This window comes from Pipistrellus hanaki (assembly GCF_964339955.1).
Source record: "Pipistrellus hanaki genome assembly, chromosome: 7".
NCBI classification, from domain to species: Eukaryota; Metazoa; Chordata; class Mammalia; order Chiroptera; family Vespertilionidae; genus Pipistrellus; species Pipistrellus hanaki.
Window position 1 is genome coordinate 17,871,437 of NC_140509.1, and position 72,089 is coordinate 17,943,525.

General features: G+C 40.0%; 1 protein-coding gene across 2 annotated transcripts; it reads left to right on the forward strand.

Annotated features, from left to right (window-relative positions):
* Nucleotides 1-5,514: 5,514 nt before the first annotated feature.
* TFAP2D (transcription factor AP-2 delta) lies at nucleotides 5,515-58,070 on the forward strand (the record flags this gene model as incomplete). 2 transcript variants are annotated; one of them, XM_084891317.1, is made up of 8 exons in its annotated part: nucleotides 5,515-5,553; nucleotides 6,556-7,053; nucleotides 10,546-10,606; nucleotides 20,756-20,921; nucleotides 21,090-21,208; nucleotides 34,519-34,660; nucleotides 39,002-39,115; nucleotides 57,734-58,070. In XM_084891317.1, 8 exons carry the CDS (start codon nucleotides 5,515-5,517, stop codon nucleotides 57,951-57,953), a joined length of 1,359 nt encoding a protein of 452 aa, XP_084747443.1. In that variant the 3' UTR covers nucleotides 57,954-58,070. The 2 variants fall into 2 exon arrangements, with proteins under 2 accessions (XP_084747443.1, XP_084747442.1); XM_084891316.1 differs by lacking the exon at nucleotides 5,515-5,553 and having other exon boundaries at nucleotides 6,505-7,053.
* Nucleotides 58,071-72,089: the final 14,019 nt, after the last annotated feature.

Below are 72,089 nucleotides of genomic sequence, written 5' to 3' on the forward strand. Positions count from 1 at the left end.
AGAGAACACTTCCTGATCTCAGGGGTGAGCGGGGTGAGCCCCTTGGAAGCTGGAGGCTGAGGCTGTCAAGGCTATGGTGCTGGCGCCCCAAGCTAGGGGGTGGGGAGTTGGGAAAGTGCGCGCCCCTCCAGCGTCCAACTCCAAGGCTGTTGAGTCTGTCCTCTCAGATGAGGGCCTCAGCTCCAAGTTCTGCTGTTATCAAAGAGAAATCTCAAGTCAGGAGAGTTCTTCCATTTAATTTTCAACTAATATGTTCGCAAGACTTCTTAATTGCTTGCAAATGCATTTTCTCTGTATGATTATGGAATCCATGTTGCCTGTCCAGCCTGCAAGGCTAAGACGGAATACAGATCCTGTATTAGGCTTTCGACAAACAGCCCAGAGGGCGAGGTAGGGTCATGCAAGATGCTAAAAAAAAAAAAAAAGGATTGGGGGGATGAGAGGTGGAGAAAGGAATTTTTAAAAATCAATGGCAACACTTAAACTGGAATGACTGGAGTGTCTGTCAGAAATATTAATTTCCTATAAATATCCCAAAGCTCTTTTAAAAAGTGGTCTTCCAACCCTAAGTGGTTTTGGTTCAATGGTTAGAACCTCGACCTGCGGACTGAAGGGCCCCAGGTTTGATTCTAGTCAAGGGCATGTTACTTAGTTGTGGGCACATCCCCAGTAGAGGGTGTGCAAGGTAGCTGATCGATGTTTCTAACTCTCTATCCCTCTCCCTTCCTCTCTGTAAAAAAATCAACAATATATATATATATATATATATATATATATATATATATATATATATATATTAAAGTGGTTTTCTATTTTTCCTTTTGCAATTTAGTAAAGTTTTACCCCAAGTGGCCCTTCTGTTGCTGGAGGTGGAATGGGAGTTGGGGGTGGATTGCCCAAAGGAAGGCAGATAGAAAAATAATAAGAAGACCTTTCCAGGTCGTTAAAATCCTGAGTGACTGTGGGACTCTGGCCCCTTGGGAGAGGGCCCTGAGAGCTCCCTGTGAGGTTAGCTCTTGGAGACTCCAGGCTGAGCTTGTCTTAGAAACCCATCCAGGATGGTGGCCTCAGAGGCCAGGAGAGTCACAGAGTGGTGTAAGGGTGCCAGTGGGCAGCAGAACCAAGACACCACTAAGAGAGGAAACAACATCCATTGTCTTTCTTTGAATTCTCTAAAGGTATCTCTGCTCTCTCTGTTCATTCCAAATAAGCCCTGGGAAGACAGAGGCTTGGGAGCGTAAGGACAGGTAGTGATGTTCAGATCTACACCTCCTGTTTTGCTTTGTGGGAAGAACATCTTAGGAATATAGTGGATCTCCAGTGCTCCACTGCTCTCCCATACAGAGCCAGGGTCTTTGCAGTCATGAAAATTGTCTCCTATTGTGCAAACTCACGTCTGGTTAGGGAACTGCATGCCCCACTGGAGCAGGGCACAGTACAGTTCACTCTTAGACAATATGCACACATGCTCTCTTGAGCCTTAAGCTTAATGGATTCAACCTCTTTAGCTTCCTCTAAAGAGGAAGGAAGATAGAAAGGAAGCAAAGGAGGGAGCGGGTGAGGGAAGAGAGGAAGGAAAGAAGGAGGGTAAAAGGGGATGTAGGAAGACACTCTGGTTGATCAATGTATGGAAATATGTCTTAAGGAAATACGTTTGTTTGAAAATGCCCACATAAGTGCAATCCTTAACTACTCCACTTTACTTAGTATTAGGCAATTTTGTGAGAAACATCTATTCAGGCTACCTAAAAACAAATAAACCCATTTGGAGAAGAAAATGATATTCCAAGTAGGAATGAGGAGGAGGGGGAGAAATATATGTTTACTAAAACTTGGGACCAGCACTTGTTTGCTGGTAATTGCCCACCAGCCTCAACCATGCGATGGGTGGCAGACTCTTTCAGTGTGGAAGCTTAAGACTGGATAAAAACTTTAAGATTGGATATCAGCCTGGAAGCTCAAGAAGGGACCAGAGCTTCCCACACCAGCGTCTGAACTGAAGGAAACAATTCAGAAGCTCTCTTCTCTAGCTCTGGATCATAACCAAAGCAATAACGATAGATACAAAGATTTCTCTGCAGATTCCTAAGCCTCGCTGGTAGAACGATCTCTCCCAGAGTGTGGAGCCTGGAACCAAATGGAGAAACAGACGCTCTGGGTGTTAAGGAAGACCCTCTCCAGGGTGTGGGACAGGCGGGGTCACTCACTCCCTTTTATGAGCTCTCTAGCGTGGGCGGGAGCCTTTCTGGCCTGGGGCTTAGGCTGGGAAGCTCACTATGGGTTTCCCCGAGGGAGGGAGCCCCAGGCGATTGTCACCAGTCTCCAACTCGCCTAAGCTGGTTAATTCAATTACACACACACACACACACACACACACACCCGTTGGAGAATGTGTGGCCAACCGCTCCCCAATGAGGCCGCGCAGAGAAAGAGAAATTAGCCTTTGGGCCAAGCAAGATGGCACTTATTAATTGCTCTGGACTATTAATTGGGTGGGAAGGGGAGACAGGGCGGGGGGCGGGGAGGGGGGGAATGTCTGTCAGAAACAAATCCCGCGAGCGCACAACGCACACACAGACACCAAGCACACCACACACCTGCCTCCATGAGTTTCTTTAGAGAAGGGGCGCGCTGAGCAACCCTGGAGCAGATGGAAGGGAGTGCTGACCAGTATGTGCATATGGCGCGGATGCGTTCCCCAACTTTTCTTTCAGGGACAAACAGATTTTTGTTGGGATGAGGCGAGAGGGAGCAGTTGGCCAAATGGAGTCTCCTGACGGTTCAGCCTCTGGTGTGGGAAGCCGGGACACCAGGGTGGGGGCAGAAGTGCTTTCCAAAAGGAGACGTGGTGTCCCGGCTAAGTAGACCCCTACGTTTAAAAAGACGCACTTTACCCTCCCAGCTTCGCCTCCTCTAAATACAAGTGTTTCTCGTTATGCATTATCTGTACTTTCCAATTTCTGGGGGAGAAGGGAAGGAGAAGCACAGTTAAAGGCAGCCCTGGGCGCCTCTTATCTCGGTCCCTAGAAGTGACTCGGGGAAAACAGGGTTGGACTAGGGAGGGGAATGGAGAGATACGGTTGCCAGTTCTTTGGTGATGTCCTGAAGTGTTCAGAGGAGACAACCAGAGGTCATTCGGTGGCTGTACTCGGTGCCAGGCCTGAGCTCATTACAGAGAGTATCAGAAGCTCAGGGACTGCGTGCGCCTGTCCTCATGGACAGGGAGAAAGACCGGGCCAAATGCGCGGGGACTGCAGGCAGAGCAGGCGGTCACGACGTCCTGAGCCTCCTCCTGGTTCTTCCCAGGGGAGAGGATTTTGCGTCTGCCTCCTGGACCTTAGCCGAGAAAAAAAGGTCCCTTTGCCTTCAATGAAGATGTATCTGACAGCAGGGGCGTGGGGGAGGGGGAATCATCATTTTCCATTTGAGTTGGACTAACTGGGAAACCAACATCATCCACCAAAAAAAGCGCGCCGGGCAATTCCCAAGATAACCTGCGGGCCCCACACATTCTCCTGCGGGAGGTTTGTTTCTTCCAGGGGCGAGGGGTTCTGCGTAAAGTCATTGGGGAAGGGCGGGGACCAAGCAAGATGGCACAGAGGACATTTACTTCGTCAGTGGGTAGACTATAGAGGCCTCACCCAATCCTGGCAAACAAAAGATTTCGCTGCAAGCATTTTGGGATTCAGCCCCTCGGTGCCAACTGCGCTCCTCCTACCCCTCCCACTTAAAGATCAAGTTAGGCCTTCTTTTCATCTTCATCGGACTCTGTCTCCTGACTTCCTTAGACCAAAATATGGAATTTCAAGAATTTGGGGGTGGGGGTGCGTGCGCACCTTGGAAAAGGAGAGCCAGTGTTGGCTGCTGACCCTTGCGCAGGGCTGAAGCATCGCGGATCTCCATCTCAGACAGTGCATTTCAATTCTTGTCGTGTGCCTTTGTCCATTTGTATAAAACAGAGGGTGCTGAGTGACAACCCCACTTAGCCTGCATGAGCAGATCCTAATAAACCCTCCCAAACCCCCGACCTAAAAAAAAAAAAAAGAAAAGAAAAGAAAAGAAAACCACATGCCTGTTTGCCTGCGGCTTATGATTAAGACACCTTCTCAGTTTAAACACTTAAAAGCTAACCAAATGAAATGGCAATTAAGACTAAATTACCCCTTCTATCTCTGAGATGACTTTGCGGGGCCAGCCAGTTCTTAGGAGGCAGATGAGTCTGGAGAGAGGACCTTTCACAGCCTCAGTATTGTGGGCATGTAGCCACCGATACCCCCTCCAGGCGCTAGACAACTTGGAGGAAGAAGCCACATTTTGAATGAAGTAAAGCTAAATACTCCTTGAAAGTCGAGAAACCCACTAAAGAGCCAGAGGCGGTTGTGTGCTTCCTCCTTTCTGACCTCTCTTTGTAAAATACAACTTTCAAACGTGTAAGGGTTATTTTGGGGTAATGGCTTTCAAATACCTGATGCCCCTGCTACAGGGCCCAGCCCCACACCTCATGGGGGCACTGTTTCTGAAGGGGAAGGGACGCACAAAAGAGGGGGAAAGTGGGTAGAGTTGGGGTTTGAGAGACAACGTTTTACCTAAATGTGGAATCTTGTCACAAGTCTTTATTCTCTTGTATTTTTCCTAAAACATATTGCCCATTACAATGTTTCTTTATGATGGGAACGTGGGATTATCCATCATGGTTATTTCTTTTAAAAGCTGCAGAAAGTGTAAGCCACCGCCTTCCAAAAGAGGGGAAAGAACCCAAATTCGATATATAAATATGGGAACAGCAGTATTGTTTCCACTCGTGTAAAAGCAGAAAGTCCAATCTGGATGAAATTGGTTTGGTGCGTGTTGCAAAAGAAAAACAAAAACAGCTTTTTCAGCATCCAGGGAGTGGAACCAATAGGAAGGAACACTTACTCGTGTAAAAGGAAGCTTTAATTAATATATGTTTCTATCTCTGATATACATGGATGAGGGGGGCTCGATCTTTATCTTCACAATAAAATGTGTGCAAATTCTCTCTGCAGAGACGAGTCCCCACCTCAGTCGGTATAGAAAAGCATGATAAAGGTTGGAAAAAATGGATAAAAATGTTGAAAGAACCTCCAGTTCCTTATTAGGCGAAGATACAATATTTATTCCTTGTCTCCTGGGATAAATCTCTTCTGCCTATTGTCCTCCCAGTTCTCAGTGCTGATGCTTAATTTTCAAAACTTCTATATTACCAAGGGACCTACGACATCAGCCAAAGAAATACTCAGCAAGTACAAAATCTGTTCCAGGGAGCTGCTTTTGTGCAGAGGGAAAAATTTGTTCCTACAGGTTTTTAAGTGGGTACGAGGCAAGGAGCTATCTGATCCGGGCAAAGCCATTACAATTTAGATCTCTATCTATAGAACATTTTTTTTTCCTTTAAAAAAATTGGAAAATACAAGAAGTTTGGATTTTTTTTTCCCCCCCGGATTCTTTTTTTGGAGGGGGAAACTGCATCGTAAGCTTTCGGAGAAACCCAACATGTCAACTACCTTTCCGGGACTAGTCCACGATGCCGAGGTATTATTACTTTTTTTTTTTTTTTTTTTTTTTTTGAGCGCGCGCGTATGTGTGTGTGTGGCGGCAGTGGCGGCGCGGCGGCGGTGGCAGCTTCCCCTGTCTCTAATCTATGTTGGACCGTTATGTTTAATTATAATCTGGCTTTCGGGAGAAGTTAAGGAAGGAAAGGGGAGAAAGTTCGTTATGACATCTGTCGCCAGGAAGGGCAACTGTGCCACGCTAAGAAATAGTTGCCATAATGAGGGGGAAAAACATAATCCTAATAATAAAGAAAAGGGAGGAGGTGGCGGCGCGGAGAAAGAGATAGAGATAGAGAAATGGTACTCAGGAAGGCAAAGTGAAGAGATTGATGGGGGGAGACGGTAGGTGGACAGGGGAGGAGGGGGGACAGCGCGCCCCTTTTGGAATGGGCTTATTCTAAGAAAGTGAAGCAGAAAGGGGGTTCTGATGCCTTGCCCCAACTGGGTAAGGGAATGAGCAAGCAGAACGATGTGCACAGAGTAATTTTTTTTTTTTTAAATACATCGACCATGATTTTGAACAATCTGGCCAAACCTTCCGGCCAGGACATCGGCAGGATCTCAGGGTTGGGGTCCGGCTGGAGGGGAGAGGCGATCTGAGCCGGTGGACTCTCTGGTTCTGCTCCCCGGGCCCCCAAGCCAGTGGCAGACCTGGCTCCCCGAAGCCCGCGCGCGAGTGGGGCAGGGGCTGTGTGAGTGTGTGTGTGTGTGTGTGTGTGTGTGTGTGTGTGTGTGTGGTGTCACCGCACCTATATAGGGTGGGGGCTTTTTTCCCCCTCTCTTGACGGTGAGGACGGGGCCGCCCACCCCCAGTCCGCCAGCGCCAGGAGGCTTCCAGGCGAAGGCGCTGAACCCGGGCTGCTGGGCTGTGGCTCGGGCCGGGCCCTGCGCGCGCTCTCCGGCTCCGGGAGAGTGGCGCTTCGGTGGCACCATGACAAACCTCAAGTTTTTCTGCTCTCCCTTTTCCCCCTCTTCCTTCCAGATACGTCACGACGGATCAAACAGCTACCGTTTGATGCAGCTCGGCTGCCTGGAGTCCGTGGCCAATTCCACCGTCGCCTATTCCTCCTCCTCTCCTCTAACGTACTCCACCACCGGCACCGAGTTCGCGTCCCCCTACTTCTCCACTAACCACCAGTACACCCCGCTCCACCACCAGTCCTTCCACTACGAGTTTCAGCACAGCCACCCGGCCGTCACCCCCGACGCCTATTCCCTGAACTCGCTCCACCACTCGCAGCAGTACTACCAGCAGATCCACCACGGGGAGCCCGCCGACTTCATCAACCTGCACAATGCCCGCGCGCTCAAGTCGTCCTGCCTGGACGAGCAGAGGCGGGAGCTGGGCTGCCTCGATGCCTACCGCCGCCACGACCTGTCCCTCATGAGTCATGGCTCTCAGTATGGAATGCACCCAGATCAAAGGCTCCTGCCAGGGCCCAGCCTCGGGCTGGCCGCCGCGGGAGCGGACGACTTGCAGGTAAATAAGCTTGCAGTGAATTTGTCTGGCCCTCCCCTCTGCGCCCTCCCCCTCCCGCTCTGTCGAGGCTCTGACTGTAAGCCGGCTCTCCAACTCTCTCCCTCTCTCCCTCTCTCTCTCTCTCTCTCTCTCTCTCTCTCTCTCTCTCTCTCTCTCACACACACACACACACACACACACACACAGCACTTAGGGAAAGTTATCAAAACAATTAGAGGAGGCGTGTGCCATTCGTTTTCTCCCCTTGGATCAAGGCATTGCACCTGCACGCTCCGGAGTCCTGCTAGCGGAGGCCCCCACTTTCCGTAGGTCTGCAGGGAAGTCTTTGGTGAATCCAGATTGTGGCCCCTGAGGGGATCCGGCAGGGGAGATCTAGGAGGCTGGGGTTGAGACTCCCAGACTTAGAGTAAGACCCGATAAGTGGGTGACCAATCCTAACCTCAGTCTGGCGCTTTGCTGGGTCTCAGGTGTTTGTCCCCGGACTGAGCTGTGGGGAGCTTACTATGAATTGAAGGAGCTGGTTTGTTCTGGAGACATTGTTGGGACCTGAGCTCTAGCTAGAAGTTTCACCAAAGATACTGGATTGATGTGGAGAGGGAAGAATAACAAATGAAAAACTCAAAAAAATGCATCCCAATGAAAGAATCTGCACAAGGCAGTTTGCCAGGGCCTGGGGTTGAGCCTAATTTCTTTGCCTGAGGCCCACCCAATCCTGCCAACCCGTTCATTTGCAACTTTATTTTTCTTCCCCAACCCATTAACTTATGTAAGATGCAACTCCTTAAGAAGAAGGGAATGGGGAAATAGAGAGAGAAAGAAAAAAAAGACATAGAGAGAAAGAAAGGAGAAAAGGAAGGGAGAGAGGAAAAACAAAAAAGGAGAAGAGAGAGAGGGGGAGAGAGGAGGGAGGAAATAGGTAAGGGAGAGAGTGAGAAAGAAAGGAAATCAGATACTGTGGAGACCATCACTCAACTAGATATCTCCTACTTTTTTAATGCGTATTTTGCATATTCTTTCTAACAATAGAATTTATAATTATGTAAATATATCATCACAGCCCCATTTCAAACAAATAAGCCCACAAATGTCCAAAAAAGAACCCAGAAAACATGAATTTGTAACTTCTTTTGCCTGAAAATGCAGCCACTTCTATCTGTGAGTCCCTACTTTTTCAGTCCGCACAAAGCTGGCCACCTTTTCCACAGTCGCCACAAAGCCAGCCGGGCAAGGTACGTGAAGAGCCCAAGTTGGAGACGTCAGGGAACCCTCGTTGCGCACAAAAAATCTTTCCCCCTCATTTACCTCCAAGCATGGGATCATTTTAAAATTACAGCGAAAGCCCTTACAATCCCAACAAAGAGCCATTGCCACAGGATCGGCACACAAGAAAAAAGATTTGGCTTCATAAACCTTGACTTTCTACATTTGTATTCACGAAATAATTTTATACGCTCCGGGCATTTTTACATTTTTCACAAGGATCCCCTTACGTCTCAGGGGGGAAAGAAATCTGCCATTCAATGCTTTGCTCAACTAAAACCTATTTACTCTTTTTAATAGCCACGTCTGCTGCTGATTTTTTTGTATCTGTACAAATTTTTTTTCTGTGCCAGACACAAAGCCGGGCATTTTTCAAAAGGGAGGATTAGAACATTTGCAAGCACCAGACAAAGGAAGAGTCCCGTGCAAAAGAACACCGTAGTTTATCCAATTTTCGACTTAGTGCCATTCAACTGGTCATTTATGCAATGTCATCTGACCAAACAACGTTTTACTTATGAGGGGGGAAAGTTTGTTAAGTGAAGAGACCAAGATTCGTTTCTTCTAAGAAAATAAACATCTTAGCGGTATGCCAGAGAATGGGAGAGAGAGACTTCATTCCCATGGAGAGCTTTGTGGCCTTTTGCCTTCCTCACTTCAGATATTTTGAACCTTTTTTCCCCAGCCTATATGCTTTTTTAAAGTCATTTTTAATCTTCTCCCCCCCCCCCCATTTATTAATATTGATACTGAGAGAAACGCTCCAAGATACTAGAAGAAATTGAGGAGTACGGTATCTGATCTATTTATATATCATGTCTATAGATATACATATATAATTTTAGGAAGCAAGTTGTAAATCTGGCAAGCTATTTTTTCCCCCACTCCTCTGGACTTAGCAGAATGAAATAGAAAGAAAAAGGTCATAGCTACTTTTAAAACGAGAACTGGGGAGGGGATGTGTGGGAGAAACCCGTCTCTCTCCTTTTATTTCTTTCTTTTTAAGAAACATTCATCAGCATATGCCTCATTTCAAATGCAACAAATGTAAATATACTTTTCCCTGCACAGAATTTTAAGTGAAAGTCCAATGGTTTGGAGGGCAGTCTAAGTCTGCCTAACAGATGCAAACGGTCTTGTGGCTTCAGTTCCATCTTTGAGTCCCCTAAAAAGATTTGCTATGGCCAACAAAGGAAACTGTCACACCTTTTCCCATCACCGCTTTAATTTATGCCCAGTTTTCCAAGGTTTTTTTTTTTCATATTGATTTGATAATCACTTTAAGGCAGAACAGTTCAAATAAGAAAGAGCTCGTGAACTGGTTTGAAAAGGGGGCTCTTACAGGCCTGCCTCAATATGGTGAAAATGGGGGAGCGAAAGGGAGCCTGGGCTGTAAAGGTTGTTTTGTAAAGTGGGTTTTTATTATGCACCGACTCTCTCCGCATTTACTTAACTCTTCACGGGCTGTTGGGTAGGTTAACACCCTTCAAGGCCTCTTTCATGTCCAATACCTCGTTTGTTTGTAAAGGAAAATGAGCCTTTAACACATTTGGACTCAGGGAGTGGGGGAAAGACACCCAGAGAGAAATTTTTATTTTTCTTAATAAAAAATCAGCAAGCCCTTACCTCCTTCTTAATTCAAATGACCCCCAAATCCATTAGGCCCCCGAAGGTCTACAGGGAGTGAACCTGAAGGTGCTTCCTCTATAAGACCCCATTTTGGGTAGTATTATAGGATGCTCCTCCAACTGGGGTAAAGGAGAACCTTCATTAGGTAACTTAAATCTCCCACATGAAGTGATCCCTCTGAGCTCTCAAGAAACCCACAGTGCCAAACCTGATACATTTGGTGTAATTTGCTTCATGTACAAAGTGCCATGGAGACTGTATATGTTGTGCTATGTGCCTTGATGGGGACTCAACGGGTTTCTCATTCTCTTATGCCAAGATGAAAGGCACTCAGGCCCTTTGAAGTGTAATATTTCATGGTGCTGTAAAATGCATACCTTAAGATTTATACAACTTTTAGATTGTGGTTTTCTGGCAACCCCCTCCCCTCCCCTTATTATGATTGCTGCCAAACTTGCTCTAGCTCAGTGGTTGCGTTAAATGTCTACTATGAGGTTATGTGGATATGAGGTTCGGGGACAGAACAGATTGAAAGACTTAACTCATAGGGTCATACTTATTAATACCTCTTTGAGTGATTTTATGTATTTTCCTTTTATTAAGGGCTCCGTGGAAGCCCAGTGTGGGCTTGTTCTCAATGGCCAAGGTGGAGTGATAAGAAGAGGTAAGGACACGTTAAAACATTCTTTTCTTATCTATTATGTTGTTTCGAAGATCTGGTGGTGCTTTTAAACATCAGATCCCTTGTCTGGTGATTGAGAAATCAAGTTCTCTTAGTCAATTACTCTTGTCCCACACAGACACACCCACATTCAAAAGCCTCCCTTCCTCCACTGAAGCCTGAACTTAGCCTGTGCCCCAAAAAGCTCTAATAGAAGAGTGACAGAATCAAAGTTCAAGATTAAAAAAAAAAAAAAATCCTTCTCACACCTCCTTTCCCCATCACCACATCCTGGAGCAGAATTTCTGGTCTTTTTTAGTCCTAAATGTGCCAGCCACAGCCTGGGTATTTGAGGTGATGGTGTTAGCTTGAGGCTTTGAAGGATTCTGTGAAAGGCTGGATTCATTGAGGCTGCAGGGAAGGCTAATGAAACACCAACATTGTAGCTGCCCTTATTTTTCTAAATGTCCTGAACATTTCTTTCTTTAAGGGAGGGTGGGAGGAGGAGGTGGTGTTAACTGCACTGGATAAAGCTTTCTTGTTCCCATCTGTTGAAGAAAACATCTGAATCCAGAGTTACCCATGGCATTGGAAGGGGGGACAAGAGTAGAAAGCTGTTGATTTCGGCTCAGACACTGAAGGGGGCTGCATCTCAGATGTTCCATTTTGACAAAAGGTTTTGAACTATGACATCTTAAGGGCCTCGAGGCAGTGCAGATTTTGCTGGCTTCCCACTTAACTGTATCCAGTGCCTCTGAAGCTTATTTTCCTAGCAAGCTGAGTAACCCTAGGAGCATACAAGGCAAGGGGGACCAGCTGTTATCCCAACTTCATACGAATTAATAAGACGTGGCCTATTCACCAGGACTAATTCCAGCTCCAGGGCTGCAGTTTTCTTTAGTAGCTGAACCACTAAACACTGAGTCACTTCTGATGGCACCAAATAAATGTTCTTCAGTCACTCTTCCTCTCTTTCAAAGTTCATTTAAAGATTCCAGAGAGAGAGAGAAATATATTGGCAGACAGCAGTAGGTTCTTTCATGTTTAAATGGAAAGTTTTGCAACCCAATGTCCAGTGTGAAGCTCCATTTAAACTGAGGTGGGGAGGAGGGAGGGACAAAGAATGCTTTCCTTTGGGAACTTGACTATTGTTACCGTGGAAGCTTGAAACTCCCATTAAATGTAAAATAGCTTTTTAAGTATGTCGTTTTACCCGGTGGGTATTTGAGAACTTTTGTGTTTTGTTTTTTTTAATTACTAGTGATGCTCCATAAATATATTTTTTACATGAGCAATATTAAACCTGTCAGCCAGGCCAATACTGTCATGTTGACATGCCACTAAAAAGGCCCAAGACTAGTGAAAACTGAGGGAAAATATACAGCCTGTTGGGAAGAAGGGTTAAAAAAGCAGAGTGGAAGAGGGGCCAGGTGAAAGGAGCTTGTCCCAGTCTGTTGGGGCGATCTCACCAAAGGTGAGGCCAAGCACTCCGGGCGCGCAAAGATGTCTGTGGTGCTGAAGGACAGCGCCACTAATTAGCGCCCGGAGCCCGCTCCTCCCAGAGCGCAGCTCGTGCGCTACTTCGGATTTTGAGTTCAGCTTGATCACCCTCTCAGTTGATTGGAAATAGCGTCAGGTCCTACAATACCTGACAGAGGGTGGGAGTTATCCGAGGTCCAAGGTGGGAGCTGGATAGGAGATGGCTGTGTAATCAGTTGAATTTTAGGAGAGAGCCAGAGGGGACACCTCCACGCCAGCCTCCCCTAAAAGGCCAACGCTCTTGGGTAACGACAAGGTCAGACAGAGCTGCGGTCCTGTCCTATCAGAGCCACAGAAATGGTCTTCCTCGGGTGATGGTTTCCTATTCTTCTAGGATCCGGTGCCAGCTCACTTCACCTAACGTATCAGCTCCGAATCTGCTATGTTAAGCCAAATATTGATCTTTTAGGAGAGCAGCCTGCCTCCAAAGAAAATGGGGAGGTAACTTGGGGGTTTTGTTTGTATTGTTTGACTAACTCCCTCTGTCTTCCCCAGCCCTGCAAAAGGAGTTCAGCATTTAACTGCTGAGTTTATTCATTTTCTATGCGTCTTAAAGATAGGCCAATTAACTTGGGATAGCCCTGGAGACCAGGATGTGCTGTCTGTTTACTCTGAACAGATCAATGTGCATGACAATTCACAAACGGATAGCAAGGGTATCCAGGAAGTCTTGCATTGAAATGTGGTGTAGATCCTGCTGAGCACGCCCAGCACCTCATCTCAGGACCCCCAGTTTTTGGAGAAAAGCTAAGGAAGCCTCTTGTCTCTATTGTCACAGTAGCGCACAGGATTCCTCATACCAACAGCTCTAGTCACCTTTGTTCTTCATGATCGCAAGCGCTCTGCCATGTCTCCTTATTGTGTAATGGCTTAGATGAGGGTATCTGTTTCTCTTCTCATCCATGCCTTACAGGTAACTCTCTACATGAAACATAATTTCTTGCAAAGCACAACGTTTCACCATTTTCCTTCTCCTGCAAAGTGCTCGGATAAACTTACATTTCTAGTGATTTCTAGAATTTATTGTGGGAGAGAAAAAAAATGGATTTTATTTCCAAAGGCCCCTGAAGAAAAGGCAGATTCCTAAATGCTCTACACCAGTTCTCCAAGGAGAGGTTATCTGGTTTGCAGTGGTGTGTGTGTGTGTGTGTGTGTGTGTGTGTGTGTGTGTGTGTTGGTGGAGGGAGTGAGTTCCAGTTAAAATTTGGCCACATCTATCGGTAAAGATCCAAATCCCATTTTCCTGACTCACTGTAGTAAGTGGCAGTTAGTTACGTTGTGTTTGCCTATAATGAAGGCCCCATCGCCCAAGAAAGTGCGGAAGCGGGGGCAGCAGCGAGGTAATTACCACCCAGATAAAATATTTGCCACCGCCTCGGAGGTGCGGCTCCCCGCGCGCTCACTCCCGGTTAATGGTGTGCGCGATTTCGCCCGCAGCTCCGCCACTCGAACCATCAGAACCAATAATCTTTACTTTACCCAGTCCTCCGTATCGATAGCTTCTCTCGCCTCCGGGCGTCGGCTTTGATATGTTAATATTTCTGAGTAGCAAATTCTGCAGAGATCATATTAATGTTGTACGTACAGAGTGGAGCTTTGCCTCCGTTGAATATTCAGATGCTGGATTTCAAAAGGCATCTCTTGAAGAAATGAGGCTTCTATTTACAGGAGTCGTCTGTGTTTTTAATCATTAAAAGAAAAAAAAAAAAAGGAAAACCCACTCTTCTTTTCCCCTGGAATCTTCTGAGACTCCCTCACGGCCCCCTCCCCTTTGGCAGGCGCTGGCCCCTTTCATTTCCCACCCTGAGAATTTCATAATAAGAGAACAATGTTGATGACAATGAGGACGGCGATGGTGATGATGAAGCTGATAATGAGGGGGACCCAGATTGGAAACGCAGGGGTAGGGGCTCCATTGGGCTGGGCGCTGTGGCCTTCAGAACAGGATGGAGGTGAGATGAGGAAACCCAGTTTTTCCATAGTTGGGTGGGAAGTGACTTTTGGCTCTGGTCTTTTTGTATGAAATCAGGATGGCAGACTCAAAAAAGAAAAAGAAAAAGAAAAAAAAAAAAAAAGGAAGAAAGGAAAAAAATGAAAAAAGGGAAGAGGGGAAGCGCCCTTGTTCCGCTTTGTGATCACTCTGCCTTGCTGCCCCAGGCTAATTTCAGAAGCTTAAATACCGCCTTAGCCTCTGGGCCACGCGGAGAGGGAGCGGCCGGGCCGTGGGCAGGCTGGAGAGCTTTCCGGATTGCCTGTGGCTACACAAAATACAAACTACTTTGAATCAAAACATTTTTGGGGGAATTAATATGATCTGAACCCTGCACGTTTTAAGAGCGCCAGAGTTTGTCAGATCGCTTAGAGGTGACTGGCACGCCAGGCGGAGGCATTTAGGCTGCGGCACAAACATTGTCAGATCCGATTTAATTTAAAAAAAAATAAAAATGCTTGGATGAAACGGAACTTAGCATCCATCGCCCAGTCTGCCAATAGCAGGGTGGATGGATCTGACCGCTTTCCCCTTCCGCAGCCCCCACGGCTGCCCACCGGCTGCTTGGCCGGGAGGACCGGCTTTCCCCCGGATTTCTCCAGCCCTCCCCCCCACCCCCAACTCTGAGCCAGCCTTTGGGTCTTTCAGCATTTCCTGGAAGGAGTAAGGTTGGAGAAGGATGGGGACACTTGTGCCTCTTCTTTTGTCAGACCTATATGGACTCGCTCTTTACCTCAAAACTCATTTCTATGGCTTATGTGTTGTGACAATGAGGCCAGGAGCCTCGCCTGCCTCGTTAGTCCCCGGATACAGACTCCCAATCCAATCACCTTTCTGTGAAGTCTAAAATCCATATATATACCAAAAGACCTGGACGCATGGTTTGTTGGAAATCTATTTTTGCGGGAATGGGGGAACTGCTTTCCCACAGCCTGATGCCTTCTCCCCAATTTCCTTATTGCTTTGAAAATCACCAAAAGCCAAAGCACTCTATCTTTGGGGAATAGGATTAACACCCCCCCCCCCCCCAACCCACACGATTGCACACCCACCGCCACATGAACTAGTAGGTCTCCCCTTGCAGACCTCCCTTTCTTTTGTTCTGTCTGGAACCTGCACCAGGAAAAGAGCCTTTTAAACCTGGTAATCCGGTTATACCTGGCATATCCTCCCCCAGACAGCGCACTTTGCTGCTCAAATACCATCTGAGGCCTATTTGATGACCATTAAGCCCATATCCCTTTGTCATTTGATTACAATTAGTATCTGCTTCCAAGGACTGTGTGTGTGTGTGTGGGGGGGGGGGGGTTGTTGTTGTTACCTTGGAAAGGGGTGTCGCGATTGAGAAGGGCAAGAGGCTAGAGGGGAAACCCCCCGGGAATGATCCTACCCCACCCCGTTTAAACATGTACCTCGAAGAAATGCACCAGCAGAACAAAATGGGACAGGAAACTTTCGTAATCGCTTACACATTTTTAATGTGTCGGAAAAAGAGGAAGAAAAAAAAAAAAAAAAAACACTGGAGCGATCACTGGAGATGAAGAAGGGGAGGGAAAAAAAATCCCTGCCGTTTGTATTTCTTTCATTTGAATTGTAAACATCTGTTTGGCTGTAAGGCGAACAGAACATTTATTTTGCTCTCAAGATTTGGTCTAATTATGTCAACATGGGCGGGCGGCGGCGGCTTCGGAGAGGCTGCGCGCCCCGGCCGCGCCCCGGAGAGCCCGGCGGGGAGTATTGATCGCACCTGGAGAAGGCGCGGGGCCTCTGGCCATCGCCCGCTCTGTTCTCGGGGCGCGTGGGGGGCATCAGAGGGCACCCGTGGCTTAGAGGCAGCTTTGGGGGCGCCAGGGGAGCCTCGGTTCCTTGGAGACGACCGTGACTGTTTCCTCTACCCTAATTGCCTGGGATGAGAAGAGGAAAAGCGCGCTGGCGCGTGGCTTCCTAATCCCGGAGCAGCGCCAAAGGTGGGTGGGGATCTTGTCAGGCTGCACAGCTCGCACCCAGTGACGTGGTAGTTGCTCAGCATCAGGGTGGGATTGGGTGGCTTTTGCTCAGGGCGCTGAGCATGCGTGTATCTATTTCCCATGGCGCCTCTTCACAACCTGGGAAAATAAGGAGAGCAGCTGTGAGCATCCCCATTTTTCAGATGGCCCCACTGAGTTCCAGAGTTAACTCGCCTAAAATCAAACGGATCGCTAGTGGTCCAGCTTGTTACTTGCAGCCCAGTCCTTTTTCCACTCCCCACACCGTGCCTACAGACACAGGCCTCAGACGTTTCCAGCCAGGCCTCAGAGGGCGCAGCCTCAGTCCCCTGCTGCTTCTACAGGCCTGGGATCCAGCAAGATCTGCAGGCTGAAGGATCTGCATCTATTCTCTAGTCACTAGATAGTGCATGACTTTGTCATACACACCCTAAACCCTTGGCTCCTTCTTCCTATAGCGGTGGCCACGTTAATCCCTTTTACACTGATAGCCAAGTCCTAGACAAGTGACCTTGAGCAGGTAGTCCCTGATTTCTTAGGCTGTTACTATAGCTACACATATCTAAGTTTACAGTGGCACTGGAAATAGGACATCCTATCTCCAGGTTCCAATTTAAAAAGTAATGACCTTCGTGGAAGGATTGCTTCTGAGCACTAGGAACGGAAAAGAGATGTACTCTAAGAGTTCTTCGGGAGGACCCTGGCTGTGGCACCAGAGATGCCTCTTCCCGGAGTGCTGGATCTAGAATGAATATTATATAATTTCAATCAGAGCTGACAGGCAACACAGGCACAGGAGGAATTTCAATTAGTAACACTGGGGATGGACGCTGTCAATGGCTGGGCATGGTTGACTCTTGCATGACTTTCCTTCTTTGAAATCTCACCATTGCCATCCGTTGTCCGGATCCCCTTAAAGAATCCCCACCTCCTTGGAGCCTTCATTCCAAATGCACAACTCTGGTGATGTTGACCTATTGCTTTTGAATTCTGCCCTACAAAATAAACCGGGAAGAATAATAGGAGGTGCCCCCATGCTGCTGTAAACTTTACAAGTTGCCAAATCTTGAGCCAGGGACAAGAGAGTTCCCCAAGGCTGCAGCAATGCCAAGTATCAAAGCAACAGAAATTCCCTTTAAAGATGCTATGACATAAAAAAATAAAAGGCTCTAGAGTTGATGGCTAATCTGAATACAAATAAATCCTCCAGGCAATTTGTGTGTGCATCAAGCATACTGTTAATATTCAGCCTGTATGACTCACCTAATAAATGCTTATCTGTGCATAAGCCATAAGTCTAACCTGAATGCAGGAGAGGAAGGCCAAGGGCCCAGAGAGCTAGCACTTAGCCAGGTAGCTGACCAGCGGCTTCCCTGGGAGCAGCTGGTTTTCAGCACACGGGGTTTCCCGTTCCCAAAGAGTGCTGCTTCCAATTGGAGAACGCCTAATTTGGCTCCTTTTCCAAAAATTATAATATTTTGAATCTCTCTAAATAAGGTTTTAAGCCCACTGTGCATTAGTAAAGATAAGAAAGGTCTAAAAGTGTGTCCTTTTCTTTAGCAACCAGGAAAATAACACAGACCCTTTTCTCTCACTGATAATAAATTTGAGATGCACTGGGTGAGCGGTCTTGTGCCCTCAATTGTGTTTTGGCTAGTGTACAGAGAGGGGCTTTATGTAAGAATATGCATTTGCTTATGATTCATCGTGGCTGTGGGTGGAGGCCCATTTTCAGTAGAGGGCTGTGCGAATTTTGATTATCGACATCATTATGGCTTTTAAAAACATATTTTTTGCTTCAGATGACCTTGCAGTGACCTAAATTCTAAAGTTCTCAGGTTCTCAATTCTCATGATATGTCACTAAAACCCAGATTCATTACCTAGCTTACTTTCCTGTTCATCTCAATGTTTGAGAAGTCACATGTTTATTTTTAAAATGCATTTTGCATAGGTATAAAGTGAGAGCATAACCAAAAGTATAGTCATGTTTTTGAGCCCAGAAATCTAGGAAATCTGTATTATTATTATTATTATAGTAGTACTTTCTTATCCTCGATTTTACTTTCCATAGTATCAGCTACCTGAGGTCTACTGCAGTCTGAAAATATTAAATAGAAAATTCCAGAAGTAAACAATTCATAAATTTTAAATTGCACATGGTTCTGAGTAGTGCAATGAAATCCTGTGCCGTCCACTTGGTCCTTCCCTGGACATAAATCACCCCTTGGTCCAATATATCCATATTACATAGTGTGTCTGCCCGTTAGTCACTTGGTAATAGTCTAGGTCAGTGGTCGGCAAACTGCGACTCTCGAGCCACATGCAGCTCTTTAGCCCTTTGAGTGTGGTTCTTCCACAAAATATCATGGCCTGGGAGAGTCTATTTTGAATAAGTGGTGTTAGAAGAAGTTTAAGTTTAAAAAAATTGGTTCTCAAAAGAAATTTCAATCGTTGTACTGTTGATATTTGGCTCTGTTGACTAATGAGTTTGCCGACCACTGGTCTAGGTTATCAGATAGACAACTAATCACAGTGTTTGTGTTTAAGTAACCCTTATTTTTCTTAATAATGACTCCAAAGTGCAAGAGTAGTGATCCTGGCAATTTGGATATGCCAAAGAGAAGCAGCAAAGTGTGTGTGTATATAGGAAAGAATATAGTATATATAAGGTTCAGTACTATCTGTGATTTCAGTCTTCTACTCAGGGTCTTGGAACATATCCCCATGTGCATAAGGGGGACTACTGTTCTATTATTTAAAAATTGTTTCTGAGGACGACAGGTGGAGAAGCACAGGTAAATCTGTGTTTCCAGTTCCTGCAGAAGGCATTTGCATGGTTTCCCATGGTGTTGGCCACAAGTTTAATAATAATAATAAAAAAATTCAGTTTGACAATTAAGATGATGGTCCCTCAGGTTTTAACTGAGGGCAGGTATTCAGACACTAGCACATGCTATTTAGCCTAGTGTACAGGATCCACCTTCAGGTCTGGAGAGGGCTAGCTCCTCTGATGTACTCACTATCACCTCTTCTGTCTATGAAGGGCATGCAGGATGATCACCAGCCACAGAATGCTCAGGGAGAAACATGTTAGTCCCAGCACTTCCGGGGGAAATTCAGATGACTGTAAGATGGCCAGTAGGAATTCCAGAAAGTACAGGATGGAAACACTTTAAGAGTAGGACAAGGTTAGCCTGTTCTCTCCACCCAGGTCCAGAACCCCTTTGCTTTTTTAAACATCCTCCCAGGTTCCTTAGTAACTGTGCCCAGAATCAGAATTCCAGAAACTCCACTGACATACATTCCTTCTGAGCTGCTTAGGAGGAGGGCAGGAGTATGTGGGAGGTCAGTGGTGAGTTTTAGACCAGTGCTTCTCAGACTTCAATGCACACACAAACCATCTGGGGGGTCTTTTAAAAATGCAGATTCTGACCAAGAAGGTCTGCGGTTGGGCCTGAGATTCTGCATTTCTAATGAGCTCCTAGGAGATGCCAGTTGAGGATCACCCATTGAGTAAAAGGATTTTTGGATAACACTCTCCTGAACATTTTTTCTTACTCTACCTACATTTCTTTTCCTTCTTTTTCATCAGAGGACTTCAGCCTTTTCTGGAAAGGTTTAAGATAGCCCATAACCGAAGAAATCAAATGTATGCTCACAAAAGCAAACTTTGAATTTGAAGTTTTCCAAGGAAGCTCTTCCCTCAGCTTGCTCAGTGAAATGGAGGGTGGGAGGCTGAGGGCAGCCTTGGATCCCGGGGCTGTGTAGCCACCTTGTTAGCAGTGTGGACATTGGCTCAGGAATTATGCAGTGAGGGAGGACTGAGCAGCAGGAAACGCTCCCCAACAAGGATCATCGTGGGTCCTCACCTCTACTTCAGCTGCCAGAGGTGAGAAAATGTGCTCTTGTTCGTGGAGGAGAGCAGAGCTCCAGGGTCTTTCTGGAGATTATTGACCACTAACTAATATTTACTGCGTTTCAGTTACTGCTAGGGCATGCGCTGTGTTTGACTGTGTGTTCTGATCTCGAGGGTTGACCTATGGTAGGAGGGATTTGACATATTATCCACCCACATGTGTTGGAAGTTTCTGGAAGTGGGCAAAAGAATTTTAGTGGTGTCTGTAGTTGGTAGATGTATGAGGGAAAGGATATGGCAGCTCTCAAACATTTTGGAAAAGAACTTTCAAAATTTTGTCTATATATTAAGTCCTGGATTAAAAAAAAAAAAAAAGCAATCTTGGTACATACATATAAACACAGCCATGGATAAATAATACCTACCTTTTGCATTGGTTAATTGGTGGAGTTTGGGAGTTTTGATTAATTGATGTGTTTCTTGGCATGGATGATATCAAAATTAACAATGATGGATCAGTTTACACTCCACAGTATGCTACTTTTTACTTAAGATAATCTTTCATAAACACTTCCAATAGATATTTGAAAGACAAAATGTTGAAGTGTCATTTGAAAGGACATCTTCAGAACAGCTCTTGGAGATGATCCAGCTGCTGTATATGGAAGGCAGGTGTGCCATGCATCCCTGAGTCCTGAGGAGAGCCGTGGTGTTAACTGTCTTTCATGCAGATATCTCTCCTCACTGTCATTAATATACAACATGCTTTTTCCTCCAAAGGTGGTACCTGTGTGGTCAACCCCACAGACTTGTTTTGCTCTGTCCCTGGCCGTCTGTCCCTTCTCAGTTCTACTTCCAAATACAAGGTGACCATCGCAGAGGTGAAGAGGCGCCTCTCACCACCCGAATGCCTCAATGCTTCACTCCTGGGAGGCATTTTGAGAAGGTATGTTCAAGTTGTTTTCCAGCTCTATAGGTCTCCAATACCACACTCCCCAACCCTCAGTGCCTACATCTTCTGTCCCATGTTGAATTCCCCAAGTGGTCAAGAGTTCTCACATTTCCCCTCAGAATGTGCATTGTCAAAACTTAGTTTTTGCTTGTGTTTGGACAGAGCAAAGTCCAAGAATGGGGGCCGCTGCCTGAGAGAGAAGCTGGATAGGCTTGGCCTGAACTTACCCGCGGGAAGACGGAAAGCAGCCAATGTTACCCTCCTCACTTCCTTAGTTGAAGGTATGGCTTTTCAGCTCTGCAAAGTAACGATGGAAGGTTAGCAATTCTTTGAAGCTCAGGATTATTACATTATGCTGTCTTATTTTTGTCTATGCCAGTGATTAATTTCTGTGTGTTATGAAATTAGCACACAGAAATTAATTACTGAAATTCTGCAGCACACCAAAAAATATATTTTTGCTGATCTGATAAAAATAGACATAATTTTTGTTCATTCACACTGGATGACTATTACTGTGTTGGCTATTGTCATTTTATTAATTTTACAATCTAAGGAAAAAGAGGTCAGTGCCCTTGACTGAATATGTCATGTTTTAAAAATTCTTGTGGCACACTGGTTGAAAATCGCTGGTCTACACTGTTAAGCAGGATAGTTTAACAGTTACAAGTGAAGTTTCTAATTCATCTTACTAATTACTAAATTAGACTTAATATAAAGATCAGATAACTCATAACATTATTTAATTTACTGATCTCAGCAATAATAGGGAAGAATACAACAGTAGAAGACTTAAGTACTTTAACAAGTATGCCCTAAATATCAGCATCAAAAATTGGCTGTACTATTGTCATTTTTATTATTGTTTCTTTTAGAGTTCAGATCAATTTGACTTAAATCATTGTAACTCAGTGCAAAATGATTTACAGGATAACTAATAATTCTTTATAAAGAGTTCATGGGAATCTAGGCATGATACTGAGCCCGAGAATACATCATTTGAATCCTAGCAGACATCTGTCTTCTTAAGTACTTTGCAGTTCCATGGTTTATGGGTAGAGAAACTGAGTTACAGAAAAGTTAAGGTTAACCAGTGGGGTGGAGACAGAGGTGGAAATATGTTCCCAGAAGTTATTTTTTCCCCATTTTTCTTTTGTTTCTTCCATGAGGACTAACCTTTGCATATTCTCATTCAATCTTCTTCTAAGAAGAGGTATTATTGCAGATTCATTTTATCTTTGTGGGGGAGTTTTTGAATGTTAAAGGAGAATTCTGTAACCCAAAATGCTATTGTTTTAAATATTAACAAAGAGGCGTTTTTCTAAGAGTCACTTAAGTACTCCTGTGACACTTCTCTTGCACTGGTTGCTCACTTGTCTAGAAGGCGCTGTAGGAGGTGAAAAGTAAGTGACACAAAAACAAGCATCTGTATTTTTCTGGATTACCTATACATACCACTTACGGTACAACTTTGTGAAGTTGCGTGTTCTTGACATTTGTCTTGGCAAAATTGCTTTGGTGACTTTGCTGTTAACCATTATATTTGCATGTTCTCTAATTGTAATAATAACAACTACAACAATGTTATTGGCCACTAACATTCACTAAGTATTTACTGTTACTATACTCTCCAGCTGTGCTGTGTTTGCTAGAGTGAGTTGCTGGGGCTGGGGAGAAGGGCAAAGTAGAAAAAAATGACTAATGTGTTGATTATAAAAGAAGACATTTCTGCTCAATTTAAGTGACACCATCATTAAAACTATAGCTATTTAACACAACAATTGTTCTCGATGTAATAGGAACCACATGGATAGTGGGACTTGATTGGTTCTTACACCCAATTCTGCAGTAGAATGGGCTGAGAGGTGTATTTGAAATGGTTGAACCCCACCCCTTAATCAATTGAAATTATTCTTGGAGGCATCTATATTTTTTTTAAAACACCCCCAGTGATTCTGATTTATAATGAGGTTTAAGGGACATTGCTCTGTTTCCTGAAATTCTTTCCACCAAGTAGATAGGATGGACTGACTATGAATTCTCATGAAATTTGTAACTGATGTGAAAAGTAAAGGCCTTAAGAAAGACTTTTCTCTTCGTATCTGTGAATATACTGGGCAGTACAAACTGAAGAGCCATAAAGGGTATATTCGCAATTCTTCTTATTGATCTTTATAGTAGCCAAAAGCACTGGAGTATCCTGTGTGGGAATCGTCGATCGATGCTAACAGAGAGGATGCAGGTTAAATATGTGAGATCCTAGGATGATCTCGAGGTCTTGCCATCTACTCTTTCAGCTGCCTTTCCTATCACAACAGTGCCTAACTTGTGTTGTGCTCATTTGGTCTCTGCTTACAGAGGAGTCACATCAATCTCTGCTGATGAAACTTAAGATTTTATTCTTCCCAGATACAACTCAATTTAATTAGATACATTTCAAGTCCCCAAAATATTAATGGTGTAGAGAAATGTATCTTTTTTGTTGTTGTTGAATTCCAGGCACTTTGATGGAATTGAGGAAAAGAGAGTTAGGGACAAAGGAACCTTTCCATTCCTCAACTACCCACATATTACATTATGATCCTCAAATGCACACTACACACATACACACACACACACACACACACACACACACACACACACACACGTTTTAAGTTTCATCACTAAGTGCTATATTTTCTTTTTTAAATTTTTGTGAGCTTATTTGAGCCAAACTGTTGACAATTGCAGGGAAGCAGAATTTTTTTTTTGCAACTTTTTTTTTCTTTATTAATTAAGGTATTACATATGTGCTCCTATCAACCTATTGCCTCCCATCACCCCACCCCCACTCATGCCATCACCTCCTTGGTGTCTGTGTCCATTGGCTAGGCTTATATGCATGTATACAAGTCCTTTGGTTGATCTCACCCCCTTACCTCCACACTCCCCTACCTTCCCTCTGAATTTTAAGTGCTATATTTTCTGATATTTTTATTCTATTCCATATATTTGTTTTCTTTACAAATGTTGATTGTAATCCCTCTAAATTTATTTAAAGACTGTTGAATCTTGGGTCGTGACTCACAGTTAAAAAAAAAAAAAGTAAATTTTAGAACATGAAGAGAGCTTTACATTTGAAGAACAAGGACATTCCACCTAAATTAAAATAGGGTTAATTAGGCTAGTGGTGAAAATTGATGGCTCTTTTCCAGCCAGCAAGATGCCGTGTGCTGTGTTAGGCTCAGAGTCCTTGGAATCCTCTGGGTGATGCCAACTGCATACAGAATAATGGTGACCCAACTCCCATTTATCAATCTCTGGGGATATTGAAATAGTTGGTGCTTCTCTTCAGTACTTTTGTGGCCTTTATTCTTTCTGTGCTAGAATGGGTCTGATTCTATTATCCTAGGTTTGTTTTGCTTGTGCAGTGTTAGGTGGTAAATTAAAACCTCACCATGTTTACCAGTTGGTGTGACTAGAAAGCTTTGAATTAATCATGTCTCTGGGTAATATTTTTCCTCATCAAGCAAACATTTTTGTAAAAGCCAGCAACATTTTAGATTTTTTTTCTCCCCAAAATTTAAAAATCTAGATTTCTATTCACCAAAAAGGGTCCATCAGCTTTCTTATAAACCTACTAAAGGCCCTGTGCACAGATTCATGCACTGGTGAAGTCCCTTGGCCTGGTCTTTGTCCTCTCGAAATCTGTGATCCTTGGGGAATGTTGGAGAGCCAGTTTCGGCCTGATCCCTGCAGGTCATCACTTGAATCCTCTGACACTACTTAGTCGCCCGAATTTAGGATGGCATTACATCTTGGTTCGTTCCTCTTTTCTGATTATCAACAGTGTCTCTTGTAGTTTCAGTAGGGTGTCCATTTAGTCATTTATTCAGTCAATTATAAGTTTACCCTACAAACCCTTTTTTTCTAGTACAAACAAACCAACTAAGGGTAAGAGAAAGGAATGCTATCACTTGGTGCTATTTCCCTGTTTTCTTTAATACTGAGCCTATGCAATCACATTGCCAGGAAACAAAGGAAAAGAACAACCAACTTGACAATGAATTCTTTCCCATAGAAGAGGTAATAACAAGTGGAGGTACATCACATTTGCTTGATATGTGATTAGTTCATGGCTTTTTACATCAAGAAGAGGTATTGTTCACTGCTTGAGGCTTCTAGGATTCAAACACATTCTTTTGCCAAGAACTTTGATGGGCATGCTTACCATCAGTTGCTCTTCTCATGGGATTGAAAACAAAGCTGATAGTCTCATTGCCTTTATATAGGTACCACAATGGGTGTTGAATGGACTGTGGAGCTTAACGCTAGTTTGCAGGGACTCATGGAAATTATAGGTATGAAAGGACTATCATCCCCAAATAACTCCTCCACTACCCATTCCAGAATCACATTCACACATTGTCCTTCCTTTGGGATAAAGATTTCCAGCTTCCTTCTAAAACTATACATGATATAAAAATAAATTGACTGTCATAATAACTCTAATTGTTGCTTGTTTAGTCGGATAATCCTCTGGAACACCTTAATCATGAGGGTCACTAGTGCCCCACTAGCACACAAATGGTCTAGCATTAGGCTGTGCATTTCACGGCTGTCAATGGAATTGGGCTCAATAAAGTAATGCTAGTAAAGCCTGTGTTACACATTCATTTCAAGGTCTCAGAAAATGCCCCCTACACCAGGCCAATAGGTATTGTTTCATTTATAAATTTCTTTTTTCTTATTTTTAATATATTTTTATTGCTTTCAGAGAGGAAGGGAGAGATAGAAACATCAATGATAAGAGAGAATCATTGATCGGCTGCCTCTTGCATGGTCCCCACTGAGGATTGAGCTCACAACCTGGGCATGTGCCCTGACCAGGAATCGAACTGTGACCTCCTGGTTCATTGATCAATGCTCAACCACCTACCCACACCAGCCGGGCTGTAAGTTTCTTATTCTAAGTTATAGAATAGTTTCTATCTGAGAGATTCTGCTTTCATAAACGGTATTAGTAAGAACTAGTATTTATCAGAATTTTCAATAATTGAGCACAATGAAACAGAGATTGTATCATACAATATTATGATCAAATAGACACCTTCTTAGATGATCTTAAATCATTTACTTACTTCCTAATATTACCCAGATTTATGATTTCATTCATTTTTAGGGGGAAGAGATTGAGGCAGAGGAAATAGGCTACTACACATATGACTTTGTGTTTGACTATGTGCTCAGAGTATCCTTACATTGCTGCTTCTACTCATGGTGACTATGGCAGAAAAGGCAAATGTGTTGAAGCCCATTTGGCTCAGGCCTGTCCTTGCCCCTTTGGTGCAGCTTATTACTTGTTGTTGTAAACTGTAATGCTCACTAAAGGCATGTCTCTGCATTATTTTTCTTGTGATTTTATTGTCTTTTTTCTATTACTGTCTTTCAAATTTTATGCCTCAACTAATATGCTTTTCAAGCACTCCATTCTGCATTTCTCCAATATTCATAATTATCAACTTTCCTGTTTGTTCTAATAAAATTGCAATTATTATTATTGCGGTCTAACTCCTACTGAGCAACAGTGAATGTATTGGAATTGTTCATGTTTTAATTTATAAAAGATGTCTGAGTTTAGAATTAAATGTAAGAACAGGGCCAGAGAGTAAGTTTGCTTTGAATTCATATAATTTTAAATAGATAAGTTCTACAGTTCCCTCCTGGAAGAAAACAAATGTCTTCAGTTTTTCTATTCCTTTCCAATGACATACATATATATGCAAAGGATTTTCACTATATACACTTTCTGGTTGTTGAGTTTTTTTTTCTCATCTTACCTAGTGTTCTTTATTTTTATTTTTTTCCAGTGATTACAAGTTGTCCATTCTTTAAAACACTCCTGGTATCCCATTGTCCAAGTGCATTGTAATTTATTTAACCAGTGCCCTACTGAATTTCATATAGGTGTTTTTAATCTTCAGCTATTACCAATAGTGCTGTACAATGAGTAACCTCACACTTAAATGTAAATAATTCTGCAGATATGCAAGCATATCTATTCAATAAATTTTTAGGTATGTGTTACAGGGCTAAAAGATATTTACATTTGTAATTTCAGAAGCTTATGGAAGATTGTTCTCTATAGTGGTTTTAAATTTAGAATCCCATCTGCAATGGGGGTAAGAAGTATTGATATGATAGTACTTCCCTCTACTATAATCCAAGCAGGGTACTGCCAATTTTTTAATCTTTGCTAATTTGATTGATTATAAAGGCTACCTATACTATGAAGGAAGATGAGTTGAGTATCTTAGGAAAATTTTATGAGCTTTTCTATATGTTCATTTACTTTATCCTTATGGGGTAATTTTGTATATTTCCTCATTGATGCATAAATATTCGTTGTATATCAGAAAAATTGGCTGTATATCTCTGATATGAGTTGTAAAGTTTCTCCACTCCTGGCTTTGGTTTATCTGTTTGCTGTTTGTTTGGTTTGTTTGTTTGATTTGTTTATGTCTATGTGCTGCAGAATTTTTTGATGTTAATATAATCATATTTCTATCTCATTCCATGGCTTTTAGTTTTTATTATCATTCTTTAAAAGGCCTTTTTTGATCCCATCTTATCTTCTAATTACTTTGTGGTTCTTTTTTTACTTTTCACACTAGTGAGGGAAAAAATGGATTATCAACACCCAGTGTTGAGACAACTGGGTGGCCATGTAGGGAAAAAGAAAAGAAAATTGGATCTATACTATACATCCAACAACAAAACAAAGTTTAAATAGATCAAAGATTTAGTATGTCTCCACATTGGGTGCTGATAATCCATTTTTCCTCACTTGTATGAAAAGCCAACTTCATCTTACATGAAATCTCCCTACACAAATATACTTTTTCAATGGATTGATGGCTTTGTTTTCCTAGTATTGCTATCTCCACTTCTACCATCACATGTTCTTTTTTGTTTCTGGAGTTTATACTATGTCAGCCAAATAATAATTCAGAACTTCTCATGCAAGAGCCCAGATATAGGTGTGGACAGTTTAATATTAGCTCTGTAATGACTGCCTTCCCATTGAATAAGCCACGGATTCCTTGTATTTGGGGGGAATGTATAGTCAGTTCCTACATAGTACTTGCCTTAGGGCAGTGGTTCTCAACACTGGCTTGTGATTACTGCAGGAGCTTTTAAAAAATGCAGATGCCCTCACTCCAGAGATTAACTGATATGGGGTAGAACCCCCGACTTTGAAAGAAAGAAAGAAAGAAAGAAAGAAAGAAAGAAAGAAAGAAAGAAAGAAAGGAAGGAAGGAAGGAAGGAAGGAAGGAAGGAAGGAAGGAAGGAAGGAAGGAAGGAAGGAAGGAAGAAAGAAAGAAAGGAAGGAAGGAAGAAAGAGACACATAGCTCAGCTAGAGTGGCTCAGTGGCTCAACGGTTGAATGTTGATCTATGAACTAGTATGTCATGGTTTAATTCCTGCTCAGAGCATATGCCTGGGTTGTGGGGTCAATCCCCAGTGTGGGGCATGCAGGAGGCTGCCAATCAATGATTCTCTCTTATCATTGATGTTTCTATCTCTTTCTCCCTCACCTTTCCTCAATAAAAATATATTTTTTCAAAAGACACATAAACCATAGACTCTCAGGTTATGGAAGTAGCAAGGGTTGAAAAACACTGTCTTCAATTATAGTCTATTAAGTGGCTCTACTAATAAAACAATATACTCTATTTCCATGAGTTTGCTATATATTTTGCTCTTTGTAACAATTCTGTTTTGCTCTACCAATTTTCACTATATGCTTTGGAAAGGAAGAGTGCCTCACAAGACTATTATTTCAATTAATCAAAACTTATTTCAAAGCTTTTTCATTGAACAAATGTTTACTGAATACTTACTATGAATTAGATGCTGTGCCAAGTATGTAATGGTGAACAAAATTATCTCTTTGAAAAATTAAGTGTTGGCATTTAAACAAAGTGATCATTAAGTTAGGGAAACTACTACATCATAAGGCATCTGTCTACATTTTACACTGTATTGTACAATATATAGTTTTGTAGAGTACATTGCTTTCAGAATACTTTGGAGAAACCTATATAGATATATTAACTTCGTCCTGTAGCTCTAGGGTTCTGTAGCTGGATATCATAATTTATCTTTTTTTTTGTTTTTAATCTTCACCTGAGGATATTTCCTCCATTGATTTTTAGAGAGAGCAGAAGGGCAGGAGGAGGGGGAGAAAGAGAGAGAGAAACATTGACATGAGAGAGACACAGCAACTGGTTGCCTCCCACACATACCTAAGCTGGGTCTGGTGATTGAACCTGGAACTGAAGTATGTTCCCTTGACCAGGAATCAAACCTGTGACCCTTTGGTCCAAGGTCAATGCTCTAACCACTTAGCTAACCAGACATGGCTTAAGATTATTTATTTAATATAATATCCATGTTTATTTATTTATTTTTTAAAATATATTTTATTGATTTTGTACAGAGAGGAAGGGAGAGAGATAGAGAGTCAGAAACATCGATGAGAGGGAGTCATCGATCAGCTGCCTCTTGCACACCCCCTACTGGGGATATGGCCACAACCAAGGTACATGCCCTTGACCGGAATCGAACCCAGGACCCCTCAGTCCCCAAGCCGACGCTGTATCCATTGAGCCAAACCGGTCTCGGCTAATATCCATGTTTAAACATATTCTCAGATTTGCTTTCTAATAGATATATTCTTGAATAATCCCAAAGGTAGACTTAATTGTGCTCTTTCCCAGTACATGTAAATAAGACTGAAATCATAAATATGTGACTGGGATTGAACACATATGAATTTTTCCTGTTAGTTAATAACATTGGGTAATGCAACACTAAGTTAAACCTAAATTGTTTTTAAGGCAATACTTATAGTGATGGTTGGTGAGAATTATCTAGTGAATAACAATGTAGAAATGTCCTTTAGTACAAATTAGTTTTAGATATTGACATTTAGTTGCCTAAAGTACACTTTCCCCTAAAATACAATGATTTTAAAAGAAGGAATAAGCCTGAATGACCATATAAAAAGTTGAAAATCAGGTGTATTTCCTTTTTGTTAAAAATTCATTTAGACCTGCATCTGGTAAAATACTGTGGGAACCAAGAATCTCAACAAAATGAGCCATCAGCTTTCCTTAGAAAGTATTTTCCCATTAACTTTCTATTTCCAGGAGGCATCAGTTATTTCCATTTAATTTTTTTCTTTCATTTTTCACTTTTTGTTTGTGAGTGGGAAATATGAGTGCCCTCAAACCAGGGAGCAAACCCTCTTCTCATGTTCTTCCGTATTCTGTAATTTTACTTGTGCCGGCTTTTTGAGAGAGTTACTAAGTATGTGCCATCAAGTGGTGCTGTTTTTATTGAAACGTTGAATACTCCTTTGTAGTTTCCGCTTTTTAAAAAAGTGGTGGTATAGCCACATAGAGCCTAAAGCCTTGCACTTATAATACTCCTGTCTAAGCATTAATACCAGTCCCCAAGCCATCCTCCTAAGATGTATCCTCCTTCTCAAATGTTCTTGGAATGACATGAAATGCAATGGGTGTACTAGCGAAAGTTAGTGTAACTGTGTTCAGTTGTGCAAGTAAAGAGGGAGTTGGGGACTGGTTGTCAAGTGGCACAGTGCACTGAAATAAAGGAAAAGCTTAAATCTGTTCTGGGGGGGAGGGGAGAATAGAAGAAGAACCAGGGCATCCCACCTTGTCTCACACAGAAATAAGGTAGGGGCAGCTGTACTTGTGAATGTGTATCGGGGTAAACAGGAAAATGTTTTGGGCCCTTTATGGACCATACTTTTCACCTTGAGTTACTGTACTTGCTTGTTGTCCATGTGGGTGTGTTTTGTTTTGTTTTGTTTTTAATTGATTTCAGAGAGAGAAAGGGAAAGGGAGTGAGTGATAGAAACATCAATGATGAGAGAGAATCATCTATCAGCTGCCTCCTGCACGCCCCCTACTGGGGATTGAGCCCACAATCCAGGCATGTGCCCTGATGGGACCTCCTGGTTCATAGGTTGAGGCTCATCCACTGAGCCACGCCAGCCAGGTCCCTGTGGGCGTTTTAATCCACCACAGAGACAGAGATGCTTGTAGATCTTTATTTTCACAAACTAGTCAAATAACCTAGCAATTTATTCATAGGCTTTTGTGATTCTGACATTTCTATGTTTTTTAAATCTGTTGACTCTAACATATCTGCTGTACAGCCTTTAACTATAGATTTGCCATCCTTACTGAATATCATGTGTATTTTGATTCACAGATCCACTTCCTCATTCATTCTTGGGTCCTCAACACACAAAGCTTTGGTGGCAGGATGTACACATTTTAACTACATAGCAGAGTGTCTTCACTTGCCACCTCTTTTGATGTAGCATCACTGTACATCCAGTAACAATGTTACATCACAAGCAGGAGGAAGCAGTAAACAGAACTAAGGAAGGAAGGATCTGGCTGTCAGGGTAAATGTAAATAGCAGCTGTTCCAGTCAAACTGTTTTTAAAGCGACCACATGGGGAGAGCTTTGCATAAAATGGGCCAGAACTGCAAAAGTGACTATACTATATGCCATTATAACATCCTTTTAAGAAAATATCTTTGTGCCATTTTTTTTTTTTTTGCCAAATATGAACGCATTTCCTCCATTAATTGGTTGGGGTGATAAACTGCTGGTACTAAGCATTTTAAAAATATGGCTTATACATTTCAGTGTTATTAAAAATTGTGATCCTTCAATAACTAGCACTACCCAGATTAATTGGTATAGAGACCCTTCCCATTTATTTTTTTTATTTTTATTTTTTTAATATATATTTTACTGATTTTTTACAGAGAGGAAGGGAGAGGGATAGAGAGTTAGACCCATAGATGAGAGAGAAACATCAATCAGCTGCCTCCTGCACACTCCAACTGGGGATGTGCCCACAACCAAGGTACATCCCCTTGACCGGAATCGAACCTGGGACGTTTGAGTCCACAGGCTGACACTCTATCCACTGAGCAAAACAGGTTAGGGCAGAGACCCTTCCCATTTAGTTATGTCACCTTTCTATTTAAAATGAAGGAAAGAGAATGATGTTTTCTAGAACATGAATATAAAAAAATCTTACCTAAGATTTATATGTTGCAGCTGCATTGAAACAGAATACAGGGATCAAGATGGGATAGTTCACCAAACATTGTCTGGTCTAACATGTTTATCTCATGGTAATATTTATACTCTGTATTGAACTAGACTATTCCAAGACCTAGAAGAGGACTTCTCATATTGCAGAAATAATATTTTTTTAAAAGTTGTTAAACACTCATTGAATGGGTAAAAAAAAAAAAATGAATGACAACATTAGTGTCTATTGGTAACATAAATAAAAATTAAACACACTTGCATATATATGAGTCTAATTTTAATGCTTGTTTAATATTTGTACACATTGAAACTTCATAACAGGATATTAACTAATCTGCATATAAATGTATAATACTTTTCTGTCAAATAAACAGAACAGAACCCCCACCAGTTTCTCTTTACTCAGTAGGTATAAATCATAGAAATAAACCAATGCTCAATAGTTTTTAACCTTGTTCCTCATTAATATACATCAGGGAAAACTTTTGAGATAAAAGCTTTTAAGAAAAGACTATAAACAAATATTGAACCGGTTTAATTACATAATGCTGAAGTCTTTAGGGGGATGTATACAGAGGTTTATAATTTACTCTGAAATGCATCAAAAATAATATGTATTGATGAATGAGTAGAGGTAAAGAAAGGTGAGTGGATATTGATAAAGCAAGTAAAATATTAAGGGTGGACATATGACAATTCATTGTCAAACTCTTTCAACTTTGCAATATGTTTGAAATTTTTTATAATTAAAATGTTTGAAAAAAAATTCTTATGAATTTATTTACCTTTTCCCCCTGTAGCTTTTTTAGTTGTAATAAAGGCAAGGTGTCCAAAAATAATTTAAGATAAAATTACTCTTAGGATTATATTTTCTCAGTTCTATATTATCCTAAAATATTTTCCTGCTTTTTTATTATTGGTGATTTTCATTGTCCTTAATTATAAATGAGTTTCCCAACCTAAAAAATTATTATTTCTCATTTCCAGAGAAAATGAATATATTTACTGAGCAAAATATATGAAAGTTTCATTAATATTAACTAGCCTCTTAAGTATATTTACTTTGTATAATTATACACTATTCCTACTCTATAATAATATTAATCATTTTTACTTCTTTCTGGTATTAAATTATCCACTACTATGTTATTCTGTGAGTATAAAGCAGGATTAAATCCATTACATCTTAGACGGTTACTTTGGCTAATCACCATGCAAACATCATATGATTTGGACATCAAGCCTGACTTTAAAATTTTTCATGGAAACATTTGATTGACCTGGTGGCTGTTAGATCACCTCCACCTCCTTTAAACTTATGTGAAACACTTTATCTCTAACACTCATTTGATACTTGTAAGACAATAGCTTGTATTATATATAATGTCAACTATGTCAACAAACATGTACATATTATAGATATTACTTCTATAGGTGCAATATAAATTATAAAGTGCTAATAAGGTGTTTTTATGTTTGTTGTTATTGCTGCAACTAGTATTTGGTATGATTGTCACCTTCCTATAAATAGGGATAATCTTGGATGTCCCCATTACTCTTATCTACTACTGTATCTTGAACAAAGTAGGTAGTGAAAGCTTGACTTTTAAACGTTTTTAATGGTTGAGAGTTGGCTTGATTGAGCTTTAAAAATACTGCTGTTTTCCAGACCAAAATCCATCAACAAATCTTTACCAATAAACAATTTTTTTGCCCCATTTCTTACAAATGTACTTGGGTTTAAGATTTTATGGAAGAACCAAAGTTATTTATATTTTATTATACTGATGAAGCTTCAAATATTTTGTAATGTACTTAAGAAGCATTGTACCTAGTGCTGTAAGTACTGAAGCTAATCATAAAGCCTGATAACGCTACTACTGTAATGATGCAGTATACTCTCATTAACAACATACTGATATAAAACCAATAGCATTCATTTATCTCACTTTCCAAAGTGTTCCAGCTTCTTTGAAAAAAATCATTTAGACCCTTTGCCAATATTTTGATAGGTCCCCTGGAAAAGATAGCTGAGTATTTGGGATATACTGAGAATGGGCTGTAGGTTGAGCAGCAACAAGAATGACATACCCAAGAAGCTTGTTCCTAAGGGCATTAACTAATGCCCCTGAATCTTAGATGTCAGTCTGGCTGAATGGCCAAACCTCAAGAGGGGTCAAAACTCCTAGACTGGGGTTCTGGGTTTTTCCCTTGATTTCCCACATACCCCTACCTGGTAAGTAGCTTTTGTTCTTCGGTTTCTCCTCATCATACCTATCCTACCCCATCCCGCAAAGGTCCTTTCCCTTAGATTGTTTAGAATAAATAGGAAAAAATGATCCGTCTTACCACAGCCAGGAATGAGGCTTGAGGAAACTATAAGGCATTTCTCTTCCTAAGTTTGGTCAATCCTGAGAAACTGACTTTTCCTGTCTGCCAACAGGGGAGGCTTTACACTTGGCTCGGGATTTTGGCTACACTTGTGAGACAGAATTTCCAGCCAAAGCTGTAGGAGAGCATCTTGCCAGACAACATATGGAACAGAAAGAACAGACAGCAAGAAAAAAGATGATCCTAGCGACCAAGTAAGCCAATGGGGAAGAACTCTGTGTCGCTTTATCCTCGGTGTTTCATTTTCTATGAAGGAGGGAGGCGCTCAGAAAGAGAAAACACCTTCACATTTTCGGGTGGCTTCGTTGTGCATATTCTAAAGCAGAGAAATCCTTCTCCCTGTCTTCCTTCCGCAGGAATGGTTTTATAACGGTTCACCACTACCACCTCAGCCGCCATTAACATTCCAAACACAAGTCCATTTTCTTGGGGGAGTCCATCGCTCTGTTGAGTGTCTGGGAGTCAGTGTATTCAAACTGACGCTGGGGTTTTGTTTTCACAGGAATAAATGTTAAGAGGACTCGAGAGAAGAGAAGTACTTGACTATTTGTCAAAGTTATGCTAAGACATCTGCTGTAGAGTAGTAGATTCAACCAGGAAGTTGTATTTTCTTTCCACCTGGGATCTAAATCATGTATATTATTTTAGGTGACGTTTTGACCTTTGACTTCATAAAATATTGTGAAAACATGCATTTTTCTTTTATTCTTCTGCCCATAGCTGAACATTTGCAGACCGTTAAAAATCAAGCAAAAATTTAATTCTCTAGTTTCAATGACCTTCTTTTACAGGAAGTACACAGACCATAAACATCTAGAAATTAGAACAGAGCCCATATAATTTTTTTTGGTTATTTATATCCATCTGTATTCTTATTAGATAATGTGAAACGAGAATTAAGAATCTGAGACAATCCAGTTGATATGTCTCTGTGGTTGAGCATTAACCTATGAAGCAGGAAGTCATGATTCGACTCCCAGTCAGGGCACCTGACATGCAGGAGGCAGGCAGCTGATCAATGATTCTTTCTCATCATTCATGTTTCTATCTCTCTCTCCCTCTCCCTTCCTCTCTGAAATCAATAAAAATATATTTAAAAGAAGAAGAATCAGAGACAATGCAGTTATACAAACAAATACAGTACTAATAGTCATCAAATTAAGTAGATAAAGGATGTGTAGGAATAACACTTTTTCTGCAACTTACCAATAGATCCAACTTGTGTTCTGAGTAGTTTCTACTTCACTGGTAGTAAAGCATTGGCTGTTTTTAATTAAAATACTCAGAGTTGAAATTAAGCAGCCTACATAGACATTCTCACAAATCCATTCATTCCCAAGAGTTTGACAATTGTGTCAAAATATGTACAAAATTTAAAATTCTTTGTATGAGAGATCCAATTGCTGACCTGCATTGGCTTACATATTTATTTTTTATCTCTATGAATAACAGATTCACTTGTATTTTATTATATTACCAAATATATAATTGTATGAAGGCCTACTGATTAAGTGTCATTAGCCTCCTGATTCCTCTTTATTTCTAGTGCTTAGTTGATTAACCAAAATACTTTGGTATAATTAGATAGTTATTTATGAGGAGAGATAGAAACAATTAGAAAATTTTTGAAATCTAAAAAGTAATAGACAAAACATGTATTTGATTTATGGAAACACATTTAAACATCTTCCTTAAATTTAGAACTAAATATGATTAACATTTGATCTACATAAAAGTAAAGCAAAATAGTTAACAAGTTTTAATTGAGAATTGCCATACCATTAATCATCAACAGGGGAAATATAGAACTTTCAATTCAGTCATCAGCTAAAAATTGTGTCCTTAAGAACAATGATGTAAGTGACAAAGTTAGAATTTATGATTCACCGAAGATCATCTTTTGTTACATAATTCATAATGTGACATTTTGTTTGAAGAAATAAGAATATTTCTTATTGTAACTTCATAAATAAAATTTTAAATAAGAATGAAACTAGGCATAAAAGTAATTTTGTGTCATAATGAGATGATGATGATAATTGCCTACAGAATATCTATAAAATTGTCATCTTTTTTTAAGTCTAGAAGCTGTCCTAAGTCAGTGAATTAAGCAGCAGGTTCAAATATCTACTACTGAAAATTCTGAAACTTCTCCTAATTTAGCTTAATGTAATAAATTAGTTTGCTCAATTATCCAAATAAATCTCTTATCATAACACAAGAACTAAAGCAATGTTTCAAACTTAATTTTAATTTTAATATGTTTAAATCTAATAGAAAAATTTAAAAAACATATCTTTAAACAACTCCAGTATGTTTTTATAATAATGGATCATATTGATGGCCTGCCAGATAGCAATTCATTTTGCTAATTTGAAAAATGATAGCATCAGTCTGTATTTGAAACTTTAGTTAGAAATTTGCTTAAAACAGAGGTAATAGAGCCAACTATTAAGTAACACAAAGCACAACAGATAATGATGCCAACAGATATCATTTGATGCCATTAAACACTTACCTTGAGTTGCTATTTATTAAAAATAGTTTACATACCTGAAAGTCAGCCAACTGAGTCTAACTCAGAACAGAAAAAGTGAAAAGTTCAGATCAAATATTCTCAATTGGAAGTACAAACATGCTGTTGTGAAAACATGCATTTAGAAGTTGTTGTTCAGAGACTCAGCCAATATCTGCAGGGGCCTATGGAGGAACCTGTTTTCTTTAGGGCAAATAAAGACTTACCTCTGTTCATTGATTTTTCCTCTCCCCATGATCCTCTTTACTTTCCCCTGTGTTCAAAACGAACAAGGCAAATTCTGTGAAATGAAGCAATATTTGAATACTGGCTATAAACATGAAGCTCATCTTTCATTAAAAAAATCTTTGTAAGAATTGAATATATTTTAGGCACCTAATAATAAACAAGACTCCACTTATTTTTAACTCAGTGATAAAGTATGTGTACTTCAAGATATTTTGTCATTTTTCGCCCTAGCCAGTTTGGCTCAGTGGATAGAGCATAGGCTTTGGACCAAAAGGTCCTGGGTTCAATTCCATCCAAGGGCACGTACCTTGGTTGTAGGCTCCTTCCTGGCCTGAACCCTGGTTGAGACTCATGCAAGAGGCAACCAATCAATGTGTTTCTCTCACATTGATGTTTCTCTCTGTCTTTCTCTCTCCCACTCTCACTAAAAATCAATGGGAAAATATTCTTTTCTTTTTTTTTTTTTTATTGATTTTACACAGAGAGGAATTGAGAGGGACAGAGAGTTAGAAACGTCGATGAGAAAGAAACATTGATCAGCTGCCTCCTGCACACCTCCTACTGGGGATTTGCCCACAACCAAGGTACGCGCCCTTGATAGGAATCGAACCTGGGACCTTTCAGTCCGCAGGCCGACGCTCTATCCACTGAGCCAAACCGGTCCCGGCGGAAAAATATTCTTGGGTGTGGATTAACAACAACCACAAAAATGTATTTTGTCATTTTCTAGTAGTTATTTGTTAATGGCACAAATGCTTTGGGCAGGAATTAGTGGCTGGGACCATGGAATAACCATCACCTGGAATACATTGGCTCTTTCATAATTGTCTTTGGCTACATGGATAATTATTGTCAGGGCTACATGGTTACATTTTATGACTGCCTACTGTTAATCCAGACAAGTAAATCTATTCACAATCATTATCCCTTGACTGTGGAGTGGCTTCACGTTAGAAAACATATTCTTTTGAGCAACTTCTGGGGAGTCCTTTCCTTCACTCTTTAGCTACTGTGTTGATCAAGTGTTTTGTTGCCATTGTTTTAAAAAACGTTTCGCTTCTTTAGAATATGTCCTTTGGAATATGTATCACAAAGCCTTTACTTTTATACAACATATATGGTAATGTGGCAATTAAAACTGACACCAATGATCAGAAATCGTAATCATTTAAAGTAAGAAAAAACAGCAAGCAAATGCCCTTACATGGAGCATGACAATCATTTTTTGTGAGGCTAGTCGATGATATAGTGCATAAGTAACCACATCAAATATTAAACTATGAATTTAGTCTACAATAGTCTGAATTGTAATGAAATATTGGGAATGGGGGGATTTTCCAAAGTCATGATTTTACTTGCATCATGGCTCTGGAATAAGCCTATAACTTGATTTAAACTTCTTTACAGATATGATATCATCTCAACATCGTATTTTAATTTAAAAAGTAATGATTGCTCATAATCCTCTCACATAGGTTTTTCCCTTGTCCTGAGGTTAACCCATGAATATCCACCATAACATTAACCTTGGTTTTATCAATGCCCCTAGACTGTTGCTCACTGGGAAAGTTTATGATCATACTATGTTGAGAGCAACACTGCCACTGCAAACCTCATCTGCATGTTGCGGATAGAACTTCACAGGTTGCTTTATGAAATTGTGTCTAGTCCTTTAGTAAAAGAGAAAACAAACCTTTCATAAAATACCATGGGATGAAGTTAAAGTCCCCGTTTCAAGAGTTTAACTTTAACTTTGAACCTTTTATTTTAGACAAATTTGTAAAGAATTCCAAGACCTCCTGAGCCAAGATAGATCACCCCTGGGATCTTCCCGACCCACTCCAATTCTAGACCTGGACATCCAGAGGCACTTAACACATTTCAGGTAAGACGGGATTTCTAATTGGCTCAGACTCTCGTTTTAAATTTCAAACTGTCTTTGCTAATTGTTCAAATTGGACTAGACATTTTGTGTTCTTATCACAATTCCATTTAGAGATCTCACATATATGCATATGGTGACTAACTGAAGTTTTTGAAATTCCAAGCATCTAAGATAAAATTGTAACAATAACTAATGCATTTTAGATAAGAAGATTTAATATCATTGGTGATTATCGTATCAAGAATTTATGGCTTTAAAAGTAGCCACTATTGTTTTAAATAATCACACTTTAGATTAGGAGCCTGAAGACCGTTAAACAGTTCTTTCCCTTAATTAGGTAAATTGTTGAATGAACAGATGATTTGACAAATGAATGGGATATTATAGACTGATTTTCCAAGAGTATAATTTCTGATAACTAGAAATGCAAATGGTTCTTAAGTTAGTCCACACTAACATATTTAAAGGACCTAGAATGTATTATTAAAAGCATATTTTGAATTTCATATTTGAGAGGCTTTGGAGAAGAATAGAATATTTTTACTGGTTAATTCATGCCCTGGATGCAATGTGGAAAAGAATATATAACTATTTAGACACTTTCCAATTTATAATTTTAGGATTCTGTGCCTACATGAGAGTTCTCATCCATAGAAATACATTTATTCTCTTTTAGCTAGTATCATTTAGCTTAAATACAATGCTAAGGAAAGAGTAATATACATTAAATTTTTAATACCTCTCAATGATTATAATGATGTTCAGGAGAATACCCCATTATAATAAAAAATGGGTACTTAAATAAGTTAGAATTTTATCTGCAGCATCAGAAACATAGAATATTGTTTTGTAATATCACAAGACTCCCCAAGATATAATAGACACATCTCTGAAGACTAAATTTAGGATTTATATTCCAAAAATGCAGAAAATATAAGTCATAGTTCACAGGACTTTTCTACTATGACTCAACTGGATTAGTGAAGGTGAGTATTCTAAAACTGGAAGGAAATTCAATGCTTAGACATGTAGGACAAAATACTTTGGAGTCAATAGAACCATCTTCAAATTTACACTCTTACACATTGGAGCTGGGTTGTTTGGGGTAACTTTTACACTCTTTCTAAGCCTCTCTTTCTCTGGCTGTAAGTGAAATAAGAACCCCTCCATTGTATCATGGTAGTGGGCTAAAATGAGAAAAATGAATATAAAGTAAGCTTTTCTATAAATGATGTATTATTTACCAGTGACCCAAATTTAAAAGGTACAGATAGCTCCCCTATTTTATCTGTACAGATATTTTCCATATTTTTATTTGTGTACATACTAAAAACATCTATAGTTTTTACAGAAGTTTCAGTCAAAACTTAACACTTTTCATGCTAATTTAATTATGAATTTAAGGATGTTTAAGGTACAAATTTACTCTAAGTAGGAACTTACTGTTCAAATACAGAGAACTGGATCTCTATGTCATGTCTACTAGGTTATTTCCAGTATAGATGCTGCAGCCTTCATCAGACAGTGAGCTCAAAATAAAATACAGCATCCATATGTAAATCTAATATCAGCTACAGTGTGAAATAAATAGCCAAGTCATTTGGTTTGCTAATGTGTTGATACTTTAGTCATTTAACAACTTAATGCCACAGAACTCTTTAGAGAAAACTTTTGCTTCTAACTTAAGCTAAATGTTACCCAAATGGGTTTTAAATAATCTTATTTACACGCCCATGCAGAATATGATAACAAGCTAGTCTGGTATCTCCCAGAGAAGAGCAAAAGATATGGTAAATTGCTTCCCCAATTCTCAGTTTTAAAAAAAAGGAAAAGAGAGATTAAATTCGAGGTGTAAAACTCAAGATCATCTGTGGCTGCAGATTCTCAATTACAGCCATAACCATACCTTAAAATGTTTAACACTAAATAATGTATCTATTTATAAAAGTGTGATCTATAAAATTTTGGTGTTACTTATATGTTGAGTATTTTATCAGAAAGTTATAAATTCCACTTATTATACTCCTTTTAATGTTTGCTGAATATTTAATTTATTTTTCTTTAATTATACTCCAGAGTAATTATATAGATGAAATCTTTTGATTTTATAATGGGAAACAGTATGTTGTTAGAAGTCTCTTAACCAAAATTTACTTTATAGCAAATTTCCTAAATAATATCTTTTTAAAATTGAGGTGAAAATCACATGACATAAAATTTACCATCTTCACCATTTCTGAGTGAGCAGTTAAGTAGTGTTAAATATGTTCACATTGTTCTGCAACCAATCTTCAGGACTTTTTCATTACACAAATGAAACCATGACTATTAAATACCAATTTCCCATTTCCTGCTTCCCCCAGCCCCTGGCAATGACCATTTTACTTTCTGTCCCTATGAATTTGGCTACTTTAGATGCCTCATATAAATAGAATCATGCAGTATTTGTTTTTCTTTCACTGGCTTATTTCACTTAGTATAATGTCCTCAAGGTTTGTCTATGTTGTAACATGTGTTAAATTGAATTCCAAGACTGAATAACATTCCATTGTGTGTATATGTGATATTACACTTCTTACTTGAACTAAATGTTACCCAAATGAGCTTTAAATATTCTTATTTACACCTCCATGCATCCAGCAATGGGCACTTGGGTTTCTTCCACCTCTTGGCTATTGTGAATACTGCTGCTGTGAACATGGGTGTGCAAACGTTTCTACAAGATTCTGCTTTCAATTCTTTTGTATCTATAACCAGAAGTAGAGTCACTATGTTATATTATAACTCTCTTTGAGAACTACCTTACTGTTTTCCATAGTGGCTGCACTGTTTTATTTTCCCACCAACAGGGCCCAGGATTTTATTTCATTTCTCCACATCCTGTCCATCACTTGCTATTTACTTTTTTACTTTATTTTTGGTAGTATTTATCCTAATAAGTGGAAGGGGATATTTTATTATGGTTTAGATTTGCATTCCCCTTATGATGAGTGATATTAATCATTTTGTCTTATGCTTGTTGGCCGTTCTGTGTCTTCTTTGGAGAAATGTCTATTCATGTCCTTTGCCTGCTTTTTAATCTGCCAATTTGTTTTTTGGTTGTTGATTTTTATTAGTTCTTTATATATTCTGAATATTAACCCCATATTAGACATATGATTTATAAATATTTCCTATTGGGTAGGTTGCCTTTTTATTCTGTTTATTGTGTCCTTTTTGTATAGATATACAGATGTTTTTGATGTAGCTAATTTTGCCCATTTTTACTTTTATTGCCTCTTCTTTCTGTGTCACATCCAGGAAATCATTGCTAAATCCAATGTCACAAAGCTTTTGGCCCACTGTGTTTTCCTGTAAGGGTGTTATAGTTTTAGGTCTTGTGTTTAGGTCTTTGCTCCATTTTTGAGTTAATTTTTGCATATGGTATAAGATAAGTGTCTGGACTTCATTCTTTTCTATTTCTTAAATTACACTAGGTCTCACTTAACGTCCTCTATAGGTTCTGCAACTTTAAGCAAAATGATGGATAATGAAATCAGTTTTACCCTAGGCTAATTGATACAAACAAGAGTTAAGTTCCTATGGCTTCTCATCAACATGATATTGAAACTATGTTATTGCAGGACCTGCTGTATATCCTTTTAAACAAAAGACTTAAACATGATTTAAACATCTCCAGTTTGAATTCTCCTAATGTAAACTGGATTTAAGTGGGTGTTTTTGTTTTCACTGTGCATTTTTTAAAAGTAGCCTGGATAGATGATCTTAATAGGACTGTAAAAGTCTGCGTGTTGCCTGATCTTGAAAGAGACTCCACACATTACAAGTGCAGCCCTTAAACCTGGCTTTACAGTGGACTCTCTCTTGGAGTTTTTTTTAAAACTCTTAAGAACTGGACTACCCCTTTAAATATCTGATTCAACAAGTCTAGGATTGCACTCAGGCATCTGTTATGTGCAGGTCTAAAGTTGATTCTGATAGTTAGGCAGCATTAAGGACCATGGTCCGAAGATATTTCTAGACTATTAGAAAAACAATTCTTATTTATGTTTAAAGTGATGCTGAGAGTTATGTAAAGTTCTATCCTGTACACTAATATATTAAAGAGATTCTACATCTATTATTCTGCTAATAATCTGGATAGCAATATTAGCATAGAGTATGTTCCTTTCATAATTTCCTACTGACAGTGGTAACTTTAATTTTGATAGAAGCAAAAACTCAAGAGAAAAATGGGTTAGACAGGAAGCAGAGCACATCTAACTCTGAGTACAGTCCATCGGCAGAGTCTTGTTTTCCGGTTTTTGCTGAGTGCTGGCTGGGGAAAAAGAAGAGAGCACGATTGAATGGGCATAGAGAATAATTAGTAACATCACCTTGTGCTACTATTTTATTTAGTCAAAATCTCCTTCTCTTGCCGAAACCGGTTTGGCTCAGTGGATAGAGCGTCGGTCTGCGGACAGAAGGGTCCCAGGTTTGATTCCGGTCAAGGGCATGTACATTGGTTGTGGGCACATCCCCAGCAGGGGGTGTGCAGGAGGCAGCTGGTCGATGTTTCTCTCTCATCGACGTTTCTAGCTCTCTAGCCCTCTTCCTTCCTCTCTGAGGAAAATCAATAAAATATATTTTTTTTAAAAAGAATTAAAAAAAAAATTTCCTTCTCAGAGAAGACCACTTGAATTACACCTGATAGGGTGCTTGATTTGGTTCCTTAAGAACCGTGGCTTACTTTCAGCAGATTGAATATTTCCCAGTAAAGCCAGGATGTGATCAGAGCCCTGTAAAGCATAGGTAACTACCTCTGATTTTCTGTGGTAATGGACATATCAGGGTGCTCTGGAACCCTGTGTGTGCAAGGACCCTCCTCGCTTTTCACAACTGTTTCCATCAAAATAACAGGAGGCAGATTTATTCCTTATTTATAATTTACTGAGTATGGAAACAAAAATGTGTCTTGCTGTAGAGAACACAGCAGACAACACAGCTCCTGCTGGAAGTGGGAAGAAAATGAAATGAAATCTGTAGGAGACCCTGTAGACAATTCCCAGGCATGGCAATTGCTGTGAGATCAGGTGGCATTGGGTTCCACAGACAGAACAGGTTCTGCTAAGACAGAAACCCAGAGCCCTAATTTTTCAAAATGCTAGCAATCTCCTCAGAGATCTCAGGACATGTTAACAACTTTTCCCTTTTTTTGCCTCTTACATTCTCATAATCGCATTGAATCTGGAATCAAGCGTCTGGCAACATGAATAGGGAAAACGGTTAAACTATCTTTAACACTCAGTTTAGAAAGAACAGTCTATCAGAAAAAGGAAATTTTCTTTCTCAGCACTCAGTTGGCAGCCTGAAATGTTTCTAATATTTTACTAGTGTCAGGCGGTACAAAATAACTAACTAAAGGACTGTCCCACTGTTTAGGGACTTTTAATGTGGAAGACAACTATAGTCAAAGATTATATGAGAGGGATTTTAGAATAGAGAATGAAGCAGCACACAGGCTATCACTTTTCCATCCACAGTACTTAGCACATGGTATGTATGCAGCAAATATAGATTAATAAATGAAGATAATGATGCTAGCAATGTTAGGTCTTAAATGAATCCTCCATTGATTCATTCCCCAGGGCCATGGGCTGAAGAAGTGGAATGATCAACGTGCTTACTTCTCCTATTTGAGTGAGAAAGTGTGCTGACATCACACCTTAGAATTAGATGCTCCTACTACTCCCATAATGCTTTGAAAATAAGAAATGTACAGCATTCCCAGATACCTGTGTGCCTGCTGGTGATTAAATTTTTCCATTGATTCTCACTGTTGAAAGCTCCCTTATATTCCCCACTCTTCTTCAATATTTGGATCTTCTGTTCAGCATCCCTGTCAAGTTGTCACCCGTTCCAGCTTGAAAACTTGCAGTGATAGACTGCTCTTTGCTCGAGTAGGCATCCTCCTATCTCTGACAGCTCTATTAGAAATGCCATTTTTTTCCCCAATGAGGCAACATCTGTCTCCCTAAAGTCTCCCTCCTTGGGGGCTTACAGAGTCAATTCTATCCTTTTACACTCCCAGTCTCTAAAGACAGCTCTCATGCCTCTCTGAGTTTTTTGTTCCGGGGCTATTTATCCCCATTTCCGTTAGTGTTCCACATATGTCATGCATCCCAGTCAACTCAGCTAGCATCTTCTGAGTGCTGCGTGCTTGGCAACATACCGAAGAGAGGATGTTTCTCTTCACTTAAGTGTGAGCATGTTTGGTCTTCTCTGAGGAGCCTACGATGTGTATAGTCCTCCTCCCTTGGGATGGGAAAGTGCAGGGAAGGTAATCTGCAGTGGGTGAATTTCTTAATATTACACAAGAATTTTTAGTGCCAGAAGAGAAATGAAGGAATTTAAATTGAGTACCTAATCCTAAAAGGAAGCATCATGAAATAAATTATACAACTAAGCTTAGGATTTAAGAAATAAAAATAGTAAGCTTTCCTTTACTGTTCTAGGATATTCAGCCTAGTCCACGGGGACATCTAAACCCATTTTATTTAAGAATATTGGGAATAGCCCTGGCTGGTTTGGCTCAGTGGATAGAGTGTCGGCTATGGACTGAAGGGTCCCAGGTTTGATTCTGGTCAAGGGCATGTGCCTTGGTTGTGGGCACATCCCCAGTAGAGGGTGTGTAGGAGGCAGCTGATAGATGTTTCTCTCTTATGGATGTTTCTAACTCTCTAACCCTCTCCCTTCCTCTCTGTAAAAATCAATTATATATATATATATATATATATATATATATATATATATATATATATATATATATATATATATAAATATTAGAAGTAGTGAGCCTGAATTGTGAAGGAAAAAAAAATCCTGTTTCCCAAACTTAAGCTCCTTTACATAAGGTTGAAATTAAACTTTAAAACGTAAACTCTGCAAGTGAGTGCCATTCCCAGGAGCAAAGAAAAATATGCTCATCAGGTGTTATTCACCAGTTAAGTGGACAAGGATAATCTGTATTTACACAAAAGAAAAGAGACTCCCTTGAGGTAAGCTTTGCAATAACAGCAATGTCAAATAGGCTGAAACAGTTTTCACTTCATCAGCAGACAAATGGAATCACGATGCACTTCTCATATAAATCAACATTAAATCACTTACATTAATTTACTACTAAATGGGAAATTAAAGAATTCAATCAGTTGCCAATATTTATTGTACTTCACATGTTGTGTGGCATTTGTTTTAAATGCTACAAGAGATACATATGTAAAAGCAGGTCATTTAATGACATTTTTGACATTTTCATGGATTTTTAGGTTCAGCAGGTAAGAGGTTAGTAATTAAAATAACAGAATCCAGTGGCAATTGTTTCTAATAGTAAGTGGCAAAAATGGCCCACAATAGTTACGTGTGAATAATTGATTTGTGGGAATGCATACATTGGGGAAGAAATTCGGTGAATTTTTATTTAAATAATTTCAGGTTTTTTAAGCAATGGACTGAGGAGCAGACATAGGGAAACAGCAGGGGATCATGGGAGACACTCAGTCAGGGGGCCTAGTTCAGTCTTGTCTCAGTTATCAGCTGGGCATGTGGATTGAAGGCAGGCAATCTCTGGGTGTTTCTCTGTAAATTGATGCAGTTAGGCTGGATGATCTCTAAAGCTCCTTCTAGACCAATGGTGTTTCACTCCATTGCTGGTTCACTGCTTTATTTTAAATCATTGTTTATACTATATTTCCATGTGATCTCATTTCTCCTCTTTATGCTTTAGGCACTCGTTTATTTTTAAGTCAACAATTGAATAGGGTTTAGCTAAAAAGCACAGCAGTCCTAAGATTAATGTCTTCATTCCTTTATACTATAGAAAATATCAATGGTCTAATAAGGAGAAATATACGGAAATGGTTATGGTTCACTTATCTACAAAAGCTCTATTCCCATATGTAAAAATAAATAAATAAATACATAAATAAATAAATACATAAATAAATAAATACATAAATAAATACATAAATAAATAGAATATAAAAACTCTTTACCTTCAAAAAGTTGACTTGTCTGTGATTGACTTTGGTTTCTCCTAATGGGTATGCAATGATTGTACCCTTAGCCTTAGCATTCTTTTCTATTGAGCTGGACTGAAATAAAATGGAATTCCAAGGACCCTTTAGGTGGACCTCAAAGTAAGTGGCTGAGAAGAACAGGAAGAATGTGGCATTAGGGGGAGGGGAGGTGAAGAGGCAGTATTTCTCCCAATCTGACAGAGATTCAGGGCAGTCATAAACATATTTCTCCAAATTGAGTTTCATAGAGCATTAGTGCCACGAAGTGCACCTTGAAATTGTCTCAAGATCAAGTGTTTTTTGGATCAAGAAACCCTGACTATTATACCTCTCTTGAAGTGTGCCAGTGCACATTAGCATGTCAAAGGTTCCCAGAACCTTTTGAATGGAACCATTTTTTATTCCAATGAAAGGAAAACTTAGTCCCCTGTTTTCAAAACTTGATCACAGAAACTATTTGTGTGTGTGTGTGTGTGTGTGTGTGTGTGTGTGTGTGTTTTCAAATACTTATTGACATTCCATAGAACTCAGGTTCTGCCAAAGTTCTTGTGGGGAATGCTAAAAAAAATTCATCATCTTCATTTTCCCAGAAAGGATAGCAGTCATGGTAGTTAGGTGTTATTTGTTGACCCTAGAATACATATCTAACTTCCTAGCTGCATTTATACTTAAAAAAAAACAACTGATGTTTTGGACCCCTCTCAAACCAATAATATCAGGATCTTTGGGGTGGGACCCACGCATTGGTATTTAAAAAATAAATAAATAAAAGCTCCCTGGGTTATTCTCATATATGTTTAGGTTTGAGAACCACACCAGCTGAAGGAGCCACAGACCATGGTGAGTGCTGTGAAGGCCTTGCCAATGACTACATTTCAATGCTGTCTAGCCACCAAAGTAAAATGTGCCATAAATATGCACCTTGGTTAAACTCAATGTTAAATCACTTGGGGCTATGAGATCATATAATCTATGTAGAAAATAAGTACAATCAGACGGTTTCCATTTCCTCTATTTCTTCAACCTGTTAAGATAGATGCCATCAAATTCTGGAGAATATAACACAGCTTTCCTCAGGGTGAGGTCTCTCTCCCTGGCCTATATTCAGGGTTGTGCTTTTTCATAGAGATGAAAGGACTTACCCTCATAGCTCTGAACAGAAGGAAGGTTTTTCTGTGAAGGCCCGCAATCCTTTCCTGCCTATTTCCAGGGACTGTTTCCCAGCCCCCTGCCCTCACAGCGGTTCTCATGAGTTCAAGAAGGCACTTTTCTGGCCACCATCAGAAACTAGAGTGGGGAGAACAGACTGAGCCTGGGGCGGTATTTGCAACTCAACCTGCAGTAGCTGAATAAACCAGGAAGGAAGGAAAAGGAGAATTGTCTTCTCTTTAAATCTTGCTACCTGCATGCCTCCCAGAGGCCAACAAATAGAACTGAAGTTGATGATGGTGGCATCCGCATGCAATACAGAAAAGCAAAAATACACGTTAGCAAACATCCATTGGCATAATGCAACATAACAAAATACTAGGAATAACAGCCTAAACTATTTCAACCTTTACACATACCAAAAGAAATGGAGGAAGAGAAGTTGGCTTGTCAAACATTGTCCAGATAGAAAATTGAAATTTGACAAAATGAAGAAAATGGCAGTTGGCTATTTTCTCTCGACTTTCAGTCTTCTAGTTTGTAGCATAATAGTATCTATTACTTCCAACTTTTGGTATATCAAAAGAAAGCTAAAAAATTCCATCCATGGTTGGCAGACACAACTGAGTGATCCAGCCTTCAGTGGCAAATACTAATGAGGCTTTTGTCTTCTTTTCAGTACATATTAAATCAGTGTTTGCTTAGTAGTTGGAAAGAATGTGCTGGAATCCAGGCCCATCTCTCGCCAATAGAGGAAGAATCCAGGAGAAGATTCCACAAGAGTTTGCTTTAGGCTACATTTTAGAAAATGCTTTAGTGGTTTAATTTAAATTAGTTTAGATAGATCAATTAAAGTAATGATAAAGCACTTCTGAAGGACAATTTGAGCAATATAGAAACAGTTTTGTCTGGGATACAACAAAGCTAGTGAAATGTAAACCATATTTACACAGATTAAGGAAAGTAAAACAGCTCTTGTCTCTCTTATAGATTGTCCATTCACAGTCTTATATTAATTTGCATTTCAAATTAACACTGAAGTTTTGGAGATTTTAAAAATAAACACATAAGACCTTGGCCCCAAGGAGAAAAAAAAATGCCCTTAATCAAGTGTTACAACATGTGAAGAAAAGTTTTTGAAATTTCTATTCTATGGAAGTTTCTTGAGAGTAATCATCATTAATGTCAAGTACAGTCATGTGGCACCTTAATTATGGAGGTAATTTCTTTTGCTTGTTTGTTTCTTTGTTAATCCTCACCTGAGGATATTTTTTCCATTGATTTCTAGAGAGAGTGAAAGGGATGGAGGGAAGAAGAGAGAGAGGGAGAGTCAGAGCAAAGGAGAGGGAGAAGGAGAAAGAGAGGGAGAGGGGGAGGGAAAGAGAAACATTAATGTGTCTCTGAGAAATGCATCCTTAGGCTATTTCCTTTCTGTGAAAACACTATAGAGTACTAGAGGCCCAGTGCACGAAATTTGTGCACAGGGGACAGAGGGGGTCCCCTCAGCCCAGCCTGCACCCTCTCCAATCCTGGACCCATTGAGGGATGTCCAACTGCTGGTTTAGATCTGATCCCCCTCACAATCCTGGACTGCTGGTTCCTAATCACTTACTTGACTGCCTGTCTGGTCACCCCTAACTGCCCACCCCATGCCAGCCTGATCATCCCTCACTGCCTCTGCTTGCCAGCCTGATCGCCCTTAACTGCCAGTTGTTTGGTCGTCCCTCATAACCCCCTGCCGGCCTAGTTGCCCCATGCAGCCTTCTTGTTCAGTCATTCGGTCACCCCTCACTAACCCCCTCCCCCCTGCCAGCCTGGTTGTAGGAAGCCATTTTGTAAGGGCATGAGGGTTAATTTGTATATTACCTCTTTATTATATAGGACTAGTGGCCCAGTGCATGAAATTCGTGCACAGAGGGGAGGTTCCCTCAGCCTAACCTGCACCCTCTCCAATCAAGGACTCCTTGGAGGATGTCCAACTGCTGACAGTTGGATATCCCTCTCGCAATCTGGGACTGCTGGCTCCTAACCCCTCACCTGCCTGCCTGTCTGACTGTCCCTAACTGCCTCTGCCTGCCTGCCTGGTTGCTTCTAACTACCCTCCCCTGCTCGCCTGATCTCACCCCCAACTGCTCTCCCCTGCCGACCTGGTTGCCCCCAACTGCTCTCCCCTGCTGGCCTGATCTTGCCCCCAACTGCTCTCCCTTGCCAGCCTGATTGGCCCCAAATGCCCTCCCCTGCTGGCCTTATCTTGTCCCCAATTTCCCTCTCCTGCTGGCCTGATCTCACCCCCAACTGCTCTCCCTGTGGGCTGATTATCCCTAACTGCCTCTGCCTGCCTGATAACCCCCAACTGCCCTCCCCTGCAGGCCTGATCTCACTCCCAACTGCTCTCCCTGTGGACTGGCATACAAGTACCTTCCCTATGTCATGCAGACTTTATTGTGCATGCATCTATCTTCCCCTTTGTTGGACCTTTCCCCCGGTGACCTGTAAAGTTTCAGCTTTCTGGTGAAGATGCCCAGATGACCATGCTTATAGTGTCTGGCCTCCCTTTTGCCCTCTTCCTATTATTAATATTAACAACTAGCTAATTACAGTGGTAACAGATCCAGCAAACAGTTACTCCCTTCCTGCACTCAGCCAATTTAAGGAGATGGTTTATGTTGCAGAAAGATGCTCTAGAGAATGTTAATTGGGAGGTCTAGCAAAATAGGAGTTTTTTAAACCATGAATAAAATTAAGAAGATGACTGTTAAATATAAGTTACATTTTCTCTAACATCAGGTGCTATAAACTGTCAGTCTAGATTTTCTCAGCAGGTGATTATATTGCTCACAGTCAGTTGTCAGAACCTTCCTGCTCCTCAGTGTGAAATTAGTAATAGGAAAATGAAATCAATGGGCTGGAATCTAGTTAGAGACAGAAAGAATAGTTCAAGATAAATATAGCTCCTAATCCTGACAAGCTATGATTCAAACCTCCAATTTTGACCCTTGCTTTTTTTAGTTTAGACTTACTGATTTGGTAAGACGTTTTCCTAACAATTACTCTTGAGTCAGATCTCTCAGTGTACTGCAAGTGGATATGTTTTCCTTAATCTCCCCTAAATTTCACATCATTGATTTTGGCCACCAACTAAGCTTTTTACCACATTAAGGTATTTCTGCACGTTGGTTTTTGCTATCCAATGCAGGAATTTTCCTCTCTATTTTAATTCCAGCCATTAAGTTACAAATCCATGATGCCTTCAACCACATTGTCAATTGACATGTCGAGCAGCGTGGAATTAATGAGAGAGCCTTGTGGAGCTCCACCAGAGATGTCCTTCAAGGTTGACAACTGCCCTTAAGTCCACTTTGGATTTCATTGTCCAACCAGCTGTGACTCTTCCTCACTCTGCTGTCATCTAGCTCAGTTCCCCCCGACCCACTCCACCCCTACTTATCACGTGGTATTTTGGGAGAATTTGGCAGATATATTGCTAAATCTCTACAGTAAATTAATTGCATTGCTACTGCTCTATAAGACTTTTATAAAGCAAAATAGTAGTTACTTTATTGGGTTCAGAAACCCAGTCAGCACTTCAGTGATCACCTCTATGTTTTTAAGTGTTAACATTTCAGACTTGTAATAATCCATTACATGAATAAAGTGTGATAAATCCCTTCACTGGAATGCTTACAGCAATAAAAAGAATCAATTGATAAACACAAAAATGTGGATGAATCTCAAAATTATTACCCTGTTTCCAAAAATAAGACAGTGTCTTATATTAATTTTTGCTCCCATGAAGAAGAATACGGTACACATTTATTGTTAAATGAAAATAAAGGAAATTTATTACCTGTATATGGTACGGTAGTATGGTAGTTGACAACACAAACCAGACAAACTGTGAATCCTACACTATCAAGAATTTTCTCATTTATTCAATAACAATCAGATCATCATCTTCTGGAACATCATCATAACAATCCAATTCCTGAATTTCCTGGTGAATTTCTTGTGACTCCATTTCTTTCAGAATCAGTTGACCAAATCTCTCATGTTTAGCCGTGGGGGAGGGGGGGGGGGCTTGTTTTCGGGGGAATGCCTTATATTTCAATTAGAAGGAAACCTGTAAGTAGGTCTTATTTTCAGAGGATGTCTTATTTTCGGGGAAACACGGTATGTTAAGTGAAAAGAGGCAGTCATAAGGGGTTTATAGACTATGATTCAGTTTAGATGGTATTTAAAGGAAAAAGCAAAAACTCTGGGGATAGAAATTGGAGCACTGATTCCCAGTAGCTGGGGGTGAGGAGAGTGAATGTATTAAAAAAAAAACACACAACCACACTTGTGGATAATGGTGGTGATTATATGACCCTATGAGTTTGTCAAAATTCAATAACCTATATACCTAAAAAGTCTGTTACCCTATGTAAATTCTAACTCAATAAATCTGATTTTTAAAATATCTAATTATAAAAAAATTGTTAAGGTACTAATTAAATGTAATTTAAAATCTTAGAGTTTCTCAAATTTGTCCCTTTTCCCCCTGCTTTGATTATAAAGGCATGTTTCTCTGTTCCATCTCACTGAATCCTTTCTCATCTCCCAGTTTTTCAAAGCTAGTGTCTCAGAAACACATTCCTGTGTTTTCTTTATCCTGAAATAGGAGTTTTCTATATTTAAAAAGTCTCAACTCTATTTCACAGTTTGAAAAGAGGAAAGCATCTTAATTACCATTTAGTCTTTTATATGCAAACATAGCACTATCTCCCACAAGCCTCAGGCCTATCCCTACATTATTTCTTTTGCTCATTCTTGAACTTCAAGATCTTCCAGCATCAGAGACTACCAAATGGAACCAAGGAAATTTTTAGCCTTTGTTAACTCAATGATTCCATATATTGAAGTCCCTACTCATTCTCCCCTAGGCTGCTGCCCCCTGAAGGTGACTATTACCCAAATGCTAGCAGCAGAGTATAGTCTAATGACGGTAGTGCCCCACCTCAGCCTTGTTTGTTATGTTATTTTTGCTTTTGGTTGTGGGTTGTTTTTTTTCCACTTTGTTTTAGCACTCTATATTTTTTAATATTAGACTATAATTATAACAAATTTATAATAAGAGCCCAAACCACACATTTTTAGAGATACAAAGAATCTTTTTTGCCACTTAATTAAACTTTTGTAGACTTTGATGATCACTTTTGCTCTAAGTCATCGTCATTCTTCCTCACTTTGATGACTGAGATCTTATTCTCATGGGTCTATTTTCTTCCCATTGTCTTCTCTCTGCTCTATTTCACATTTTTGGATGGAATGTTACTTCTTTCTCCTCAGGATTCTATTAAAGTCTTTTCATCACTTTGGCAGAAACACCTCTTTTTCAATATCTTAATCAAGGGAATCAGGAAACTGATTCCTTTTTTCAGTAACATCTACAGATTTTGAAGGGTGCATAGACTTTGATCGTCTATAAAGAAGAAAAAGGGCAAACAAAGGTACACAACAGAATGACCATCAGAGGTTTGGGAATGGAGAGGACATATGCCTGAATAAGCCTTTTTAAAATAAATTAATAGGACACACTATTACAAAGGTAAGGGAAAGGGACCTAGGAAATGAAAATGTGTTAAGAAATCCATATAACATGTGTATCCTCTGCCATTCTTCAGCAAAAGTTTTTTAAATGTGACATGAAGATGATACATTGCTACTTGTCTTTTTCACTTGTCTCATGAGGATCAACTTTTAGATGAATTTGAATTTAGAACTTTTAGATTTTGACTACCTACTCCAATACCATCATGGCTACTATTTACCCAAGTAATATTTGCTATCTACTTAGGAAATGTTCTCTGATGTTAATCTTATGAAAATACATGCAAATTCCAAGTAGAACCTAATATTAAGTCTGTGGTTAAAAACTAACATTTTCGAAAGAAAAAAAAAAGCAATCTCCAGTATTAAGGATTTTTAAGATTTGATTGTAGTGTATTACATTACAGATTACCTTAGTTTATTTTCTGTCTAGGCCTGAAAGTCAGCATTACCAGTTCTGTTTTTCTTCTATTTTTTCTATACATTCTACATTATTTCTTTTCTCCTTTTTCTATGTCACTGAGAGTGAGATATACACTTATTTTTCTGGAGTGGTTGGGGCCAAGAGACTTTCATGATATCCCAAAAGTTTTTTGGCTATTGTTGTTTTTAATCACCCTGTGATTTCACATTTTTTTCTGTGCTATTCTAAAACAGTGTTGGATTAATTATTTAGCTTCATAAACCTCACTGAAAGCTGTTAGAATAGAGGTTATGCTTTGCATTTAGTATCACCTAGGGAGGGGGTGGGCAGGTGCATGCTTTTTCAATGTGAAGGTATTGTTAAATTAAGGAAACCAACAAAATTTACATGCTGTTTTTCATGTGGAAAGATAACAGTTCAAGTAATTATTTTTCTTATGTTGACTATTCCACAATCAATTTTTGACTTCCTTGTTGAACTCAGTGTTCTTTCGACTTCCATAGCCTTTTGTTCATGCCCTGCGTTTGAAGAAGAGCACCATAAGCATTAATAATAATGAATTGAAGCTTAGAGTTGGAAAGAAGCATGCAGATGTTCTAGTTAGACCACTGTCATCTTACAAGGCTAAGTAACTTCCCCCAAATCACAAATTGCCTAAGGTCAGAGCCAATGTGAAGACTTGGGACACCTGGTTCTCAGTGCAGGGCAGAGATGACAATGCAACCTGCTAATGAGCAGGTACATATTTCAGAAGCAGGAAAGGCCATCAGCCAAGAAGAATGCAAGCTTAAGAACCTTTCATTATGGTGACAACTCTTCTGGACATGGAGAATTAAAGCACTTATATACACCTATCCATTTTGTACTTGATTTTTAAAAACCCTGTCTTATACAGGAAAGTGAGCTCAAAGAATTAACATCTGGGCCTACAAGTCTGCCCACAGAACCAAGTTAGAGAAACTAAGCTAAAACTGCCAACATAATGTGATTTGGCAAAGAAAAGGACTAAAACACACCCTTAACCCAAGAAGAATATAAGTAGAGGCAATACAGAATATTAGATTTCTCAGGCAAATTATTACTTCTCTGGCATTAATTTCTTCATCTATAAAACAGAAATAATAACTACCTACTTAGTGTTGATCCCAGGATTATGTGAGATGATACAGGATAAAGTACTCAGAATAGGGTCTACCATATGATCAGAACTCAAATATTGGCTAGTAACTTCAATGTTTAACCTAGTAAAATTAATTCTGCATATTCAGATGAAGAAGGTAGTCATAACCAAAGAGGACATGGCAGTATAGAGGAAAATAACACTCATCTAATGAAGTAAGGATCGTTGAAACAGGAATAAAGCATGAGAAAAGAGGTAGTTTGTTCCAGGGCCAAGCATCTAGATATCGATGGTTGGCTTTCCTCAGTTCTTTGTAAGGGTGCAGACATGCTTAATTCCTCCACTGCTCCCATCAATTCCACTTGTTGTCCAGACTCCCTGATAGTTCCGAAAGCCTATGGATTCTTCTCATTGTAGAAATGGAGCGGAAGTCAGTTTTCCTACTCAGTAGTGCAAGACACTGCAGCAAAGAGATGCATATGCTTGAACTATGATGATGCCTTTTAAAAAATATATATTTTATTGATTTTTTTACAGAGAGAAAAAGAGAGGGATAGAGAGTTAGAAACATCGATGAGAGGGAATCATCGATCAGCTGCCTCTTGCACACACCCACTGGGGATGTGCCCACAAGCAAGGTACATGCCCTTGACCGGAATCGAACCTGGGACCTTTCAGTCCGCAGGCCGACGCTCTATCCACTCAGCCAAACCGGTTTCAGCTGATGATGTCTTATATTACAAATTTGGTGCACATAGTTGGCCAAGCACTGACCATTCTTGTTTCTTATTACCTGGAGACTGAGGTTGTTTTCCTTTATTGAGTGTGTTAATTATGTCCTAGACATAAGGAAAGCTTTGCAAAATATTTAGATAAAGGATGCTAGCAACCTGTGCAGAGTAATGAGGTACATGCAGATAATCTTACCCTCACCATTAAAACCCCAAAGCCACTATTCTGCATCCTTTAAATGGATTAATTCAAACACAATTCCATGTGATATATCTTATTATTGTCACAATTGAGGTGATAATGAGTGGACTGCATTAGACCCTAAGTCCCTCATTTTTATTGTTTTATATTTTTGTTCCTAAAGATTACATACCCTAAGAGAGGTAACTAGTTAACATATCATAACAAGGATAGTTAAAAACTTCTAAAGTCATAACAGTTAAAAACTTCCAAAGTTTTAACAACCTAGGGCTTGTAATAAGTTGATAGTTTGTTTTTTTAAAATATACAGTATATACAATGTTGTATACATAGTATAACATGCATAATATATGTCTAGCATATTTTCAATACTATTTCAAGTATGAACAATGGAGAGCAACCTGGCAATATTATTTCAGAGGCAGTTGACCAAGTGGACAATCTGGATGGCTTCTATTCACAAGAAGAGTGAATCTGCACATACTTGTTCAACTAGAAATATCTGTCATGGTTGTAACAGCTACCTATACTGAGGTTGCAATGGCACCCTACATTTGCTTATTAGGTATGATTATTATTTAATTAGTAGGTGCTAAAACTCAAATACAGATTGGTGTACATAAGATGGAATTTTATTTTTCTCTCACTAAAGAGACTAGAGGTGAGGGGCTCCTTTCTATGTTGTTCCATCTCCATCACCAAGGTAACTATCCTCATCTGCATAGCTGCATAACTACTTTGAGAGGACACAAAGGGCACTCAGTTTCCTTTTAAATAGGTGGAAGTCTCACACAGCCCCTCATATTTTATTGTGAAAGGGTTAGTCCCTTGTTCAAATCTAGCTGCAAGGGAAGCTTGGAAATATAGTCCCCACCTGGCTGGCCACCTGCCCAGGTGAAACTCTATTACTATGAAGAAGAAAAGAATGAAGTCAGAGAAACAGCCATCAAGCATACTCCACCAATTTTGATTTCTTCTTATACGACCAATGCCCAATCAAGCATAGATATCATTCTTTAAAATGAGATGATTTCCATACATAGAAAGTTGTATTTTCCGACTTTCTTGATGAGATCGAGTCAGGTCATGTGTTAAATACTCAGACTTGCTAATCATTCATGCATATCAACTCTATTATTGACAAACCTCCTTCCAAATGCATTCCAAATTTTTTATGGTCAAAAGGAATACACTGACTTGTGCTCTATCCTCCACAATGCTTAGTACCACTTATGAATATAAAACATGCCTGTTGAGTTGAATGTTCTGGATCAAATGGGGGATTTATTGTCCGATTTCATACTGTATCTTGCTCATCTCTTTCTCCTCTCACTTCTCGTTTCCAGTTTGATCACTCATGGCTTTGGGACTCCAGCAATATGTGCAGCCCTAAGCACTTTCCAAACAGTCCTCAGTGAAATGCTGAACTACTTGGAAAAACACACTTCCCACAAAAACGGCGGAGCAGCGGATTCTGGCCAAGGACATGGCAACTCGGAGAAAACCCCGCTGCGGAAAACCTCAGAGGCCGCCGTGAAAGAGGGCAAAACAGAAAAGACAGACTAGCTACATCAACCAGTCTACTTCCAGAGTCTTGCTGCTGATATTTTTTCTAACATATCATATATCATGGAGGGTGATTACACTTCAGTGAATCAAATCTGGACTGTTCCCTGAACCTCCATAAAAAACACACACACACACACACAAAAATGGAAATGAAAAAAAAAAAGAAACAAAAAAGGACAAAACCACAAAAAAAAAGTGAAAAAAAGGAAAACAGCAGTATAACCGTGTGATGAAATTGTCACTTTTAAAGTTTCATGTTATGATAAACTCCTTTTGTGCACGTAATTTCTTGTTCTGAATGATAGACATCACAGTGTTAAGCGCTCCTGGACTGTGGAGAGGCAGCACATGCGTTTCACACCTGACTGATGCACTTTCTGACCCTGCTCTGTAGGGAGGGGTCAGAAAGTGTGACCAAACTGGACTCTACCACCAGTGCTCACAGCTCCAGTCTTGACATAACTCCCTGTAACGAGAGTGCCTCTTTTCAATAAGTAGACCAACCTGGCAATTAATCCATCAATAAATACTTTGGGAACTGAAAAGGGCAGTCACGAATCTTTGTCCTGTGAATTGACAGAAATTCTAAAATTTTGGTCACCCCCAGCCCATTTAACTACCAGTGCCTTGGTGGTATTTAAAAATTCCAGAAAACTCTGTTCCTCCCCCCCCACCCCCCCACCCCCCCCGCCCCAGTATGACTATTCCCTTCTCACCCTAGGTCTTTATTTTTGCCCAATAGCTAAGAAGAGAGTCAACATAATATTGAAGAAATAAGAAATGTGAACTCCTCTATCCATTCTCCTCACACACCCAACCTAACAGTTCAAGGAAACAGACTGCACTTAACGGGTCAGGGCAGGATGGATACAGTAGCTTTGCCATTCTTGGGCTCCCAATGGAAAGCAGTAGAATTGTAATGTATAGGAAAGCTCTGGAATATAAGCAGCGATCTCACCAGAAAGCCCTGCCCCTCAGAGACAGCAGAGGACCACAGGGGACCCCTGGAGGTCCATTGAAGTACTGGTGGCCAGTGATTGTGTGATTAGAATGAGGGCCCTGCTTTTTCTACCTTTGTGCTTCTTCTACCTGCTCGATAGCTGTGTCCTAACCCTTTGGAAGCACAGAAGCATTCAGGTCTGTGTTCAATAAAAACAAAAACAGAATGATCGGAGGTGACTTTTGCTTTTAAGATGCTTCCTTTTCTTATAGCTTGTTTCCACAGTTTATTGTCCTTTAGTTAAGACACTGAAGACAAGAGGTTCCGCGCTGCAAAGACCAGAAACAAACTGAATGAAAGTTAGAACCATTTAAACCAGAAAGTGTCAAGAAATCTGACTGGTACCACATTATTCTAATCTTTCTACTGTTAACATTTTCCAACTTCTAAGCAAATAAATATATAGTTCATCATCTATGAAAAAATAGTTTAAAAATGTGTGGACACACCTGACACCAAGTGTAGCAGGAAGATAATATCCTTTTGTTAACATATTTCAATTACTTTCACTAAGTGTCTGCCATAATATAACCCCATGGGAAATAGTAGTATTATTTTTAATTGGAAGGAAATTAATTGCTCAAGATTTTTTATGTAGAGATCAAAACATATTTTTACCTAATAATAATTCTTAAAATTATTTGACCTTTATCTTCAGTCATGTACAGAAAAGGGGAGCCATAACCAATAAAAATCTAAAATATTCAGACTAAATTCAATTAACAGGAATAACTACTAAGGAATTCTATAATAAAGGGGTTTTATAGTTAGGTAGAAAAGCTTGAAATAAAGAAATGAATTGTGGCTTCATGTTTATCTAGATCCATTTTTAAAATCTTACCATTATTCAAGGCTTTAAAATTTTTTAAATAAAATAGAATAAAGCTAAGATTCTGCTGCGGTTCCAAATTTCATCACAAAATAAATTATTCCATTTTACATGAAATTATCCATATTGTAATATATACACAAAAAGTGATGAATATTTCAGTTTCGTAAGTAGTAGGAGGCTATATACAGGTAATGTGGACCACTAATATTTCCTTAATAAAATTTCCACATTAATTTTCTTTTAGTCCTTTTATTATTAACAATACATATGTATTTAATATGACATTTTGATATGCTTATCTGCTAGGTACTTAATGTAGTTATATACCATGTAAAATGTTCACCAATAATCAGATGAAAAGTTAGATCTGGCTTATAGTACCAGCTTATTTCTCCACCCATAGTTGTTACTAGTTGAGGTTCTTAGCATCTCAATGGGGTGTTTTTTATTAACCTTGGAAACAAAAGCATAACTATAAATAATTACAGTGCATATTATTTACCAGGATTTTGGGTGTCTTCAGAGCCTTAAATGGACAGCACCCATCGTTTAAATTAACCAGCCATTGGGACATAAATGAATTAGTGGACTGGTCATATTTAGAGTCATTATTTATTATCATATCCTAATAGACATTGTTAACATACCAACTTTTGCCTTGTATATAATAGGTACTTAACACTTTTTAAATATAATAAATGAATAAATGAATGTGTGTGTGTTCTTTGTCCAAAATGGGCCAAAGGACATTTTAGTTTTGATTCTTTTTAATACTCAGTGCTTCAATCTGGCTTGCTTCTTCCATGGCAATTTATAGATAATTCTCCTTTTATTTGAATAAGGAAATATTTCCATTATCTCATATTAGTGGCAAGTAGATATAATTACTATAGAACAATGAAGAAAATTAGATACATATCAGTATTTCAGCAAAAGTTATAGTCATTATTAGTATCATAGTTAATAGTAATGGTAAGTAGTTCATAGAAATCTACCTTATTTTTAGTGTTATAATAGGTAATAAAACAATGAGAAAGCTTTTCAGATTAACTATTACTTGCCCATAAAACTGTGCAAACTTCTCATAATTACACAAAATTAATGTATAATTTTCATATTTAAATTTGTGAAAAATTAGGTCAAATTGCTATGAAAAGAAACGTTTGTGTTAAAGCTGTTTCAATAATCAATGTCAGGGCCGCCTCTAAGGCTATTTTATCAGCATTACCATTTGACTTAAGGTTGGTGGTTCTAGAAAAATCAATGAAAACTCTGTGCCACTGTATTTTTCTCTAGAAAGACCAAGGCATTGGAAAGATTCCTTATCTATTCTCCTGCTCACTTTTTTTTTGAGATGGTATGAAAATAGAAATAATTCTTTTCTGACTTTAAGTTCTTTTATTCCTTCCCCCACCCCCACTTTTTTTTTTTTTTTTTTTGAGGGTATGTTCTATTCAATGTCCAGGACATAACATGACCCTTTAGCACTTATAAGCAACCTGACCCTAATGTGACAGTGATAAGAATTTGACCTTTTGTTACCTGGTGCTTTTAAGGTAAATGTGTCAATAAATTATTCTTGTTAATAATGAGTAAAACAATACAATTTCATTTCCCTGTATTTTTTTTTTTCCTTCTCTGCTTCTTTGGAGGCATTTTAGACCAGTACAATTTTTAACATGGATCAGAATGCTCTACACAAATGACATGCCATCTCCTTACAAAAGCCAAGTCAACATAGGATGGGTGCCATGGTCTAGTGACTAAGAACATAGACTCTGAAACCAAATTACCTGGGTACAAATCATGGCTTTTTCACTTCCTCCTCTGTGACTCTGGGCAAGCTGTTGCACCTCTCTGTGCTTCCGTTTCTCCTTCTGTAAAACGAGAGTATAATAATAGGTACCTGCTCACAAAATTACTTTAAGAACCAAAGAGTTAATGTATCTAAACTGCTAAGAGCAGAACTAGTGCCATGTGTTAGTTATTATCTTTAATACTTGGGCAAAGTACACTTTTTTATCTAGATAGCAATTTCTCCTCAGTTTATTGAACACCTTCTGAATGGCAGGCTCTGTCCTAGAGACTGAAGATACAGAGTGGAATAGAACATTTCTCTTGCAAGTTTCTCCCGGTCTCCCAGGAAGGTCCCAGACATTAGCATCCGGTAAGTGCTGCAATAAAAATGAGCACAAGCTGCCCCAGCACAAACCAGACCAGGTCCAGGGAATTGGGGGGAGGGCATGAAGGGTAGAGGGGAGGATAGAAAGTCACGGAAGTGGGTTGTGAGCAGGGAATGGGAAGGTGAACATCAGCAAAAAAAAATTGATTTTATAGTTCCGGGTGAATGAAAACATTCAGAGCAGGATGCTATTTTGAAAACTAACAGATGTACCTTGTATTTCTGGTCATTCCTACCTTCCTCCCTCATGTTTGGGGCAGCTAACATTTCACCCTGCCTGCCTCGGGGCAGGAATGGGGCCCAGTGGAATGCAGACAAGAGTTGAACTTTTGCACAAGTTTTCAGTTTCAAAATCCCAGGCCTTAAGGAGGAGTTAAGGTTTAAAAGTTTCTCTGTCAGGACCTTTTTCTTTCACACACACACACACATACACACACACACACACACACACACACACACACACACACACACCATAGTTCCCAGATCAGGAAAAGAAGGAGAAAATAAAAGATTAATTAAAGAAAGCTTAGCTATTATGTCACCTCTCTGAGAAGGGGCCATGTCTTGGGAGTGAGTTTGGAGAGAGAGGAAACCATGTTTCCATCTCAGATAAAAGAACAACAGCCAGCATAGTGACGGAGCAGAAGCATGTCTATATGGTATGTATCCATCAGATGGTTGTCAGACAGCTTCATGGGGTTTCTCCCAAGAATCCACATGGCATGGAGAGGCCAGGGTGAGGTGAGTTCAAGCACAAAACAAAGAAGCAGCACCATAGCTGGTTTGGCTCACTTGATAAAGCATCAGCCTGCAGATTGAAAGGTCCCGGGTTCGAGTCTGGTCAAAGGGCACAGGCCCTAGTTGTGGGCTTGAAGCCCAGTAAGGGGCATGCAGAATGCAGGTGGTCAATGATTCTCTCATCATTGATATTTCTCTCTCTCTCTCTCTCTCTCTCTCTCTCTCTCTCTCTCTCTCTCTCTCTCCTCTCTCTTTCCTTCCTCACTTAAATAAAATGTAGATATATAAAACACAAAGAAGCAGCAATTCCTGCAACCCAGAGGAATGCAGCAGCAAAAGCTTATTTCAGGCCCACCCAGGAGCAGCCCAGGTAGCTGACAAATAGGCAGAGTGCTGGCAGGTTGGCAGGTTGGGCACAAGTACATACAGGAGAAACCCGAGACATGCCAATCAAACACCAGATGGGAATTTGGGTGTATCAGACTCCAGTCAGAAGAACAGAAGCCTCTCTAGGGATTTCCAAGAGAAAGGATTTAATAAAAAGCACTGATTAAACAGATGTGAGAGACTGAAAGATGAGACACTGAATCACCCAAATACTTGTAATTTGAAAAAATAGTGACCATCCCTAGAAATAGAAAAACAAAAGTAAGAAGGTGAGGTTACTGCATCTGGAAGCTGGGAGGACAGCATCCTTCTTCCATTGTTGTTGCTCCAACTTTTTAGGCTGGTGCTAGTGGTGCCTCTGAGAGGGTAGAGCATGGCTAATGCTAGAAACGTGAAAGGAACTAGAGGCTGGAAGCATAACCTTCCTCTTTTGCTTGAGGAATACTCACAAGTACTGGAAACGTGTGGAGCATCCTTTGCCTTTCCTTCTTCCTTGGAATTCCCACCAGTGTCTTCCACTGTCAGAACCCAGCTAGAAGCCAGGGAAGAAGGGTTATGAGAAAGGTAGTTTGCAGATTTCCAGCCCCAGCTCTGCAAATGCCAGCATCAGTGGATGAAGATTCAGGCCACATGTTTTCCCCATCACACACACACGTCCCTCCGCCAGTCTGGGGCTAAATAAATCCTTCCCCACCCAACTCTGGCACATAGATGCAACTTAAGAAGACCCTAAATGGACTGAGATAAAATATCTGCCACATCCTATATAATAAAACCCTAATATGCAAATTGACTCAATGGTGGAATGACTGGTCTCTATGATGCACACTGACCACCTCTGGTGGTCAGGGAGCTCCCACAGGGGGAGTGGGGGAGAGTGCTGCTAAGTCAGAAGCTGGGTTCATGACTAGTGAGCCCAGCAGCCGTGTCGTGCAGGAGCCTTTCCTGCCTCCGTGGCAGCGCTAAGGACCCCTCAGGAGATGTCCGACTGCCAGCTTAGGCCTGCTCCATAAGAACATCCCATAAGGGGACATTCCCTGAGTGGTCACAGACTACAAGAGGGTGCAGGCCAGGCTGAGGGACACCGCCCTCCTCTCAGTGCATAAAATTTTGTGCACTGGGCCTCTAGTTTAAAATAAGGTTCAAATATAGAAATAATGTTAGGTTATAAAAAAAATACAGTTGCCCTTAACATAAAGTCAAATTCTTCTAGAAGATTTTCAATATCCTTGTGACCTGGCCTTGGTTCTTTCCTCCAGCATCCCCCAGCATTATCTTGAATCCCTGCTTCCACCATCACATTCTGTCCCCACTTCCACTACCTACACACTCTAATAATCTTCTTTGAATTCCTGAAACTCTCTATGATCCAAGACTTTGCCTATACTGTATAGTTCTTTTAGCTAAGAACGTCATGGTCTATCTAACCTCCTTCATCAAGCCAGCTCCCACTCATCTTAAAAGTCACTGATGAGCAACTGTATGAATTTTCTATTGCTGCATCACATATTACCACAAATTTCATGGCTTAAATAAACATCCAATTATTAGTGCATATTTTTATAGGCCACAAGTCCAGCCAGGCTCAACTGAGTCTCTGCTTAGACTCTCATGAGTCTGAGCTCAATATAAGAACCAGGCTGAGTGCTTAGTGAGACCCTAGGGAAGAATCCTCTTCCAAGCTCCTTTAGGCCTTGGGAAGGTTAATTTCCTTGTGATTGAAAAGGTCCCCATTTCCTTGCTGGCAGTTAGCCAAGGGTCATTCAGAGTTCTCGGGTCATTATCACATGGCCCCCTTCATGTTCAAAGTCAGCAACAGTGGTAAAGCCAGCAAGCATCTCTCTGACTTTTCCTCTGCTACCAAGTGGAGAAAAAGCTCTGCTTTTAAAGGGTTCATATGATTAGATTGGGTCCATCAAGATGATCTCCCTTTTGATTAACTAACTCAAAGTCAATAGATTAGTAGCAGTAATTACATCTGCAAATTTTATTCGTTACATAAGGTAACATCATTATAAATGTGATACCACATTATATTCAGAATCCCACAGATTAAGTTCAGAAATTTTGGGAGTTCATCTTCAGAATTCTACCTACAATAGAGGCCTTCTCTAATTCTCTAAACTGGGGTGCTTTTTTCTCCTTTATGCTCCTCTACCATCATTTATTCCAGTTGTGTCACTTGTTAAAGACTTTTGAATAATCATTTGCTTAATACAGATGACCCCCAGTTTCCACAACAGTAAAATGAGGATAATTATGACATTTACATCAATAAGATATTATAAGGATCAAATTAAATTTTCCATGTAAAACAATAATAACATGGCCTGAGACATACTTGGGGCTCAAATGATGTTCGCTGCTAATATTATTGTAAGATTGAAATTGCTAGGATTAAAAATTATTAGGTTTTAAAGAGGGAATCCATGTATCTTGCCTATCATTGCATTCCCAACAGCTAGCCTAGTGCCTACCTGGCATATCTCTACCTGGCAGGAACAAGCAAATGAATATGGAATTCAAGGGCCAACCAAGAGTCTATAGAGTAATATTCTCTGAAAGAAGTGGAGACAGTCATAAATTACTAGAAGCCCAAGAAGTGTTTTTAGATGCACAATACCAAGTGAAAAGTGATAGGCACAAAATATCTCATGCATTCACACAGAAAGTCATTATCACACAGTCTCCAATGCATAAATCTTGTAAGTACATTGTTAAAACAAGATTTTAAATAAAGGAGTAATGGAAAATAAAACTGACAATTTATTGTCTCATCTATAGCAACATGTTCTTTGTACGAATTATTATATCCTCAAACAGCACTGAAATGGGTATAAATGCTTATTGTCCCAAATTATCCTAATTATCAACTTGAAGCCTATTTACTCAGTTGAGATGTTTTTTTCTTTTCTTTTTCTTTTTTTTTCTGAGGGCGGTTGAGGGGATGTGGAAAGTTGTATTTCCTTTCTGGCTTCATAAATGCTTTCTCTAATTAGTTAACTTCCATTTTATAGTAGATAAGTTTTTGTTTTCATAATGAATGACAGAATTCCACTGGAAATTATAGCCTTTTATCCCAGAGGTTATAAAGCTATTATAATGACTTTGAGACAGAGGCTGTTATAATGGTTTCATTGAAAGGGTTTTGGAGAAGATTGCCTATGACTTCCTTAGATCATGGAGCAAAAAGCAATACTATGTGCAGAGAAAACATTCAAGTTTTCCCCTATTGCCTGGCTTCACTTACCCTACAAGAAAGCATGTATTTAATTGCCGTGTGAATATATAGCTGCTAGAACATGTATCAGTAATTTTGGAAATTCCAGATTTCTTTGCAAATTGGTCAAGCTAAAATTTTTTTTACCATCTGCAACAAATAGTATTGAATCAAAAGAGACTTTCTTGAACCCAGACATTTTAAAAATAAAATCATCTCACAGACTTTATCTGAATGAAGGCTAATTAAATCACTCCACTCATTCTTTCATTCACTTTTCAAAAAATACGGTGTGTTTCCCACCCCAAATGTATATACATTTTAACAGCTGATAACTCACTTAATTTTCACTCCTTTTTAGGTTTAAGTTATTTAAAATAATGGGTGAAGCCAGAGTAAGAATTGAACAAAGAAAATTTATCCACCAGACTTTTTTTTTTTTTTAATGGGGATACATAAAAAATAAAGTTTAGCCGAAACCGGTTTGGCTCAGTGGATAGAGCGTCAGCCTGCGGACTGAGGAGTACCTGGTTCGATTCTGGTCAAGGGCATGTACCTTGGTTGCGGGCACATTCCCAAAGGGGAGTGTGCAGGGGACAGCTGATCAATGTTTCTCTATCATTGATGTTTCTAGCTCTCTATCCCTCTCCCTTCCTCTCTGTAAAAAATCAAGATATATTTTTAAAAATTAAAACATAAAGTTTATGTTAGAAAACCTGCAACAGTTGATGAATTATAACAATGTACTTACAAATACTGAACAAAATGATTCTTGATTTTTGCAATTCCATTGCCTCTCGTTATCAGCAGTGTCTGGACCAGATCAGTAATCAGTTTGAAAACAGGCATTGACAAAAAAAAACCAACAACATTCATTTCTATAGATTCTTTTAAATTTTAAAAATGAATTATATGTTAATAAACATTGACTTTATATAATGTAACTCAAAGTATATACATATATATTTCGGGACATCCTATATTTATTTAGAATTTTGTATATGCCAGTCACAAGGCCAAACATATAATAGAAGATACTGAATAAGTTCAACACTAGAACTTTAAATTTTATTTAATCCTTTGTTTTCATTGGCCTTGTTTCTTTAAAATTCACAGGATAAATGTACATGGATTCGTTCATCTGGCCTTAGCATCATACTAGATATAGAGTGTTAAACCAGCCTTGTACAGCCTCAGACAGGAGAGCAGCACTGGGGCCATGTACAAGGCTGGTTTAAAGCAAAGACTGGGATCAAGTTGCTTGGGTGGTGGTCTTGACTTGGTCACTTTCCAATGTGGTCCCTTAGTTGTGCAAATATGTACTTTCAAGTTGGGTATAACCTTAGGCAAATTTCTCTCCATATTTTGTTTTTTATATCTGTAAAACGAGGACGGTTATGCTAAAAGCACTATCTTCCAGGTTTGTTGTAATGTTTACCTGAATGAGTTCATGTAAATTTCTTACCAGATCACCTAGCACGGAGCAAGTCATTTTGGAGACAGTTTTGGAAAGAGTCAGGATCCGAGAGGATGCTGGAGTCCGGCTGCTTCAGTTGGAATTTGGGCTCAACTGCTTTCCTAGTTGTGTGCCCTGGAAAAGTTTTATAACTTCTCTAAAACTTGTGGAAAGTAGAATAAATTAAATAGGGAATTAAAAAAGATAAAATCATGCCGAAACCGGTTTGGCTCAGTGGATAGAGCGTCGGCCTGTGGACCAAAAGGTCCTGGGTTCGATTCCGGTCAAGGGCATGTACCTTGGCTGCGGGCACATCCCCAGTAGGGGGGTGTGCAAGAGGCAGCTGATCGATGATTCTCTCTCATCGATGTTTCTAACTCTCTATCCCTCTCCCTTCCTCTCTGTAAAATATCAATAAAATATATTTAAAAAAAAAAAAAAAAGATAAAATCATGTAAAGTACTTAGCATATGCCTACTCACAATAAATACCCGTATCAGCCTGTAGACTCAAGGGTGACAGATTGGATTCCGGTCAAGGGCATATACCTTGGTTGTGGGCACATCCCCAGTACGGGGTGTGCAAGAGGCAGCTCATCGATGATTCTCTCTCATTGATGTTTCTAACTCTCTATCCCTCTCTCTTCTTCTCTGTAAAAAATCAATAAAAATATATTTTTTAAAAAAAATATTCTAGAAGCGTTTGACTTTATGTTAAGGGCAACTGTACTTTTTATAACCTGATATTATTTCCATATTTGAACCTTATTTTAAAGTAGAGGCCCAGTGCACAAAATGTTATGCACTGAGAGGGGGGCAGGGTCCCTCAGCCTGGCCTGCACCCTCTTGTCTGGGACCCCTCAGGGGATGTCTTTGGGGAGCGGGCCTAAGATGGTAGTCAGACATCTCCTGAGAGGTCATTAGCGCTGCCTCAGGGGCAGGAGAGGCTCCATCACTGCTGCTGCGCTCACCAACCATGAGCCCAGTTTCTGGCTCAGCAGCGCACCCCCTGTGGGAGCGCACTGACCACCAAAGGGTAGCACCTGCATTAAGTATCTGTCCCCTGCTGGTCAGTGCACATCATAGAGATAGTGGTTCTGCCAGTCAATTTGCATATTAGGGTTTTATTATATAAGATGTGGCAGATGTTTTATCTCAGTCCATTTAGGGTCTTCTTGAGTTGCATCTATGTCCCAGAGTTGGGTGGGCAAGGATTTATTTAGCACCAAACTGGGCGGGGTGGGGGGGGAGAACATGTGGCCTGAATCGTCATCCACTGATGCATGAATTTGTTCACGGGGCCTCTAGTGTTTATATAAGTTCAACATAAACAAAAATAGCAGCCGTGAAGTGTCCTAAAAGGTGTAACAAACTTCAAGCAGTCATAAAAGGTAGCACATAATATCCTCAAGCCTCCCACCCAGCCTCTGTGACTACATATGTGTAGACAGAACCAAACTTACAGATTAAATGCACTGAGGCCAACTACTTACAAAAGTTCACCTTACATACCCACTAAGCATATATCCAGATATATTTTTTTCTCATAAAAGAAGTTTCCATCTCATTTTGGCCATGTCATGATTTTTATAGCCCATGCTTTGAGTAAAACAAAGATCAACCTGTCAGGAGATAATTTCCCACGGGTCTCTATTGTGTCAACATTTCTTTTGCACTGACTACTTGGTCTGAATGATCTCCTCAAGGATGTTTATGTGGTAAACCACCATGAAAGATAGAGATGATCTCTCCCTCTGGAGCAGGGAACAGTCACGCTTTTGTTTACTGGCCTTTATTAAAGATTTGTGTTTCACAAGCTCAGGTTCCTTCTCTTCTAACACAGCCTGCTGTATGTACAGGTATCATCTGGCTTTTTTCACATTGTCCTGTGGGAACTGGGCAGATGTTTAAATTCTGGCTATTGCTTTTACCATGAGAAATAAACTCCTTTGTCCCGACCTAGAAGTCTCATGTCTTCTAACAGCTTCAGCAGGATAACTTGTTAGCTTGCAAGTTAGGTAAAATCTCAGACCCTTCATAGTTCTTGACACCCCCTAAGGAATTCTCTTCTAATTTGTGCCTTTAAATGAACCTGCAATAGTAGGGAAATTTAATCAGTTTTTCACAGACATATCCCCATCACTCAAAACAGTGCCTGACATAAAGTGTTCACTTAAATATCCTATATAATAAAAGCCTAATATGCAAATTGTCCCCTTTGACAGTCATTCAACTGGGAGTTTGACTACTTGCTATTACATGCACTGACCACCAGGGGGCGGCACAGAGCATGGCAAGCATCGGCAATGTGGTGCTGGCAGTGGCAGCAGTGGAGGTGCTGCCGGCCCCTATGGGCCCCAACAAGAGTGGACCGTGGCGGGATGGTGAAGCAGGTGAGTAGGTGGCACCAAGTCAAGGAGGATGAAAGCGGGGGCCTGATCACCCTGCCAATCACCCCGTAGATGGTGACCAGTGTCAGTGTGGTGTGGGGCTACCGCTGGGCTCCTAGTCACTGAGGGATCTAGGAGCAGGGCCTGCCCCCAATCGATCGCCCCACAGGTGGGATGGTAGAGCAGGTGAGGGGAGAGCGCCAGGCCAAGGTGGGGTGCCAGGAGGGGCTATGGGGTTGCAAGGCCAGGAGCATGAGCTGGGGCCTGATCTCTGAAGACCATCCCTAAGAACCCCACCCTTGCACAAATTTGTGCACTGGACCTCTAGTTAATAAATAAGTGAATGAAATTAAAAGCATTTTTTGGACAATACATGTTTAATACAGAGTCCTTACCAAAATAAATAAATAAATAAATAAATAAATAAATAAATAAATAAATAAAATTCTGTCATCCCAAATGTAAGAGTTCACATAGTAGAAAAATGTTGCACTGTACCAAAGCATATTCAGAAAATATTTCTTAAAACTTTAAACCAGGGGTCTTCAAACTTTTTAAAGTGGGGGCCAGATCACGGTCCCTCAGAGAGCTGGAGGGCCGGACTATATGAACTACTAATTCCTACTGTAACACCTCGGCTGCGCTCACTGCCCAAAAAACCTGGCGGGCCGGATCAGACTCCTCTGTGGGCCGCATGTGGCCCGTGGGCCGTAGTTTGAAGACCCCTGCAAACAATTCCATTTAAATGAATATTAGTTTCCCACTATTTTTGTGACAAAGTCCAAATATCTTAACAAGACATAAAGCCCCTTTAATTTTATTTATTTAACATTTATTCATTTATTTACTTATTTATGCCCCATTAACCTCTCTCCAGCCCCACCACATTCACTCAGAGCTCCTGGGAAGATTCTGAACTATTTCAACAACCTGAGAGGGCAAGTCATACTATCTAGATCTGGCACAAACTGGAATGCTCTTCACCTACCACCTTCTCCTTTACTTCTCACACCTATGAATCCATTTGGTCTTAGTTTACATATCACACCTTTTGGTAAGCATTCAGTGGTGTCACTCACAATGACCAAAACTGTCATCTAAACCCAGGTTAGATTCAATCAGAACACACTCTTCTCCCATTCACTCCATATTGTATTACTCTGCTTACTTCTTCCCTGGTATTTATCACTCTCAGAAATTATTTTATTCATTTGTTTAGTGATTTATTTCTGTCTTCATGGAAGTAGGGTATGGGACACAGAGTAAGTCATCAATAAGTACTACTCAAATAATTAAACAAAGGCTAAATGGAGGGACATTATAATTCTTTATTACATTTCTCCTTTCATTTATGAGCTCTAGCAGACTATAAAGTCCACAAGAGAAGAGACCTCATCTATTTTATTCGTACAATGTCTGGAACAGCAGAAAAAGTTGTTGATAAAGATTGCTAAGCCCTAGCTGGCGTGGCTCAGTGGATAGAGCGTCGACCTGCAGACTGAAGGGTCGCAGGTTCCATCCTGGTCAAGGGCATATGCCTGGGTTTCAGGCTCAATCCCCAGTAGGGGGCATGCAGGAGGCAGCCAATAGATGCTCTGATCTCTCATTGATGTTACTCTCTCTCCCCCTCGCCCTTCCTAGCTCTCTTAAAAAAACAATGTTAAAAAAAAAAAAACCACAAAAAACCTTGTATGTGAATTTGCTCAGCAAACTCTTCCTGTTGCTTTATTGTGACCCATTTTTACTCCCCTACCTGTTATTTCCCCAAATTCCAGTTTCCACTTTATCATACCTACTAAGCAGCTGAGAATTCCCAACACCAGGACACCTGGAGGAGTTGTGATAAGGGGGAATATTCAGATTTTTGCACTCCCTTTACTTTCTATCTTCTTAATTGAAAATTGGCACAGACAGTGATAACCACAATGG